This window comes from Pieris brassicae, chromosome 14 (genome assembly GCF_905147105.1).
Source record: "Pieris brassicae chromosome 14, ilPieBrab1.1, whole genome shotgun sequence".
Taxonomy (NCBI): Eukaryota; Metazoa; Arthropoda; class Insecta; order Lepidoptera; family Pieridae; genus Pieris; species Pieris brassicae.
The window spans coordinates 2,627,876-2,699,964 of record NC_059678.1 but is presented as its reverse complement, the minus strand read 5'-3'; the positions used below and the strand labels follow the sequence as shown (position 1 = coordinate 2,699,964).

At 35.3% G+C, this 72,089-nt stretch overlaps 4 protein-coding genes across 14 annotated transcripts; 3 read left to right on the top strand and 1 right to left on the bottom strand.

The window, feature by feature from the left end:
- The first annotated feature begins 18,416 nt into the window (after positions 1 to 18,416).
- Positions 18,417 to 20,611, top strand: LOC123718118. Its single transcript, XM_045674511.1, has 2 exons — positions 18,417 to 19,126; positions 19,202 to 20,611. Exons 1-2 carry the CDS (start codon positions 18,893 to 18,895, stop codon positions 20,504 to 20,506), a joined length of 1,539 nt encoding a protein of 512 aa, XP_045530467.1. The 5' UTR covers positions 18,417 to 18,892; the 3' UTR covers positions 20,507 to 20,611.
- Positions 20,612 to 24,562: 3,951 nt separating this feature from the next.
- On the top strand, positions 24,563 to 30,678 carry LOC123718177 (zinc finger protein 569-like). 2 transcript variants are annotated; one of them, XM_045674614.1, is made up of 7 exons: positions 24,563 to 24,698; positions 24,768 to 24,897; positions 25,883 to 26,018; positions 27,069 to 27,119; positions 28,027 to 28,053; positions 28,503 to 28,598; positions 28,933 to 30,678. In XM_045674614.1, exons 2-7 carry the CDS (start codon positions 24,790 to 24,792, stop codon positions 29,988 to 29,990), a joined length of 1,476 nt encoding a protein of 491 aa, XP_045530570.1. In that variant the 5' UTR covers positions 24,563 to 24,698; positions 24,768 to 24,789; the 3' UTR covers positions 29,991 to 30,678. The 2 variants fall into 2 exon arrangements, with proteins under 2 accessions (XP_045530570.1, XP_045530572.1); XM_045674616.1 differs by lacking the exon at positions 28,503 to 28,598.
- Positions 30,679 to 30,903: 225 nt separating this feature from the next.
- LOC123718179 (protein TEX261) lies at positions 30,904 to 34,968 on the top strand. The gene is made up of 5 exons (XM_045674618.1): positions 30,904 to 31,235; positions 32,160 to 32,239; positions 32,396 to 32,617; positions 34,369 to 34,480; positions 34,846 to 34,968. Exons 1-5 carry the CDS (start codon positions 31,169 to 31,171, stop codon positions 34,962 to 34,964), a joined length of 600 nt encoding a protein of 199 aa, XP_045530574.1. The 5' UTR covers positions 30,904 to 31,168; the 3' UTR covers positions 34,965 to 34,968.
- Positions 33,329 to 61,046, bottom strand: LOC123718176 (zinc finger protein 729-like). Of its 10 annotated transcripts, none has more exons than XR_006754933.1 (6): positions 60,755 to 61,046; positions 60,450 to 60,606; positions 59,608 to 59,721; positions 58,363 to 58,482; positions 44,901 to 46,120; positions 43,691 to 43,729 (listed from the first exon to the last, which is right to left on the bottom strand). XR_006754933.1 is itself a non-coding variant. In XM_045674606.1 (6 exons), exons 1-5 carry the CDS (start codon positions 60,905 to 60,907, stop codon positions 51,869 to 51,871), a joined length of 2,370 nt encoding a protein of 789 aa, XP_045530562.1. In that variant the 5' UTR covers positions 60,908 to 61,046; the 3' UTR covers positions 46,037 to 46,120; positions 51,831 to 51,868. The 10 variants fall into 10 exon arrangements, 9 of the variants coding, with proteins under 9 accessions (XP_045530569.1, XP_045530568.1, XP_045530565.1 ...); XM_045674606.1 differs by lacking the exon at positions 43,691 to 43,729 and adding an exon at positions 51,831 to 53,694 and having other exon boundaries at positions 46,037 to 46,120; XM_045674603.1 differs by lacking the exons at positions 43,691 to 43,729; positions 44,901 to 46,120 and adding exons at positions 46,281 to 48,749; positions 49,051 to 50,301.
- Between the last annotated feature and the right edge of the window lie 11,043 nt (positions 61,047 to 72,089).

The following is a 72,089-nucleotide window of genomic DNA, read 5'->3' as shown; positions in this document are numbered from 1 at the left end:
TCAGTACGGCTTTCGTCGTGGTCGTTCAGCTGGTGACCTTCTAGTATACCTTACTCATAGATGGGCAGAGGCAATTGAGTCCAAGGGGGAGGCACTAGCGGTTAGTTTGGACATAGCGAAAGCCTTCGATCGGGTGTGGCACAAAGCACTGCTCTCGAAGCTACCAGCCTACGGGCTTCCTGAGAAATTATGCGACTGGATCTCCAGCTTTCTAGCCGATCGGAGCATCAAGGTCGTCGTCGACGGAGCATGTTCCGACCTTAAACCCGTGAATGCTGGGGTCCCACAAGGCTGTGTTCTGTCCCCGACCCTGTTTCTTCTGCATATCAATGACATGTTGCAACTTAGCAACATTCATTGCTATGCGGACGACAGCACTGGGGATACTCTTTACACTGGCCGGGCAGGTATTTCTCGGGCAGTTGTCGATGAGTACCGGAACAAACTTGTGTCTGAAGTCGAAACTCTTTTACGTGGAGTCTCGGACTGGGGTAGACTAAACCTAGTCCAATTTAACCCCAAGAAGACACAAGTTTGCGCGTTTTCCGCGAAAAAAATACCCTTTGTCGCTACTCCTCATTTCGAAAACACTCTTCTTGAAGCCACAGCCAGCATCGGAATACTTGGCGTTGACATATCGAACGACGTTCAGTTTCGCGGTCATTTGGAGGGAAAGGCTAAATTAGCCTCCAAAAAGCTTGGTGTGCTCAGCAAGGCGAGACGGTACTTCACTCCGGACCACCGCTTGCAACTCTATAAAGCGCAAATACGGCCCCACATGGAATACTGTTCTCACCTCTGGGCGGGGGCTCTCCAGTACCAGCTCCTTCCACTTGACCGTATCCAACGAAGAGCGGTTCGAATCGTCGATGACCAATCCCTCTCCGAGCGGCTCGATCCTTTGGCGTTGCGTAGAGATGTGGGGTCACTCTGCATCTTCTACCGCATTTACCATGGAGAGTGTTCAGAGGAGTTGTTCGGATTAATACCTGCAGCTGAGTTTCAGCATCGGACGTCGAGGCAAAATACAAAATTCCACCCGTATCACCTCGACGTCCGACGTTCCACGACTGAGCGTTTCTCAAGGCAATTTTTGCCGCGCACCACCGCTATGTGGAACCAGCTGCCCACTGAAGTATTTCCGAACCAATTCGACTTAGGGTCCTTCAAGAAAAGAGCGTACAAATTCTTAAAAGGCCGGCAACGCACTCGCGAGCCCTCTGGCATTGAGAGTGTCCATGGGCGGCGGTATCACTTAACATCAGGTGAGCCTCCTGCCCGTTTGCCCATTTTATTAAAAAAAAAAAAAAAAATACAGCTGTACGTGCTCGTTCTTTTTTCTCTCCGCTGCAGATCGGTGTTGGAACTTATCTGTATAAGAAATTCGGTTCCAAGAGCCTCATCAACATTTTATCGGCAATGGGGTTCAGTGCACCGTATCGAGAAGTGACGATTTTCGAGAATTCGTGCATTCATCGACCTGAAAGTGAAATCCTGGAAAATTCATTCAGTCAATTCGTATTTGATAATGCGGATTTCAACATAAACACTCTCGACGGCCGTGGAACGTTTCATGCGATGGGGGGAATTCATTGTGTGACTCCTTTCACGGCTATTGAGCGCGAGAGAGATATTCCGCGTATTGTCGAAATTAAATCGGCCTCAGAGATTGCACAATTGGGCATGGTTCCTGTTCTGTCTTACAGCCAACATAAATCGGCAGGCTTACAGTCTGTAACTGTCGCCGAACCTCTCCGTCAACTTTCGAGCGACATATTACTAACGATCCCAGATTTCATTTGGCTATACGGAAAATGGAATTGCTCCATCGGAGTTCCAGGATGGAATGGATTTATGGAAAGTGCAACAGCCAATCTGCATTACGCTCGCTCAAAGGTTATGTGCCTTTAATTTATCAACGCACCGCCATCCGATTACGAGACGATCTTTACATCGCTTCAAGAAGCTGTACGGAACAGCAAACGCTGTAATCAAAAAACTACAATCGTCACATTCGATCAGCCGCTGTACTGGAAAGCTCGGGACATCGTGGCAGCCGCTTATCCAACATCGGAGTTAAAAGACGTTGTTGTAAGACTCGGTGGATTTCATCTACTGATGTCGTTTATGGGAACAATTGGTGCGATAATGTCGGGTAGTGGAATCGAAGATCTTTTCAAGTTAATCTACGCCGAAAATTGTGTCGACAAAATACTCTGCGGTCATGCATATGCACGAGCTGTCCGTGCTCACGTGCTCTGATTCGACATCCAGACACAACCGAGCGAGCAGCTCGCTCGACGCTGATTGTGGATTCACCGACTTTGCGGTGCGCTGGAGATCGTAATTTTTGTCCAAGATAAAAAAAATCCGAGAAGGAAATTGTAGATCTGAATATGCTCTACAAGTTTGAATTCCACAATTTTTCATATTTATTAAGACCCAAAGAAAAAAAAAGCTAAAAACAAAAATTGTGTCCTAAAGTCCTAAGTACTTTGACTTTATCGATCGATATCTCGATAACGATGCATGATACGCTAAAAATGATTCAGGCGTTATTGTAGAGCACAAAGAAAGCTACAAAAAGTGTCCTACAAAATTTTTCGAAATCTCATCGGATAACCGAGTTATTGCCGTGAAACAAATTTTACCCCTTTTTTCAAGATGGCGGCGAAAGCTCCTAGGAAAGCTTGATCGACAATCTCAAGTTAAGCTTTTCTAGGTACAACATATTAAAAAATTAGAAGCGCAAATTCATTTTCTTTTTTGAATGTACGTAATGACTGGACTAATACCAAACTACTCAATTAGCAAAAAAGTCGTATACATATTGAATGTCTTATTGGGGTAACAAAAATATTTAAAACATTAAAAGGTGAAGTAAATTATTTTTATGTGTCATTATTTTCAAGAATATTTTTCATTTGTGTAATGCTATGTAATTTTAAAGTAGGAATTGTAAAATAAAAATCTAAACTAAAAAAATTAAGTAAAGTATCTTTCCTCATACATTGATTTGGCCATCAATTCACCATTTATTACAAATGGAACGTAATATTCCTTTTTTACCAGTTTTCACATGTGAACCTTTTAAGATTCACTAAATCGTACCAAAGGTTTACGAAACAAATGCTGAAAACTGCTGAATGCGTATTGTTATGGATCAAGCGATGATAGCGACATCTGCAATTAGCTATGCGTTTTCTCCTCCATTGCAGCAAAACATTACTGTAAATTAAAACTATTGCCTTTATATACAACAAAAATACTGTCAAATAGGTCCTTGTAGAGGCCGCCAAATATTTGTTACTACAGCAGTAGTAGCTGCTACCAACTTGTTATTTTAAGTACTTTAAACTTGTATTTGTTTTAGGTTTCCCATTTAGGCGGATGTTTTTAAGGAAATCTGCAGTACCAACACTGTTTTCTTGGAACAGTGCGTCAGATCAAGACACTTCTGCACGAGCTGAACCTTTAAAAAGAAGAAATGTAAAGCGTTGCCTCATGCCAGTGCTGGGTTACTGTGACAAAACTGATGAATCTGCATTTGACAACAACACTGCTCTGGTTGTGACTAATGATTCAACTGACCAAGGCTCGCACGCACGCACATGAGGTAATTCATTCAACAGGATTCAGTGTTAATCAATCAACGCAAACATCAACTTTTTGCAGAATATTTGTTCTTGAAAATATTATGGTATATGACAAGGCAATCCATTTCTATAATGGTTTAGAAAATTATAAGTTAAAATTAGTGTTGAGTACTTTATGCCCTATGGTATACAGCTTAAAGTATAAGGGAAGTCAAGTTATCAATATCACAATTGAAGACCAATTCTTATTAATGGTAATTGAATTACGAAGAAACAAATGTGATTATGAACTGTCAATTTTTTTTTGTATAAGTAATCATTATCAAATATTTTTATTACCTGGCTCAATTTTACATATGATGTTGTGGGGACAACTGTCGACGTGTGAAAATTACGAGTCGCGAGTCAGTTGTCTCCGGGCCCCGTTGCGCTTAGACGAGTGTTAAGCAATAAATATCAGTCACGTAATAATTACGGATTAAATTAAACGAGTAATAATGACTCGTTTAATTTAATCCTGGCCCATAAGGAGATGACCCAACATTGGTGACCCCGACGTACCCAGACCCCTAATATATTAAAAATCAAGTGAGTTTAGTGAACTTCAGTGAACAAAGTAAGTGCCAATTTTGATGATGAATCCGGTACAAGGACAGTCATCTCAGACTGCCGCCCAGCAGGGGCAATTCAAGCCGGAGTTTAGTGATGTCTCGACAATTTCTGTGACTAGCGGACGGAAATTAAAGATATAGATAATCTGGCCACTGTGGCTGACAAAATCATGGAGACTTCGCAGCCACAGATTTCTGAGTTATCATCGCCTCAACCTATTAGAGACGATAAGATTTTGGCTGAAATTGCGAAACTGAGCGTTAGGTTAGCTAACTTAGAGAGATCTCGCAGCACTTCGCGGAGGAGAGACTCCAGTAGTTTCCGTCAACGTTCCCGGTCTCGCAATCATAGCCAGACCCGTCGCAGCCCTCAGAACGAGGATTGGCTCTGTTTCTACCACTTCCGTTTCAAGGAGCGCGCCAACAAGTGTGTGCAGCCCTGTTCCTGGAAGAAGGGATACTAGAATGTGCGCAGGTATATGAGGCGGATATCTGTGCTGTTTCCCCAACGCATCGCCTACGTGTTATGGACTACAATAGTGGTTACAATTTTTTAGTAGACACAGGTGCGAATGTTTCTGTTCTTCCGGTAAGAAAACGTTCTTGTATTAATTATTTTAATTTATCCGATTACAAACTATACGCAGCTAACGGTACCGAACGGAACGGAACGGAATTCGAACCTTCGGTGTTAAGTCACTAGAGCTCAAATTGCGTTTACGTCGTCCATACCGCTGGGATTTTATCGTAGCCGAGGTAAAACAGCCAATTCTCGGTGCTGATTTTTTAAGCGCATATAGTTTGTTAGTGGATGTAAGGTCACGCAAGTTGATAGATAAGGTGACAATAGTCAATTCGGTTTATCTATTAATCTCAGTAAATGTTGTTTTGGAAAATCAGAATTTGAATTTTTAGGGCATACAGTATGTAAGAATGGCATTCGACCTTTGGGCAGCAAAATCGAAATTATTAAAAAATATCCTAAGCCTAAAACGATTGATGAGTTACGTCGTTTCTTAGGAATGGTTATTTTTTATCGTTCTCATATTCCCAACGCAGGTAGGTATCAAATAGTTTTAAATAAATATTTACGTGGTGCGAAGAAAAAAGACAAAACACCCATTGTGTGGACATTCGGTGCTGACGACGTAGCTCAAATTCTTGCGTTGGAGTTTTACAACAATATGTAGATAATAAGTGGAAACCGTTAGGTTGTTTTTCGCAAAAAAAAAACAGATGCTCAAACCAAGTATTGAGGAGGTTAGGAACAAAAGGTGACATTTACGTATTTGGCTTAACGCGTTTTTTTTTTTTTGCTAATCGACTCAAAACCCTGAATTCTACCATTCTATGCAATAATACTATTCAAAAGGCATCTAATTTCGTAGAAAAATCGACCTCAATAGTTGCTTCCGGTACAAAATGTGACATTTTTATTCAACCATAGCAGTGATCAAGACATCAGTATCAAAGTGACATTTTCTTACTAAATACATCTAACGTTGCTAAAGTCGTATCAAAATGGATACATTTGCATATGACATTTGAATATGCATAGAAAAGAAACTTGTGAGAAATAGAACTGAAGCAGTAGTCAAAACATTCAGAAACTATAAATTTCAAAGCATCGAAGAAGAAAAGGGTAGAAACCTATTGAAGCGCAATACCAACTTAACCAATGTCAATTTAGAGGAGAAAGAATTAGGCCATTTCATTAAAGGTGCGAAGAAAAAAGATGTTGAAAGTTTACTGATTAAACAATTTGGAGCAGACTGGCAAAATGAACCCACCTTGAAATGGTATTGTGACATTTTATACGAATACAGTACTGAAAATGATGAAGATATGGCAAATTTTAATGCTGCCTGTGACTGTTTAGAGCCAGATTGTGGAGAGTTACAAGTGTAATAAAAACACATATTTTTGAATAAATATTTTTCTTTATTTACTTTATTCTGTTAATTTCAAAAGGTGACATTTTACAACACTATTGAATCAAATGGTAACATTTACTTACTATATGATCATAAGGTGTCATTTCATAAATTCTTAACCAAATATTGGCTTCATTTTAACGTCTACATAAATACTTTTAAATACCTTAAAGTCTAGCTACTAATTGACACATATATGAATAATAAAATTACAAAATAATTGTATAGTTCAAGATGAATATTTATTTTCTCGATTTACTCAGAAACATGAAAAGTGTAAATGACACCTTTTGTTCCTAACCTCTTCACTTATGATCGCGAATTACTAGCAATTTATTTAGCGATTCGTCATTTTAAAGATTTAATAGAAGGCGGTAAGTTACATATTTACATAGATTATAAGCCCTTAATTTACGCTTTTAAAAAAACGAGGTGCGAAATGGAAACACCTAGACGCATAAGACAGCTAGCATTCATTAGCGAGTATACTACCGACATTAGACATAGCCAAGTATGTGTATGATGGTTGGATATCGCGTTTCGGTTGTCCTTTAAGGATAACCACCGACCAGGGACGCCAGTTTGAGAGCGACTTATTTGCTAGCTTATGGTGTTGCTAGGTATCAATAAAATCCGAACAACTCCATATCACCCACAAAGCAATGGCGTCATAGAAAGGTGGCATAGATGTTTAAAAGTTTCATTAACAGCGCGTTTAATTCAAAAATCATCATCCTGGGTTGACGAATTATCAACCGTATTGTTAGGTCTTAGAGCAGCTATTCGAACGGACAGTAAACTTAGTGCAGCCGAGATGACGTACGGTCAAACACTTCGCCTGCCGTCCGATATTTTTAATAAGGAGGAAATCACAACATGTGATGATTGCACCTACGTTCAAAAGTTGCGTGGCATTTTGAACAGTTTTAGACCTGATCACAAGTCTCATAGTAATTCGTCATTTTTTGTTCATTCTGATCTGAAAGACTGTGAATATGTTTTCATTCGTAACGAGGTACATAAACGATTAAAGCCAACGTATGATGGTCCGTACCGTGTGTTGAGTCGTAAATCTAAGGTGTATAAAGTTGAGTTTCCTAACAGAAATGTTCAAATAGCTATTGACCGATTGAAACCAGCATATTTCTTATCGAATTCAAGTGCGACAGTTAAACATGACGACGAATATGACACCGACTTACGTACTACGCCGCCACACTCAGGTTGTGTTACGCGGAGACCTGTACGTTTTGCTGATGTTAAGTTTTAAGCGCTCGTTGTATCAAAATATGTTTAAGCTATCGAATAACATTTTTATTATTATTTTTTGTGAAACCACTAGATCTCTACATTATGTTTTATACACATTTTTTGTACCCATATTACAAAGACTACGGACCTGAAAACCGCACTAACCACCTACTACGCCTGCGCATGCATGGCTAAACTACGGTGTAATAATGTGTGCACCGACGCACCAGCACTATTCACAACTCAAAAAAAGTTAATTCGGATCATAGTTAACATAGAACAAACAGACAGCTACAAACCACATTTCATGAAACTAAACATTATTACTCTACCCTCATTATACATATTGGAAATCTGTAATTTGCCCATACACACAAAGAATTTTACACCACACGCGAGGACAAACAGACAAGATACACACTTCGACACAAAAAAACGCTTAAACCTACCATCTTCCCGATTACAAATACATGCATCTAGCCCACTAGTCATGTCAATCAAAATTTATAATAAACTACCTGAGACACTAAGAAATGAAAAAAAGATACATATATTTACAAACAAACTAAAAAACTTCTTATACGTAAATGTTATTATAGCGTTAATGAGTACCTAGAAGATAAAAATATAGTTTAATGTCATGATTATTAATCCCTAAATATACAAAATTCAATAAATAAAAAAATGTTATTCTATGTAATTGGTACTAGCCTGGAGTGTGAAGTTGTATGTGCTATTTTGTTGCTATTAGTTATGTGATATAGGTTTTGTAATGCCTTCTTTTGCTGTGCCCTAACAGGGTCCATAATATTGTACCTAACTTTAAGCCTCTTAAACATCTTTTGTAACGTTATGGAATGCAAATAAATAAATAAATTGTTATTTCTACATGTTATTTACACAGAAGTGTAAAAATGCATGTAGAAACACTTATTCATTTTTGTGTAAACAGAAAAGATTCAAAAACGTTTATTATGTATTTTTTTATGAAAGAAGAAGAAAGAAACGACAAGTGTTAAGCAATAAATATCAGTCACGTGATAATTACGGATTAAATTAAATGAGTCATTATATTACTCGTTTAATTTAATCCTGGCCCATAAGGAGATGACCCAACAACATGTGGTGTGGTTAAAGTAATATTTTTTTTTAATGTGGTAACTCATTGATATTTGGCCAGAAAGGAAGTTAGTTGACTACTATGTGCCTGCGCAGTATAACAAAAACTATGCAAACACTAGGATAATAATAGATGGAACTGAAATTCCACTTAAAAAACGTAAGACCCCAATATCACAGCGGCCTACATGCAGTTCTTATAAAAATCAAATTTCTATGAAATTCTTAGTAAGTGCAACACCTGGGGGGTTTTTTACTTACTCTTCAGAGGGTTATGGTGGCTCAACTTCAGACAGGCAAATGATTGAGAGAAGTAGTTTACTTGAAAAATGTGAACCCAGAGACAGTATTATGGCACATCGTGGATTTAATGTGCAAGATACATTTGCAGTAAAAGGCATTGGTATAAATATTCCCACCTTTTTAAAAGGAAAGTCTCAAGTAAGTGTTGCAACTGTGAAACAGGATAGACAGCTAGGCAAAGAGTGCACATTGAATGTTTAATAGATCTAAGAATGGCCTTTAATAAATCAGATTTAAATCCTTAGTAAGTACCCCTTAGCTTCCCGAATTTTCTTTGTTTGTATAATGTTGTGTAATTTCAGGAAAGATTGTAAATAAACAAAGAGTGTGATTCACACTTTAAAATCGACTGCGAAAACAGAGCAAACTTTGTCCACCAAAGCCTCACTTTCGCTATTCACGAAGCACAAACAATCAATATCAGAGACTGAGAACAACAAGGAGAATAACTGCAAGCTGTATCTTTCCTACAAGCAATTGGCAGAAGCGAAGAAACATTGCTAACGAGTCAGCTACAAGCTTTATTGTATCATACAACCGGCCGCATTTTATTATACCAAGAAAACATCATTCGCAGTTCAGATGAAGGGAATGTTAGTCACATGAAATTCAAATAGGGTAGTAACGGAAGTTCAGGACAAATTGAATATTAACAGAAATTTTAGGATGAACGCGTAGCAGATGCGAATGTATTTTTTACATTGCTAGTACCCTTACAACTCATTTCTGTAGATCCACAATCAGAGGCAGCAGTCGTGATTTGGAGGAATCCTACATCATTGTCTCCTCTATTTTGTAGACCATTAAGACCATTTTGCACAAAAGTGCAGAATCTACGGTCAGTGAGGTGCAATATATTGAAGAGCAGGTTTATGTGTATTTAGATCTCAAACTAGATATAAATTCATCACATATCAGTAATATTTTCATATCGAAATCAAATACTGAGAAGACTATAACTATTATAAATAGCAAAATATAGATGTACCTACTACTAGCGACATCTTGTACCAAAGTGTCATCAAATGTTGTCTATGAGATTCTTTACTTTTGTCTTTAGAAAATAAAGTTCAGTTCTTTTCCGGTACTCGCTCAGTCACGTTGTTTTATTACAGGTTATGGGCCCAGGCCGCTCCTGGCTCATAAAAAGTACTTAGTTCTCGCGACAGTATAATTATTTATTATCAGGACATTATCGATAATAATAATTCGTGGCAGAATAGGACTAAGTGTGTTGAGTTGTGCAGATTTATTGTGTCGCGTCAGGCATCAGTAATGGCGTCCAGTTCGAACTATCACATTAGTGTGCCGAAACTGCAAGGGCGTGAAAATTACAGTGAATGGTGTTTCGCAGCAGAAAATTTCCTTGTCTTAGAGGGAATGGTTGGGTGTATCAAACCTGAGCCCCACGTTGCTCCAGCAGCTGCAACGATGCGAGAACAAAAGCGAAGTTGATTCTAACAATTGACCCGGCTCTTTATGTTCATATAAAGAATGTAGCAACATCGAAAGAATTGTGGGATAAATTGAAGATGTTATTCGATGACTCGGGATTTACAAGAAAAATAAGTCTTCTGAGGAATTTAATATCTATTCGATTAGAAAATTGCACTTCGATGACGTCATATGTAACACAAATTGTTGAAGCTGGTCAGAAATTACAAGGTACGGGTTTTGGCATAAGTGATGAGTGGATCGGATCTATCATGTTGGCTGGATTATCTGAAAAATATATGCCCATGATAATGGCAATCGAGCATTCGGGCATGATAATCACAACCGACGCCAAAATTGATGGACATGGAACCGGAAGACAGTGATGCCAACAATGCGTTTGCTTGTTTCCGCAAGAATCAAAGAATCAAATCAAAGAGTGTAAATGGTGAGAATGAACGAATGTCGACATCTGTCAAAGAAAAACAACACGTCAAATGTTATAATTGTAAACAACATGGCCACTACCGTAATCAATGCACTTATAAAGATAAATCTTATAAGAATTCTGAAAATAAATCGTCAAAAACAAGTAATGCATTCAGTGCCGTGTTTTTTAGCAGAATATTTGACAAGAGTGTCTGGTATGTCGACTCTGGGGCAAGTTCGCATTTGACAAGCAATAAAGATTGGATGGTCGACGAATTTTATTCTGGGTTCACCAAGGAAATCATGGTTGCTAACCAGAATAAAATCCCAGTGTTGTGTTGTGGAAACGTAAACATAACAACATCAACTGGAAGGATGTGACTTTAACATAACTGTTGAAAAAGTGTTGTGTGTGCCCAAATTATCTACCAACTTATTGTCAGTAAGCCAACTGATAAGGCAGGGTAACAAGGTGTATTTTACAAGCGATGTATGCGAGATATTTAATAAACAGGACACTCTAGTAGGGACTGCATCACTTATAAATGGAGTTTATAAACTAAATACTTCATCTTGTTTGGTGGCAGCAACAGCAGAGTCTCCAGAAGTTTGGCATCGTAGATTGGGACATGTCAACAGTGATAACATGAATAAAATGCAGGATGCTGTGGAGGGGGTCAAATTAACTGAAAAGGCCGACATCAACAAGTCCAACTGTATAGTGTGCTGTGAAGGAAAGCAAAGTCGGTTGCCCTTCGATAATAAAGGAAACAGGAGTACTAAGCTATTGGAAATAGTACACAGTGATATATGTGGCCCAATGGAGAATGTATCGCTAGGAGGATAAGTACTTTCTCATTTTTGTTGATGATCACAGCAGCATGACATATGTTTATTTTTTAAAAGGTAAAAATGAGACTACAATATTTTAATGAATATAAAGCAAGAGTTGAGAATTCAACGTCAAATAAAATTAAATTACTTAGAAGTGATAATGGCACAGAGTTCTGTAACAGATATTTTGATAATTATTTGAAGAAAATGGGTATAATTCATCAAAGAACCAATCCCTATACTCCTGAGCAAAACGGGCTTTGTGAACATATGAATAGGACTCTGATCGAGAAAGCAAGATGCCTTTTATTTGATGCAAGATTAGGCAAGGAATTTTGGGCTGAAGCCATTAACACAGCAGTCTATTTACAAAATAGAATTGTAATAAGTGGATTGAACCACTGTACACCGTACGAATTGTGGACAGGAGGCAAACCCAACCTCAGTCATTTAAGGATTTTTGGTAGTACTGTCATGAGACATATACCCAAGGAGAGAAGACGTAAGTGGGACAAGAAATCAGAATAATGCATACTGGTTGGTTACCCTGAGGATGTCAAAGGGTATAGGTTATACAATCCTTCAACAAAGGCTATTATAACCAGTTGAGATGTTGTCTTCATAAATGAAAAGTTATCTCATCAAGAAAATATGATTTGAAATGTAAGTGGTAGAAGACAAACCAGCAAAAAATAGTCCACATACATCTTCAGTGGGAGAGGTGTCAGACCATGATGGAGAGGATTCATTCATTTTAACGAATGACATGGATGAAACCTATGAGGAGGAGTCCATGACATCTGAGGAAGAACAGCAACCAGAAACCACATCAAAGTCACAATGGGTGAGACAAAAACCAAAAAGGTTTGTATATATGTGCACAGAACAGTGTAATGAATATTTTAGTGATGAACTGACATTAGAAGAAGCACTAAGGGGACCAGAGAAGGAGCAATGGGAACAGGCAGTGAAAGAAGAGCTGAAAAGCTTTGAAGACAACAAAGCGTGGGAAGTTGTTGATATTCCTGCAAGTGGCAATATAGTTAAGTGCAAGTGGGTTCTAAAAAAAAGTGTAATAGTGAAAATAATGTCCGCTATAGAGCCAGACTTGTGGCTAAAGGGTGTAGTCAAAAATATGGTGTGGACTATAGTGAAACATTTTCTCCAGTAGTACGGCATACAACACTTAGGTTATTATTCGCATTATCCAACCGTGCAGTTCAACCTAGAAGTAACACATCTTGATGTGAAAACTGCTTTCTTAAATGGAGATCTGTCTGAGCAATATATATGCAAAAGCCTTTAGGTTATGTCTGTCCAAATAATAAAGTTTTAAAATTGACCAAAGCTATATACGGTCTCAAACAGGCATCTCGTGCATGGCATAAGAAAGTGGATGGTTGCATTTTAGCTAATGGTTATATTAAGTCCCAAATAGAGCAATGTTTATATACAAAATTTGCTGGCAGCAGTAAAACCATCGTGACATTATATGTCGATGATTTCTTTGTATTCTCAAATGATAGAAATGAAACTAGTAATCTTAAGAATATGTTGAATAAGATTTTTGTATTAAAAGACTTGGGAATTGTAAAGGAATGTTTTGGCATGTCAGTTGTATTTGATAAACAAAATAATAATTGTATTGTGACTTTAAGTCAAGAAAAATATATTGATAGATTGTTGACTAGGTTCAATATGGTTGATTGTAACACTGTGAATACTCCAATGGAGGTCAACTTAGGTTTGAAATATAGTAAGGGCAAAAATGCAAACATTGAAGGTTATGTTGATGCAGACTGGTGCAGTGATGTTAATGATAGGAAATCATATTCGGGATTTTGTTATACTTTGTCAGGGTCTGTTATATCTTGGAGTTGTAGTAAGCAAAAATGTATTACACTTTCTAGTACCGAATCTGAATATGTATCCATATCAGAAGCCTGCAAAGAGGCAGTTTATTTGAGAAATTTACAATTTGAACTTACTAAAAGGATGTATAAGATCATTTTATATAATGATAGTATGAGCGCACAGAAATTGTTGTTAAACCCTGTATTCCATAATAAAACGAAGCATATTGATGTCAGATATCATTATTGTAGAGAATTAATTAATGAAAACATAAGTGTTAATTATCTATGTACATCAAATATGCCTGCAGATTTGTTTACAAAAAGTCTCGCTGCTGTAAAACATTATAAACATTTGAATACTTTAGGAATTGTTAAAGTGTAATTGTTTCTTTTGTTTATATAGTGTCTATATTTTGAGTGGGAGTATTATAAATAGCAAAATATAGATGTACCTACTACTAGCGACATCTTGTACCAAAGTGTCATCAAATGTTGTCTATGAGATTCTTTACTTTTGTCTTTAGAAAATAAAGTTCAGTTCTTTTCCGGTACTCGCTCAGTCACATTGTTTTATTACAATAACTGTTGAATTTATCTCACAATCAAATAGGGATACCGTCCTAAAGACCACAAAAACGTATAGCTATAAGAATAAAAACAACAAGATCTCTGGGAAAACCCTTGGGATTATCAAAAAAACCCTGATGAACCTGTTTTTTTTTGTCACAGAGCGCTTAACTCAAAAAGTATCATCAAGGCTTTACAATCTGGTCAGAGACCTAAAACATGTCAAAAATTATAAATATTGATAGACTTCTTTCAGACGAGTATATATTAGAAAGGAAGCTGAATCTCTAATCATAATAATAAAATCAGAAAGTCAAATTCATAAATTAAAAAATAATTGACTAATATTTTTAACTCACTCAAGTCATATTGTATATTATCTGGTACAATATTAGATACAAAAGTAATACTTACAGTTTGTAAAGGAACATACTCATGACCTACTTTCTTTGTGAATCTTCTGATTGCAATAATTTCATATATTATATTACAATAGCCAAATAATTGACAACTCTTTATTGGAAATGTTAGCCAGAACAAATCTTATGATTCCTTTCTTTTCAATGTCAATCAGCAGGAATGGAAGCTTTTATTTCATATTTTTTTAAGAATGATGAATTGTTCATAAAGTTATTTGCTGTATACTGTTTCAAAATAACTGCAATTTTACTGGCATTCATTTTTTGAATTGCCGTCACAACTTCAGTGGCAAAAATGTGGTTTAAGTAAATGGGGCTCTTGTTGCCCAATCTATCTTTATTAGTAGCTTCGACAAATACTTATACTCGGTATTAACAGAGTTCTCTAGATAAAGTCTTTTATAATTTGGTTAGAAAAACGGTATATAAGTTTCATTACGCTCACCGCCACCACCAAAGTCTGCGTTGGGGTTTTCACCAACGATCCTCAACGCGAGGACGTTTATTTGAGGAGGGCGGGTTATCCTCGTTGCCCTCCATTTCCAAGGGTCACTACTTCTAAATTCTGCTATTTACACTAAATTTTAGCAAAAATAACTAAAATTTAAAATACCAGCTTTCACACACCAACATTTTAACAATACACTTTGACAATTCACCAGTGTTGCCAGATGGTCTCTACGACGTACCCCTAGACTAATTTGATTTCCCCCCAGGAATCCCCTAGGATGCCCTCACCAAGCAGATGGCAGCATGGGCGCTTCTTTAAAACAGTGGGCATGTTGGGAAATGAAAGGCATTATGCAATGTATCTGTGATAGAATATGGATTGAGGGGTTTAAGTTTTATTCGGATTTGCGATTGCGACCATTTTTACTATGTGTTCAGGAACGTTATATACAATAGCAAAAACTTTATTTGGTGTGTTTTTGGAATTTCCCCTAAAAAAACCCTATTCTGACCCTAACACGCTTGATAAACCCCTAAATCTAGGGGGAAATCCTCTGATCTGGCAACACTGCAATACACCAGAGTCCAGACCAAAGACAATAGATTGAGTTTCTTTTTTTACATTATGGAAATAGCTTTATGCTTTGGAGGGGATCCTTGGCGGGAAATTGAAAAAGCGCGGTACTATTTTTTTCTAAAATAATACTTTAATTAAAATAAAGATTATTTCTTTGTAAATAACAGTATTAATAGACAAATTAAATATAAACATAGTGTATAAATAATACAAATGGAAGGAAACGAGGGGGGCGGGCTTGACCCGCCCAACTCAAAAAAGAGACCACGACGGCGGCTCGAAGATCCCCAAAATGTTTCTGATGCTGGCGGCGGAGGCGGTGAGAAAGACTCGTATATCCCATATCTCAAGCCTAATTATAAAAGACTTTATCCTGAAAATTCTATTAATATGGAATTGAAGGTTTTTATTGAAAACAAAAATATTCAGGACAGGCTGGGAAATAAAAGCCCAATATATTTAAACCACATATTCTCCGAAATTAAAGGCGTGGTGGCAATAAGGCGAATTAGCGCAAATAAAATTGTTGTCATATTTAAACAACATAATACAGCTAATAACTTGATACACAATATACATTTTCTTGAGAAACATGATATGAAAGCATACATTCCAGCAGCTCAAATTGAAAAAACTGGTATTATCAGATTTGTGCCTGCAAGTATATCAAATAAAGAACTATTTACGAAATTAACTTCTACAAATGAAATAATTGCAGTTAGGAGATTTATGAAAAAAATTGGCAATGAATTAGTCGGAACACAAACTGTTAGTATCACATTTTTGGCAAACTCTTTACCTGAGAGTGTCCAATATGATTTATTTTTTTACAGAGTGTTTGAATATATACCTCCTCTCCAACAATGTTTCAAATGTATGAAATTTAATCATTATGCTAAAATTTGTAATGGCAAACAGCGTTGCTCTATTTGTTCAGGTGAACATTCTTATAAAGACTGCAATAAACAAAATGAGATTTGCTGTGTAAATTGCAGTGGACCTCATTTAGCAATATCCAAAATGTGTCCAATAAAAATGAATAAAATCCTAGAAAAGAAAAATAAAATAACATATGCAAGCATTGCCAGCACAAAAGATAACAATGAGTTCCCTCCCCTTCCACCACGCTCCAACCCTGTAAATAAAAAAGTGATTAGTGTAAATAATGCACCCAAACATGTAAATAAATCTGTAAATATTAAGCCTGTCTCACAGGCTGTAAGTATTAATGATATAAAATCACAAATAATTGCAAACAGTGATGTACTTATGGCCCTGGTACAAACACTGGTTCAAATAGGTAATAAGAATGATAATGAGCCTATAACTACAACATTTATTAAAGATATACTTATTAAAAATTTGTCAATATAATGGATACACAACCATATACAACATCATCTCTACGTATTGCGCAATTTAATGTTCAAGGTGCAAATCATAAAAAACATCTTCTTACAAAATTCTTAAATGAAAATAATATTGATATTTGTTTACTAAATGAGACATGGTTAAAAGACCATCAATCTTTTTATATTTCCGGTTATAATTTCTACAATAAAAATTCAAAAAATCCTCGTAATGGTGTAGGAATATTAATTAAACCATATTTGAAACACAATGTTATAAATACTACTTTTTATGAAGATATTCAAACTATAGCCATAAGTATATACACAGAAAATACTACACTGTCTATTCTTTGTGTGTACTGTCCTCCGTCACGTAGGAGTATAAGAATGAATAGATTGCACAATATTATAAGAGAATTACCGAAGCCTCTTTTTGTAAGTGGTGATTTCAATGCACATCATATTGCTTTTGGATGTATGTCTACGAAAAGTCGAGGGAATAACTTATATAATATAATTGATGAATGTGATTTATGTATTTTGAATAATGGTAGCTTTACTACAGTAAATTATCCTACACGCAACCCCTCAGCAATAGATGTAAGCTTTGTTAGTCCATGTGTGGCTCCTCTTTGTGAATGGTCAGTACATGATGATGCTATGGGTAGTTATCATTATCCAACCATAACAAACATTACAATGTGCATTGAAAGATACACAATTAATAAACATGTTGACAGATTTTTATATGATAAAACAGATTGGACAAAGTATAGTGAATTGTCTGGTTTGGTCTTCCATGACATGATGGTTAGCGTAGAGAGTCCAATAAAATCTTATGATGAGTTTTGTAACCGGCTCAATAAACTCAAACTCATGGCAGTTCCTAGATTCACTAGGACTAACTTTAGGAGTAGACCACCAGCCCCTTGGTGGAACAGTATATGTGAACAAGCCGTAATACAATCTTACAAAGCCTTGAAATTGTATAGAAATGATTCAACAGAATATAATTACATCAACTATAAAAGATTAGATGCTTTAAAAAAACGCACTATAAAGGAGCAAAAAAGAATCAGTTGGAATGGTTTTTGCAATAGTTTCAATAGAACTACACCCATCAGTAAAATTTGGAATCTCATTAAAAAGTTTAAGGGTATCAGAATTGGTAATAAATCATATAGGGATGAATTTGTAGAGCCACTTTTAGATAAGTTATCAGATAGTAACAATTTACTTGACCCAAATTCATTAGACAATTATTTTAATATTAACAATGCAAATCCTCAATCTAATTTTTTATTGGATTCTTTTTCATGGTCTGAACTTTTAATGAGTATACAATCTAGAAGAAATACTAGTCCTGGTTTAGATGATTTTCCATATTTATTAATAAAACATCTATCTGAATCTGTACAAAAGCTATTTTTGAATGTTCTTAATAATCTATGGCATAAAAAACTCATACCAAGTTCATGGCAAACTCAATGTGTAATACCTATATTAAAACCAGATAAGTCACCTGAACAGATCAGTTCTTATCGTCCAATCTCGTTATCATCATGTATTGGAAAAATATTTGAAAATATGGTGAAATCTCGACTTGACTGGTATGCAGAATCCAATAATGTCATTCCACACATTCAATATGGATTTCGCAGAGGAAGAAGTTGTGGTTATAGCTTCATTTCTCTCATATCTGATCTGAAAAATGCAAAAAACAATAAATTACACACAGTTTGTGTATTTCTAGATGTGCAAGGTGCATTTGACAGTGTGGATCCTGGCATACTGGTGAAGGTACTCAGTAATTCTGGTATACCTGGACAATTATGTAAATGGATTTATGATTTCCTCAATAACAGAATACTATATGTTAGGCATAACAATATCTTATATGGACCTAGAACTGCATCAAAAGGTACTATACAAGGTGCCACATTATCACCCTTGTTGTATAATTTGTATACTTGTGAGATATGTAAATATGTTAATACTAAAAATGTAAATATACTTCAATTTGCAGATGATTTAGTGTTGTATAGTTCAGATGTAAATTTAACAGTAGCCATTGAAAATGTTAACACTGCCTTAAGACAGTTAAATAATTATTATCAACACACATTAAAATTGAAAATAAATGCTGGCAAAAGTAATTTAATGCTATTTGGAAAGGACACACCAGTAGTGGATGTTGTCTATAATGGTGATGTCATTCAAAGAGTCACCTCACACAAATTTTTAGGTATTATCATTGACCAGAAATTGTCATTTGAAGAACATATTAAATATGTATCTAGAAATGCATTAAATGGTGTTAACATTTTAAGATGTCTAGCAGGTGTTACATGGGGTGCAGATCCCAAAATACTTTCATTATTATATAAATCTATTGTAAGAAGTCATTTTGATTATAGTTCTTTAGCTTATTTAAATAGCACTCATGTACATAAATTGGATATATTGCAGAACAGAGCTTTGAGGATCATATCAGGAGCAATGTGTTCGACTCCCATAAGGGCCATGGAAGTCGAAACAAATATTATGCCATTGATATTGAGACGACTTATGCTTGCAGAAAGATACTGCCTGAAACTATTATCATCAAATAATATCCAAATTATAAATAGGATAATACCTCACCCAATCAATATAGATGGTCCACTCACTTCACCAAATGATCTCCTGAGAGGTACATCTCCAACTCTGTGCCAGATCTTCTTAGAAATACAATCTCATTATTCGAACATCAAAAAACTTTCACACTGGTCGTGTTACACTCATTCATACAGTTGTATCACTCATCCTATTACGATTTTATCCAATTTAATCGAAAATAATTCAGATTTACTGGCTTTTATAGAAGAAAATAACAAGTATTATACAATCTACACTGATGGCAGTAAAGGCAATGATTTTGTGAGAAGTGCGGTATATGATTCTCAAAAAGATGTTGCTCAAAGCTTTGCTCTCGATAAAAAGTGCTCCATATTTACAGCAGAGGCATATGCAGTTTTTGCCGCTTTAAAATCTATAATTTCTATAAATAATTGTAAATATTTTCTAATTTTGACAGACTCTTTGAGTCTTTTAAATAGCCTTAAGCATTCTAATATTAATAATTTTAAAACTAATTATATTATTTATTTAATTAAAGATACTGTCTTACGGTTGCATAAAAAAGATATAACTGTTGCCTTTATGTGGGTACCCTCACATAAAGGTATTACTGGTAACGAAAAAGCAGACAAAGCTGCATATGAAGGGATTAACACTCTTAATGTCAGAAATGTGGTACAGGTTCCTATGACTGATTATTATTATTATATCAATAACTCGATAAAAAATTTATGGACAGCATTATGGGAAGAAGATCAAAAATTGAAAGGAAAATGGTATGGTAGTATACAGGAAAATTTACATATAAGACCCTGGTATGATGAGTTGAATACTAGCTGTATCGTGAGTCGTGAGTTCGTTACCACAATCAACAGATTGCGCTTTGGGCATAACACTGCACCCGCGCACCTCGCTAAACTTAATATTATAACTAACAATATTTGCTCTTTCTGTAATAATAACGAGATCGCAGATATCAACCATATCTTTTTTAAATGCCAAAACCAAATATTCATTTTTAATAGACTAATATTGGCAAGTGAAATAATGGAAATTAGTGATCCCTCCCGCCGCCAGTTGTGTGATTTGCTCAAAAACAAAAAGTGTTATAGTGCATTATATAAATACATCAAAAATACCGTGGGGAAGATTTAAGAAAACAAGTGAAACGATAGAATAACATGTGAATTAGTGACCGTAAATAAGACTTGGCTTAAAGGTCTCGTTACCAGGCCATAAAATTATTAAAAAAAAAAAAAATATGCTTTGGAGGGTCGTGATGCTGTCTACTTGGCACTTATACTTGTTAACTTGATGTCGGGTAGTATTGGAATTAATTCAGTTGGGCACTTTTGTTTACACTTTTCTTCACTGATTCAATATTCACTTTTTTTTGAGAATTGAAATCTTGCTGTTGGCCTTAAGGGCCTTTACAGCCCAGCTCGGGCTGTTTTGGCGAGCGTAGCCCGGCCAGAATGGCGTTTTTCTCCCGCGGCTAGCGCAAGGGCGTCTCCTGTGAGACTGGAACCTCGGCTTGGGCCGTCGCGGGGTGGTCAATCACCTGAAGGGCAGGACGGAAGCTCACTGGAGTGAGCGAAGTACGAATTAAAGGTCCTCGCCTTCCCCGGTGAAGGCGGTTTTTTACCCTAATCTGTGTATTTTTATTTTTATTATGATTGGCCGCGCGGGCGGCTTTTAATTTATCGTTTGCTACGGTAATTGGATCATCCGGATCCGTTAGTATGTGTTGGGGCCTCCTACGAGCTCTTTTTGTCGGAAAGGGGTAATAGTTGATGCTTTTACGCACCAGCGGATTGGGATGGTGTTTAGCCTTGTCAAAGTGGCACGTGGGCGCCAACTTCATCCATTGGGCTATGGTAGGGAGCTCCAGGTCGTGGTGGAGATCGACGTTTCTCACATAGAAGGGCGCACCGGTCGCGATTCTCATGAATCGCGACTGAAGCACCTGTAGCCGGTGAATATGGGAGGGGGCACAATGCGCAAACACTACGCTAGCGTATGTCATGCACGGTCGGATGCAGGCCTTGTACAAGGTCACCTTGTGTCTGAAAGACATGTGACTCCTTTTATTTAGGAGGAAATGGAGGCGAGAGAGGACGAAATAGGCCTTCTTGCGAACCGCGGCTATGTGCTTACGGAAAGACATGCCGCTATCGAGCGTGACTATTCCGGGTCCTTTTTTTTTTTTTTGAAGAAGGAAGGCTGTTGGCCTTATGGGCCTTTACAGCTCAGCTCGGGCTGTTTTGGCGAGCGTAGCTCGGCCAAACCCGGGTGCGCAAGTGCAGCTTGTTTTTATATCCTTTTCCCTACTTCGACACGATCGCCTCCGGGCTGACTATGACGTCAGTTCCGTAAAAGCACAGAGTAAGTATACTGAACAACTGGGACACATGCGCTCTTACCTTAAATAGCATGATTATATTTCTTTAACTAAAATTAGCAGGGTTTATATAATAAAAATTTAAAAGGCTAACATACTTGTCTATGATGCACTGAATTTGAATTTGGATTATGCTTTTTTACATTTGATCTGCGGTGTCATTATAAATTATATATTCTCATATACAAGTAAACACAACGTTTTAATTAATTGCTATAGCCGCTAGTCCACTCTATCATATGCCAGTTTCATGAAAAAGGTTGGGAAACTACACGCGAGAAAAAATATACAAAGACATCAAAAGGATACAAAGGGATAAGATAGTTAGTTACATTCAGATATAATATGTTAATATAATGATAAAGCAAAAGGCAGAAGATTTTAATCGGAAACGGAACATGTAGTAATTGTAAGGAATATAGAAAGAAGGTGCGGTCATATTGGAAGAAAATAAAATATGGTCGAGGTCCCCAATATCTTCTCCAGACTCACAAATATTACTAACAATACAAAGCCTTGCTAAATCATGAGCTGTACATGTCCTAAACGCATTCTGGAAATGATAGAAGTAACAATTTTATAATTTTTAACCTCAAAGAACCATCGTTTACTGGGGCTCCTCGGTTGCATTTCAGCATAGTGGTTGCCTTTGAACTCACTGCTTCTCAACCAAACATCATTCTATTACTCCCAAAGATGGGTTTTAGGAAGAGGAACTAAATCATAACAATAATTCATGTATGGGACTTTGTATCCATCATTTATAGCTTTTTGTCAAGCTCATCAGCTTTCTCGTTTCCTTTAATCCGACAGAAACATGCAAAGATAATGTTGTAATTTGTTTGAGAAGATATTCAAAGCTTATCACCTGTTTCGCCAATATAAAATACAACAAGATAACAGAGATACATTTAGAAGTTTTCACTTTAAAATGCAGACTGAAAATATGCTTTTTTTTAAGATTTTAGTAAAATAAATAATTATTAAGTCTTTAAAAGAGCAAAACACTCTCCAGTAAAAACCCAGGATTGAGGAGGAAGTTCTGGTATTATTTTATATCGCAATGAACTGGACCAACCCAAACACAACCATCAACAGAGATTTTAGAAGCATCTGTAGAAATATAATCCCAATTACGGAATTTATGAATAATATTGTTCAATTCATCTGCGTTTTTTTATAAGCTGGCTTAGTAGTGCATGTCGAAAACTAAATTTGTATGAAAATGGCAGCTCGTGTCGCTAGTCGGTAACCTAGGCCCAAAAGGCGAGAATCGGGATACAATAAGCAACGCCGTGACATCGCTACAAACTATTCAAAAATACTATGTGTACTGAAGAGAGTCTATTAATAACACTGAGGAAAGTAAAAATTGCCAATAAATTTATAATATAATCGTTTAATTTTTGTAGTAAATCACATTAATTATAAACAGTTTTCATATTATTGCTTTTAAAACGCAGCACGGAGTGAATTTAATTACGATTTTATCAATTCGATTAAGATGTCTAATAAGTAAAAGGTCCGAGTAGGGTTTTTTAATGTGGTAAGTATTTTTGGAGATTAGCTATTTATTTATTTATTTCAGTATGAAACATCACATAAAATGTATTTTCTACAACTTACAAGCATATTCTAAAATACATGACGCTTGACAATGCTTTCTTTAAAATTCCACCAATTATTTTTAATTAAATTATTATGAAAAGGTATACATGTATATATTATACTGTACTAGCACTTAACAAATTACTATGTATCTTTCATCACAGAGCAACAGAAAGAGTCTTGTTGCTAAAAGGTGTTTTTCTTGTTCTTTTAAAATTAACAAAAAGTGTATACAAATTACAAAGATGTATGTGGGACTCAACCCACACTAAATTTGAGTATTTCCTACACAGCCGCGTTACACGGGGCCGCTCTCGCCTTCTACTGGGATCTCACCGGCATGTTACACACAAAAACCTTCGATGCGTTGTTTATTTACATAGATTTATAAAGTTAGTGCTGCGCGCAAGTATTTATTTATAGACTTGTAACATGAACATAAACGAAAATGAGGTTGAAGAATTTAACGATGAGGTTGAGCGTCGTCCAGCAATATGGGATTCCAGGTCCGACAAGTACCGCAACAAAATTGAAAAGAAAAAGGCATGGGAAGAAATATGCAATAAATTTATTGAGAATTTCACAAAAAAAACCGCAAGTGTTAACAATTATTTTATATTTTCATAACTTGCAATTCTCCGTCTGGGCTAACAAAATGAATACTTCTTCGGTTTAATAGTAACACTAAGAGCAGTGTTTCTTCGCTAGAGTCTATAGTGAAAATATGAACTACACTATGATCCTCAAACTTAGCGACAGCACCCCTTCCCGACAAAAAAGGCTCGTAGGAGGCCCCGACACATACTAACGGATCCGGATGATCCAATTACCGTAGCAAACGATAAATTAAAAGCCTCCCGAGCGGCCAAAAATAATAAAAATAGCCAATCACAGATTAGGGTAAAAAACCGCCTTCACCGGGGAAGGCGAGGACCTTTACTTCGCACTTCGCTCACTCAAGTGAGCTTCCGTCCTGCTTCGTTGCGGCAAATGCGAAGGTGCCCAAACGGCCAATTAATATTTCGGCAATGTAGAAAAAACGGAGCAAGTTTACACAAGTTTGTCAGTATTCTATTATATCAATGTCCTAACAAAATAAATATTATCTTTTCAGAAAAAGATGTTAAATTGTAACTTTATAATAATGTAGTCTAAGTCTCTTGTGATCTGTTGCTGTGATAGATGTCTAGAAGTAAGTTCTCGTGGTAGGCTGTGACTTGTGATAATTTGTTTATTTTTAAATTCCAAAATATATGTGATAAATAAATGTATGATTAATAATTATTGTCTGTTTTAATTTTATAAAATATCTAATAGCTATTAAATATATATCATAAGGTAGGTATAGGAAACAATAGATCGAGTTTTTCTTAATTTTTATTTTTATATTGAATATTTTTTTTACAGTTTTAACAAACAAATATTAAAAATGGACTTGTGCAGATGTTGTCATGCTGAAGGTTGTTTTCACAGTTTAACGGAACTTATTAATACGATTACCTACGAAGATATGTTGAAGATTTGCTTTGATATTAAGGTACGTTTTTTTAGTAATACTACACTACTAACGCATTATAACTTTGTAGTTCAACGAATCTCCACATCTCTGCAAGTTAAAGTACTATTATAATTAACAACAAAATGAAACAATGTGTCTGTAGATAGACTAAACACATTTTCTTAGAGGATTGAAGAATTTCATAAAACTATGCTATAACACAGTACAGTAACTGCTTATCTATATAATTATTTAACTCATCAAAAAACAAATCGCCCTGAGTCCTGTGGCTTTAGCTACTTTCACAACTAGAAATAAAATTTCTATAATCCAATAATAGCATACACACAAGTAGTTCAGATCTTGTAATTGAAATAAAATTATATTAAATAAATTTTCATTAATTAGTGGATATTATTTAACAATATTCCGTGGGATTGGTACTAGACCAATATAGGTGCAGTGTATACGAAATTATATCTTTCAAATGTCAATTTGAATAGTATGTTGTGTTTTGAAAACAGAATCTATCTCTTTTAAGCAATATAAAGTCTTTTTGGATGTGGATGAATAAAGGCTTATTTATTTTATATAATACAATTGACATAATTCATTAAGGAGGGCAACTGGTAGCTTATTATCAAAGCCTTTGCTTTATCAAAACTTATGTATTTTTCTTAAAAAAAATTGAATTAGATTAAATGGTATTATACTTATCTAGACAAATAATAGAGGGGACAAACAGGTAATAGATTTGCAAAGAATACCACCGCCCCTGAACACTCATAACTCCATAATGAGCAAGTATTTATTAGCTTATAAGAATTGGAACTTTATCTATTTGAAAGACAAGTTGAAATAGTTGGGAAATACCTTGGTGGGCTTCTGCTTCTACATTCACCATGTGGCTAAGAGTGGAATGACAGACGGAGAAGTGATAGGAGTGGAATTGAATTCATATTTATGGATAGGTGATGGACAAACATATTATGTTTTTGATATGGTTAAACGTAATTTGTTTCAGATTTGCCATTCACCTGATAATACTAGACAGTATGCTATATGTAATCGATGTGTAATGAAACTTCAAGATGCATATTCTTTCAAAAAACAAGTGTTAGAAAATGAACAGAGATTTTCCGAGTACAAAAGTGTTCTAGGTATTTGAGTCATCTTAAATTACCAAAACATCTTTGATTGTATCTTTCAGTGCCTTCTTCTTAGATATCTGCAACATAAGTTAATACGCTCTGTGTTATTAGATTTTCATAACAACATTCTCAATCAAAATCACCCAGAGTTTGAATTCACAAAAAGTTTGATTTGTGAACAGATGCTATAGAAAATTTTATTATTTATATATAATCAATGTTACTCAGTTTTGTCATATTTAGACAGGACAAATATTTATTATAAATAATTAAGTCTAATGAGCAGTTTTGGCTTAAACAAGTTACATAACTCTGAGGTCATGCATTTGTATCATGCCTGTTCACAAATGGAATTTTCTTTCTGTGGACAATTAATGCCTCCTATCGAGAGAGCAAACCTGCAGGACCCAAAAATAGACATGTCATACAGAAGGCTGATCAACTATAAAGTTAGTCTATAAAAGTCTATAAAAACTACTATATATAACACATGTCAGAAGTGAAACTTTTTTGGCAAATTTATTTTTGTCTTGTTCATATTTAAACAAATCTAAAACTTTAGATTTCCAAGATTTAGAGAAAGGAAGATATCTTAGAAATTATATAATTGTGATTAAAATATTAAGTGTCGAAAATTAATACAAATTATATATTTTTTTTTAATTTATTTCTTCGATATTTACATTATTCGACGCGATTTCTATTGGTATTGTTGTGACTTATGATATGATAATGACATTATGATAAGTATAATATGCAATATAAGTTTGTGTGTTTCAACATTATCTACATATTTTGTAAAAATAGTATCTATCTATTATCGTTATCTCGTTCCATGGCTATTTGCTACGTTAGCCCTTTCTCACTCTCTCAATCGCTCTGTCCCTTTTCTTTGACAAAAGCGCTGCATCTTCGTGACGCTAATATTATTATTGCGTTTCTTCTGTAAAAAAATTACCTTCCTGCGCCTAAAGGAGTTTCACTTTAAAAATAAACAATCTGAGGTCTAGTTTTAGGAGTGAAACTACTGAATTATTTATAAACTTTTAAAAATTTCAGATACGTTTCCTGAAGTAAAATTCGAACCACCAAGCGATACTGTACCAATAGGTTAGTATAAAATGTATTAATTGAATGCTTAAGAATATTCAGAAATATATTTGGCTGCATATAAACACTTATACTTGGGACATTTGACTTATGGAATTTCTGATGTACCTTTATAAAAAAAAGGTTTATTGTTTCGATAACTTACTCCTTGTTCTAGTTCCGCTACATCTAGGTTCCTACCCTCGGTTTGTACATAACATAGTAGGGGCGGTTTCAGACTAGCGTATTTTTTTGGGCGTTTCGTGTCGTGTCAGTATAAACATGGATTCTGACGAAGAAACATTGCTATTTGCTTATACGAGCTTAAAAGCGCGTTAAAGCTGGTACGAGTTGAGCGTGTGCCAAAATCCGCGCCTTTACGTGCCTACATGCGCTCCCATGAAACACGAGATTATACGCGCGTAAAAAACGCTAGTCTTTTACCGCCCTAAGATTGTAATTTGGTGCCTACCCACAATTAAAATATTTGAAGTTTTTATTTAAATTTTAAAATATATTTTATACTTAGGTATTAACATTTTGTTCCATTTATAGTACATATGAAATCAGGTCACATAGGAAGCAACGGGCGGCCTTTTCGCTAACAAACGAGTTCTTGATAGCTTGAAAGGAAAAAATAATACTAATGTCAGCCGTCTTTAATATAATAATAGTAAATAAATCTAAACGGTACAGTAAAACCTTAAGGTCTTCAAAAATCTGGTTTCCTACCCTCGCTTTGTACATAACATAGTAAGGGCGGTTTCAGACTACCGCCCAAAAATTGAATTACGTGAACGTTCTTTAGATTTTGAAGCGTACTTTCAAAACTTTCATTACCTTACATATATCTCTGGCAAAAATTACTGCAACAGATTTTAATTTTTTTCTCCACTTACTGTAACTGAAGATTAATAAAATATTTCAGATTTTGTGACGCCAGACGGACCTGAAGGTATGTACATATTTGAAACAATTATAAATAAACAAATTGTCCCCAAACTGCAGTATATAGTCAGAAATTCGAACAAATACTGTTAGTATTTTAGATATACCAAAACATAAATATTATGAGCCGACCATGAAAAGTATCTTACTAAAATATAGTCAAGTTATTTATGAGTGTTATATATATTGCCTCCAGTTCTTATTGAATTGGAGATAGTAATCCCCCATAATCAATAAGGGCGTCGCTATTAGAAACAAGACAAGAATCTCATGTAGAACAAAAGACTGCACGTTTGTTAACTCCGATTGTGGTTAATGTATTGTACGCATTAACACGTAACGTCACACGTCACATTTTGACGTCCGTTTGACAGATCACAGTCGGACGCAATGTTTCGTCATTTTCACGTCCCTATTTGGATTATGTTAACAAATCTTTAAACTATTCCGTTCCAGAGGACTCTGATGATGATATAGATTTAAGTACATTAAAGAAGTTAAAAAGTAAATCGGATAAAAGGATCAAAAAGGAAAAGCATACAGAGATAACAGGTTTGTTGTTTATAATGCAAAATGCCGTAAAAGCGTAAGCGACTGTAGTCGTTAAAATTATAATTTCTCGTATCTTTGTATTACGAATTTATTTAATTTAATACGTCATGTGTCAAAGTGACAATTAACGTTATTGCGCTAATGTATTTTGGACAAGTGAGTTGACATGCAAAATCCGCCACTTTATGTCCTTTTATTTAATAGATTTTTATTTAGTTTTATGCAGGTCCTAATTTTATTTCATCACTTAGGTACTTTTTTTATTTTTAATAGTGCTAGAATTAAATAATAAAATCGTACATATAAAATTTACCTTTATTAATTATTTTTTCAGATTCGGAAAAATCGGATTATCGAACAGCGGATATACGGAATATCGTCAAAATAATAGTGATGTACTCCACCTCAACACCCTTCCGATGGTCCTACAGCAAATATATGTGTTTTTTCTGTGACAAAGTCTTCATCAAAATATCCGATCTGAAACAGCATAATTACGAACATTTTGAGACAAAATTGGATGACGCATTAAAATGCATAAATACAGAGACGAAAGTTAAATTGGAAATCACGGACTTGGCCTGCAAAGCTTGTCCAAAGGATATGCTAACATTAGATGATTTTCTAGATCATGTTACAATAACACACAAACAGAACTTTAATAATGGCGTACGTTGTTCCATCTTCGCTTTTCGAATTACGGATTCTGAGGCGCCATGCCCTGAATGTGATCAAAATTTCACCTTTTTCGGAAATCTATTGTCACACGTCTACAAGAATCACCTAACATCTGGCCCTTTACTCTGTGACTCCTGTGGCAAGGGCTTTTTGACAAAATTCATGTTGAAAAAACATATAAAGTTAACGCATAGCAACACTGAGTACAGCTGTCAAAAGTGCAATCAAACATTCAAAACTCATGGCGCGTATTCGTACCACAGACTTTCACACAAGGGCGAATTCCCTTGTCCGCAGTGTTCCGAAAAGTTCCCTTCTTGGTATCTACGTAAACGTCACATTGCATTCGTCCATGATAAGTCCTTGCAAATATCCTGCGAATTGTGTTCGAAGAAGTTCGTGAAATATAACTCTTTAAAATGGCATTTAATGTCCGTACATCACAATGATAAACCATTTTCGTGCGAAATGTGTGACTTTAAGTGTATAAATAAGACATATTTGAAGCGACACATGGTAAGCCATTTGGATACAAGGCCATTTCAGTGTCATATTTGTGTGAAATCTTTTCAGCGGAAGGAACATTTAGAAACACATGTACGAATACATACAAACGATAAGCGGTTTGTATGTAGGGAATGTGGGAAGGGATTTGTCCAAGTGACCGGTCTCAAAGTACACGTAAGAGCACACCATTCGAAGTCTGATACATAAGCCACGAAATTGGAGAATGGGGAGAACAAATATAATATTTCTTATACATAAACGGGCCTCAAACATGAATGTTAAAAAATCATTTAGTTTATATAGCCCCCCCCCCCTCACATTTTGTCAGTAACAGTAAGCAAATCTCTTGTATGTAAATGTATTCATTTTTAATAGGAATCCTCGAATATGCATTTCGTGTTCAAGCATAGACAATGTGTGGGTTATATGTGTCAAAAAGTAAATAATTACTGATGACGTAATCACCAAATAAGAAATCAAATCATTAATTTAAGTAAATAATTTTTACGCCCACATTTTAGCAAATTTTAAACTTACCAAATGCATGCGTAAAACAATAAGTAAGCGATAACCAAACGGCATGTGCGCTCTGATTGGTTGAATAAGTCGCTAATTTCGTAAGATTCTAAACGGTTTGGCCGTTACGAATATCCGTTAGTTTATAAATTTACAACGAGACGTCGCAAATTGATAAATTGGCGAAAACGTAACATAACATACTATTTTTAAACTAGCGGATTTTGTTGTATTCCGGTGACATATATTTAGGAAATAAACTGAAATGACAGTTCTCATTATTCGTGTGATGTATGTTATAGTATTAAGGATTGTGATATTAAGCTAATTTTTTCATTTACGGTTACTTAAGAAACTTAAATATTCATGTGATATTAATGTATGCAATGTAATGTTTTATTATAGTGTATGTATTACATAAATCAGAAAAAATAATAAAATGATTTCATTTACTATCTATGTTTTGTTTTATTATTATTCTATAATTTAATAGTATCTATGGATTAGGAAGTGCACACGACACCAAACGTGTCAAAAGTTAAGTCAAACAGATGTTTAATTACTACTAGAAGAAGTCCAATCTAATGAAATTTAGTTTATTATGATGTTTTAAGTAGGATTCAGAGTTTTTAGAGGACATCACGTCACTTGATTAACTTTTACATAAATTTGCTTGAATCTGTAACTGTAAAGACCGGAATTTTGACAAAGATCTATAGATTAAATTGTTAACGTCAGTGTTAGTCAAACCGGAAGTCAATAGTCAGTGTAATTTGGTATTACAATTTACGACATTGATATTAACCTCCGCTTGTACATATTACGATATGAGTTAGATTGTTTTTTATAAAAATAAAACGTATTTAAATATGTTTCTCTATTTATTAAGTATTTTATCATTATGTGTCCAAGCAATTTTTGTGACCCTAGCCATAGGTACGTATATGCTTTTAGTGATTTTTACCGATAAGATTAACAGCAATATATTATTTTATATCTTGAGCTTTACGCTAAAAATAAAACAGTTGTTTAATCATTTGGCATACTCAATGTAATAACTGAATGTTTCTATATAAAATTATAATAGTTTTATTTATTTTCTTCACACAAACTGCTATTTCATTATATGTAGTAAATTTTTATATTAAAAAAATTCAAAGGTCGATTTACATTTTCGAGCTAAATTCTTATAAATTTTTATATTTAAAAAATTCAAAGGTTGATTTACATTTACAGATTCTTACTTGAATTTTAATAAATAAAAAAAATACATAATTTTAAATTTATGTTAATTAAATAGGACAGTTCCTTCAATATGTTAAATGTGTTTTGACTTTTAAATTAAATCAGAATTATATTGTATATTATTATTACAATAATTAATTACAAAACCTTAAGGACGAATCACGTTAATTTATACCACTTGAGTTGCATTGAAATTAAAGAAAGTTTAATTCTAACAATATTATTATTGAATTTCTATAGGTATATCAACAAGTCTGGTTTTGTTCTTGAAATCAGAAAACTTTTATGGCCTTTCTTCTCTGGGTATTGCTGATGTGATAGATAAAAATGTAATGACCGCTACAACCTTACAAGGTCTAGGCCTCAGATTCCTGAATTTGTTTCCTGATCATTTATTTTCTTTAATAAGCATGTACATGGTCAGCTTTCTGTGCCTGACACACACTGTCTATTATTTTGGGTTTAAGGTAAGTTGGTTTCCTCGCAATTTCAAGTGTATGCTAAATGCACAAAAGTCCAGTGGTTACTCAATATGATAGATTGATTCTAAATATGAAGTTAGGTTTCTTGAATAGTGTCTACTAAAAATATTTAATACTCAAACATCCATTTCAGCTGCTGGTTTATACTATCTGGCCGAGTTAGTTGAAGAATACAGTGTAATGGCAAAGTATGTGATATCATGGATCGTAGTGGTAAGTACATTTTATTTGAAAGCGAAAACACAGCATTATAGAAATATGTCTGTGCCATGGAAAATTGGGGGATTGTAGAAATAAAATCCTTGTTTTAGTACTATAACTTTGAATTTATAAAAATTTGTATGTTTAATGTTTTTTTCTAATTTTCAGGCCACTGCAGTCATACACATTGGCTTAATAATCTTTGAGGATATACCACTACAATTAAACAGCTTAGGACTATTTCAACAATTTCTACATGCATTGTTGTTGAGAGATTTCCCTGTGTTTCGGCTAACAAGTGTCACCTTTGTGTCGTCTGTGCTGAATTTGATTTTGCACCATTACTTAGCGTTTAAGTTTTTTGGTACAACATATTATGGCTTTTCAGAGGTAAGTTTTATTTATTTATACAGAGAGGTTTGGTCTATCAGAAATATTAAAGACAAATTATTTAATTGTATCATTATCACAGAATTCACTTTCTGATTTACTCCTAATGATATAATTTCCACCCTTTCTAGCCAACTCTGATTTTTGAGCACACATTTCTTAAAGCCATAGCCATCATTGGTATACTTGGTGTTGACATAACAAAGATCAGTTTCGTGGGCATTTGGTGGGAATGGCTAAATTTGTCTCCATTAAGAGTACCCAGCAAGGCCATATCATACTTAACTCTGGCAACTATTCTTTTATTCTATTCTAAAATATAGTCAAAAAAATAATCCTTACAATAGATGACATTTCTAAAAAAAACCAGATTACGATGCAACATGAAATTTGTTATTTATAGCCATTTCAGGCAATTAATTTAATTTTTCAGACACCTACACATACTCACTCACACATATTCACACACACAACACCATGCATGAGTTATATTCTGTTTGCTACTTTAGTGTATTATGCTGAGCATTTTTTATCCGCAATAGAATGCTGGTGGGCTGGTCCTATAGGCACAAGCCTCTCACAAAGGTGGTCAATTCCAGTATTCTATGAATAGGTTGAAACTAAGTATCGCAGTAGAGTTGCAATGTTTTCCTGCTCGAGATTAATTAAAGGTCTCTGAGTGTTACACTAAGGGCCATACCTCACCGAGATGCGATGGCCACGTTACCATGGCTACGTCTGGAGTCCCTGCGTCGGCAAAGCATTCATTTCTGACTCGGCACCGCCAAGAGTGGACCTGGAAATGACTGCACTGTTATTATATTATTACCAGCATCGCAAATAGATGAAAAAAGAAAAAAATATTGGTACATCCGTTTGTATCGAGGCCAAAGTGGTGTTTTTCTAAAACTCTATGAAGATTTGAGTAAATACCCTGAAAAATGTTGATGCTGATGATGTCACTAACATTGTATGATGAATTATTGAGTTTATGTTGGCAAAGCGGCAACTGGTTGGCAACTGAGTGAGTGACGGAGCATACAAACACGTGCAAACAGACAAATGGGGCGGTTGTGCGGACTTGGTAACGTCGCCAAGTGAGTTAGCCAGGATACATCTCAATAGGAACTAGTTGGCGACGTCGCTTGCCACTTCGCCATGGCATCTCGGTGAGGTTTGGTCATAAATCTTGAAAGTACTGGCTACTCCAATATTAGGAGGATGGAAAATAAATTAATATTTTTTTATTTATTGAATAATACAAATGAAATAGGAACGTAGGAAGGAAGTAGGAAGTATGTCCTGCTAGTTTGCAACTAATTTGATACCCAAAATAATAAGTAAGAAAACATTGTGATAAAGTGTCTTAAGAACCAAAATTTAATAGCCGGCAACGCAATCGCGAGCATTCTGACATCACAATGTGTCTATGGGCGGCGGTATCACTTAGCATCAGTTGAGCTTCCTGCCCCATGTTCTATATAAAAAATATAATAATAATAATCAGCGTGTCAAACAAAAATCTTCAACGTGTTCATCAACGTGTCTTCATTTTTACGGCCATCTTATTTAAAGCTCTCTTGTTGTATCTCGTGACCAAACGAAATATTGGGCATGGTCACAACAATCTAGTTGCAGTGTCAACCAAGTTGTCTTGACCATGCAGTGTGGCATGGGGACTATGGACTTGACCAGGCACTTTACTTATATTACAATTGACCATGCCGTATACATTTAAATATTTGTTATAGGTGCTAGCATACTTCACATTATGCCTGTGGATAGTACCATTCGCATTATTCGTGTCATTATCAGCCAACGACTATGTCTTACCGACCACGGGCGAAAGACAACATTTGCTTGGTAAATATTTCTACCTATTTAACTATCTTTACCAAAGATTTGACAAGATTTTATAAACCATTATTAATTAGTCACTAAAGAACTTATACAAATTGATATTTTTAATTATCCTAATAAATATTCATAATTTCAAGATCCCGCCAAAATGCAAGGCAAGATGGTGTACCAGCCACGTGACGTACCATGTTGTAAAAACGCAAACATAGGTTAAAAACACTCGACCTTAATTATCATTGTTAATTTACAGGAAATCCAAGTCCAAGACAGTAATTGTTTTAGACAGAAGACATTATTTACAAGCATGCTTTGACATATATTCGTCTTATTCGATTGACGTATAAAAGTAAATATTGTTTTTTTTTCAGGTGAAAACAATGTGGTCACAGATTATCTATCCCAAAAAGCGAAGAGATATAGTCTGTTGTCTTTCTTCAGTTTCGCCAAGGATTCAATATTACCACAACGAAATAAAAAATCGTTTTGAATGACGCTAGATTTTATTTATTATTACAAATTGTGAATAAGTGTTACCATATTTGGGTGTTTTCTCAACATTGCTATTCTGTAACTTGATTTTAAGCGGCTAAGAAGAACGCAGCTTCATCTTCAGCTCGGAGAAGAAAACTATATCAAAAATACAAACACGTCGAAGTTCTCTAATCTCTATCTTAAAATGGTAATGTGATATATGGAAGTAAAACTTACCGCGTCTCGACTCAAAATATCCGTAAACATTCCGATTCTTAATGTTCAAATAACAATATAAGTTATAATAGAATAACGATCCGTGTAATCGTGCTGGTATCAAACTGTCAAATGATACGATTTATGCATACAACCTACTGAGAAGTAGGCTTTTAGTTAAGGCAATCATTTCATACGAGTTTCATACAAAAGTAATAAAATATTTTAAAGATTTCGAATTTTAATTGATATATATATAACTACGTGTATATAATTAAAATAGACTAATTCAATTCTTGAAGAAGATTAAAAATATTTGTAAAACGGTCGAAGTCCGGGCAAAGCCAAGTACAGGTACCCGACGTCTTCTATTGTTTTTGGTATTGCAGAAAAAACTTAACTAATCTGTGCCGCCATATAATAATGTATTCTCTGCAAAAATCATAATCATCTGAAACTTCAATGTGTCTAGAAATGTAGGGAGAAAATAATTTCTAAATCAAAAGTAGTTTAACCAATAAAATAAGTTATAAACATGTATAATTTATTTATGTAACGTAGTAAAATATACTAATATTTTATCTGTGTAACATCATTCATCTGTGTTTTTAATTGCACAAATGTCCGTTTGGCGCCAAATTGGTCTCGCTCAAGTCAAGGATGTACATTAATTGGCGTATACTAAACCCAAAACATGGATGTTGATATATGGGTGTCATAGTTCGTGCTAAATATCGTTTCTGAATTTTACCCTGTCACTAAAGCTCTTCTTAGCGTTAACGACGTTCTTAGAGACGAACGAGTGATTTAGTGAAATTTGACTGATTTAGTTTAAATAATGGGGTAAGTGTTCATTTTGACTGCTGAGCTATCAAAATATAGTATGCCAAGTTGTCGGATGGTATATGTATATCGAGTTTATGTTAACCAATAAATATTTAGAATGTCAGTTTTCATACGCAACAAACGTCAGCTGTCAAGAAAACTAGCGTAATTTCGAGCTACTGTAAACCGCACTTAGATAAAAGTATGTTTTTGAATCTGGATATTGCGACTGGCAATTGACTTATTTTTTAATATCTTTATTTGTAAATAGAACAAGTTTCTTAATTTATGGTTTTTGTATGTTTGAAATAAAATTTCTTAAAGCTGGATGTTTTTTTTGCGTAAATTTTCAATCCTCTTAACTCAAATCTTTTGTTATCGAAACCAGTGGTGCTACAACCCTTGCGTCAGATTTCTCTATGGGTTTTGATAGATTTTAATTAGGCAAGTAAATGAACAACCTTCTGTGCCCGACTACGCCGTCGAGGATTTTAATTCTGCCGGTTTTCATTCACTGTGCAAGTGTTAAGTGACATATAAAAGTCCTTTGCAGTGCACAGCTGTGACTTAACCTTTTTTTGTTTACCTTTGAAATTTTGTATCGTCGACAACCAATGCGGAATTCCTTTCCGCGCGGTTTGACCCCTTGGCGTTGCGTAAAGATATGGCGTCTCTCTGCATCTTCTACCTCATTTACCATGGGGACTGTTCAGAGGAGTTGTTCGGACGCAGCCTGCAGCTGAGTTTATCATTGATCTTTTTTAAATCAAAATATTACCTATTGTTCTCAGTGGGGACTGGGGCTGGGCTGCAACCCAAAAAGCCCATAAGTAGATTCGCCTCTGGGGAAGCCGAATCCACCTTTTATAATTTTCCTTATTGAAAAAAATAATAGATTAAGAAAACACTTTTTAAACGGATTGAAGTTATGTATTATACACGTGGTCACCGTGACCACACACGTCGTAAAGCACGCGAAACGTCGGAAAATGCCATGTTAACAAAAGACAAAAATAATAAATTTATAAAAAGCTAAACGAAGACAACGGATACTTACGCGCTGGTGTTGTTAGTGGTGGTTCCCAGCCTACAAATGCGCCAGGGCCTAGATATGGTTTCTACCAAGAAAATAAATAAAAACCCAATGTTATAAATAAACTACTGACTATACGAATGAAGTGAAGATTGGATCAAAATCGAAAATAAAAATGTCGAGCTTCCTATGAAACCCTCATAATATACAATTATCGTGAATGTGCTGTAATGAACCTATATTATATATTTTCTACTAAGCTTTGACAGATTTTTATCAATTAAGATAGTCTCGGTGTTATAAAACGTGAACTTATGTAGGTAATGCATTTGTTACCATCGACATTATTCCTTTTACATGAAAATAACATCGTCACCACGTGAATAAAGACATTCAGATTTTACTTCGTTTTAATGAAGCCTTTAAATTACGTTGTTATTCGCTTTGACGTTCATAAAAATGAGTAGGTATTCATCATGAATAAAAATCACTCCAATTGTTCTATAATTTATTGATGACTTTTAATACAATGTTGCCGCATATTTTTTTTACTTTTAAACATTTTTTCACAGATTAAACACTTGTAGTCTTTGGTATTTGCGTGTTTTACTAAATGTGCTTTTAACTCATGCTGTCCGTACGTTTTAAAGCCACAGATGTGACAAATAACATTCTTTTCCTTCAAATGTCTTTGTTTTACATGCCTTCGTAGAATACTTTGAAAGATGAACGACTGTGGACAGTGTAGGCATTTGATTAAATCTCTTCTTTTGTGCACAGATGCCATATGTAAAGATCTCTGGTAATGAGTTCTAAAAAACTCACAACAAGCTGAGCATCTATACCGCTTATTATGAATACATTTCATATGCTCCTGCAAGATTTGCTCACTAAAACTTTTATTACAATCCATACATAAAACTGTATCTTCTATATCACCCTTTAAATGAACGCATACGTCATTAGAGTTACTAAAATGAGTCTGGCAAGTGTCACATTGGAGTTTTAAAAACTGTCTATGCTTTTTCATCATATGCGAAACGACTCCGCCGTGTGACAAAAATTGGGAACTACATATTACACATTGACAACTGTCTAACCTAAAAGGAATGAGACCTATATTGTCGTGAAATGTCATATCATGATTTTCGACTAAATGATTAATCAAACTATGCAAGTTGTCTATAACTGCTTTGCACAGTTTACAAATAATACTTGTTATATCAACAAATACTGTTTCTTCGTAATAATTAGATATAGTTTTATAAATATCTTCAGGTGAATGAGTGGCTTGGTGGATTTTGAGCTGGTCAGGTGAATCAAACATTTCATAGCAAAAAAAACATCTAAAGCACGTCTTCAACCATCGAAACGGCATAATGTTTGAATTTAACAGAACTCGTTTTATATTATTTCTGATTGACTCAAATTTCTCCTCGTCCCTTCTTGAATCGTCGCTTTCAAGTTCTGAAATAACAAATGTTATTTATTAAAATATTATTTATTAGTAATGATGTCAGTCAAATACATAGTATTTACAATTTTCTTAACCTACAAAGTAATAATAAAAATTAATAAGGAGATAATTAAAACAATTTTAAAAAATTTGGTCTCCGTGGCAGAGTACCTCTAACGCTGGCAGCACTTCCTCGCTGTATTGCGACACTTGTTCGTTAAGCCATCAGCTCTAAGGACACCGGTACTTATTTACAAGGCGCCCACTTTAATCTTTAACCCCATGGCCCAAGAGTCTAACTTTCTCAAACAAACACTTATATTTGAGCCGTTTAGTATTTTCCGCCTGTTTTGCGGCCGCCCCAGTTTTTTTACTTGTCCGAGGGAGGTGAGACGGGGCTAACGTGTCTACACAAGTAGCATCCTATACCAAAGCCCGTCCCATCTTCCAAGGGATCAACGGCATACCATCCGGCCGTTTGCCCTCGTCTGTTGCGATTCTTGTTGGCTCGAAAATGGCTGGATCGTTGACGGAGGCAAGAGAGCGGCGTATAACTTGGTTGAGCGCGTACAAATAAAATCCAATCCAATATCTAGCCTACATGGTCGCAGAACGTTGATTCAATTATCATGAACAATTTTTTAGATACGCCTATGTCGGAATATAATTGTCATGTGGGTAACGGCAAGCACAAAAGACACGAATAACTATCGTACAGTATTTAAATTACTTAATTTACAATACTCGCTAAGATTATAACGAGCAGCAGGTTCAGGGCACCGATCAAACTTTTAATCACAATCTACTGCAGCCAACTCAGCCCAACATCTCATGGAGTATTTTGACCCTACTCAAGGCATTTGCTCTGACTGGTCGAACCAATATTTGAACTTTTATTCGTTAATAATTGATTTCTAACTATGAAACCATTAAATGAAAAAAATATGTGTGCACGTCACACTTAGAAGTGAGTCAAGAGATTCAAGATAATGAGACGAATGTAATTTTAAGTTTAATATCAATTATTATTTTGATGAAAGTCGAGTGTTTGTAGGACTCAACGCCTTCGTGCTCAAATGTACTCAGTATTTATACGTCTCCAGGGAAACCTTGTGTCAAAACCTGTTGATTGATGTATCTAGTAAAGATTTGTTTTAAATAAAATGCTCGATAAGTTAGTGCTTTTATTATAATATTAACACGGCCTTATACGTCTGAATACAATAATTTTATGACATAAGATACAAATATTTCACTAGTTACGCCATTGGACATTCAAAAGCGAGATTTATTATAGAACCTCAATCCAACTTAAATCTAGTTTTAAAAGCTGTCAAACTCTGTATGAAGTTTGACATATTTGAAAGCGCTCTGGGGAGGGCACGAGATTATGACTGTTATGAATATAAATGTTTTTCTTGAAACTGGCATAAAGTTAAAACTATTGCCATAATAAAAAAAAAACATATATGTATCGTGACTCACATATGATGCTAAAACTCGCCCGACTGTATTTTAACGTTAGTCTTAGTTCGCACTAAGTTATTAAGATTCTTCGTGACTTACATTTATCAGACTGTAACTTAGACAGGCATTTGTATACTAATTTATATTTAAAACAAAAGACAATCGCTTGTTATGTTTTGGACTCTTTCCCTCATATGAAATCTTTGGCCGAGACTCAGACAAGGCGGTCGATTTTCGGGATAAGTTTACGTAATCGTATTCGGTTAAATTGTTCTTCACAAACGAAGTATGGTTTCTATTGTTGTTGGTACTGCAGACAAAGCGTTTTTACTAATCTGTGCAGCCATCAAAGTATTTATTTCCTTTTTACAATGTAACTGTAAGAAACATCCACTGAAGACTATATCAGAATAAAACAAGCTGAATACTAGTGTACGTTTTAAAAAGCGAAAATAATTTTAAGTATTTTCTGTGTAATGTGTTAAACATTTCATCCATAATTATCTGTATTGTTGCGTCATTGCTCAAGTTTTATACCAGGCGCAACTTTTGTAAAATTCATACAGGGAATAATGCATTTTTAAGTTCAGAGTCTTATTAACCGACACAGTCATTTCCTAAAGAATTAATAGTATTTTTAATTATACAAATGTCCGTTTGGCAAACATCCAGCTTAGTGTCGCTCAAACCACCAATTTCGTGAGCGTCAAAATGGCCGGCCACTAGTCGTGTAATACGTTAAAATGTAGTTTAAAAATTACTTCCCAATTGCTTCTAGTTAATTTCTACTATAATACATTTGCTTCCTTAGTATCTTCGGAAAGCCATGACAATTTTAGAGACCGTTCATTCTGACATCTGAATGGCTGGTCACCTATCCTACTTTACTCACTATAATCAATTATTTCATAGTTCATATTTTGACGCCCATCTATACCTTTGATTGCACACGGTCTTGGTTTACGGGTTCCAGTCAGTTCTTTTAATGTTTGAAAAAAATATCTGGATTAATTGGAATATCCAAATTAAAACCCGAAGACAAACAATCCGCGAAAACAGAGGACACCGCGAGTCATTTTTGCAAAAACCCGTCATCTTTTATTCGATATCAACTTCGGGGCAATAAATACAGATAAAACAACTTTCTCTGCAGCTGTGATACTTTTGACATTTAACACCTTTCGTCTTCAGAAAATTTAGAATTATGTAAATAACTATAACTTTTAATAATAATACATTGCTTTAATCCGTTCAAAAAGTGTTTTTCGTAATGTGTAAAAGCTATTTTAACAAAAGACAATACTAATATCTGGATTCGTTTTTCCATTTCGTTGTTGTGGTGATCATATTATTTGCGACAGTAATGTTGAACCAGACCGCTCAAATTTATTTATTATCATCCATGAGAAAGAACTTGATTTGAATCATAATATGAACTTTCCCTTTGTTCATGTTTTATTTGGCTTAAGCAGCAAAGCGTTTACATATGAGATGGTTCAATGTCATCAGTATCCATAAGTTCATTTGATATTTTATTGCGATGTCATTGTTTGTGTTTCAGTTTAGCAGACATATCAACGCGTTTTACTGGTGATAATTTTATCTTTCTGTCAGAAATATGAGTAAATGACGCATCACAATTTCTTATAGAATACAGATTACAGCTATTTAACCACGGGCTAGGAAATCACAAAATTTATGGACGCTTCGCACTGTTTGTGTAAGCTTGTGATTCTCTCGTTTTTGATGGAATATTGCTTAAAAATCCAAGAACATGGAGTTTTCCTTGCCTTCCATATTTCTACTAGTAAAAGACGAGCCCACGTATGTGTTGGTAAACTGTATTCTTCCCCTATTTTTACAGTAGGATCGCTATAGTCATCGTGTATGTTGTTATTGTTTATCTGTTCATCAATTTCGGTGGTCAAAGTAATAAATAAAATTCTTTTGAACAGAAATATAGTCTTTTCTGTGATTGGGTTAGTTAACACACTTTTTACTTCTGTATACACCGGGTCACTTACTGCAGGGAGATGATTGTTACTTATAAATATGTTTTTGTATGGTGCAAACACTTCTTTTTGAACCTCTAACGAATTAGAAAATTTTCTTCCTCTTTTATGATAGAAACGGTTCTTGCAATATAAATGCTAAACGATTCGAAATAAACTCTCCCTTTGGCTGCAAATAACAACAATATTACAAGCGAATACAAACCACTAGTGTAAAAATAGTAAAACTACCCTCATTTAAAACCACCTCGGGTTCTACCTAGAAAAATAGTTGTAAATAATTTTAAATGAAAAATACACTTTATTTTCTCATGTATTCAATGTAAAAAAAAGTTATGGTAGTCGTTCTGTTACTACCTACATAACCATTATTTATATAGATAAACAAAATATTTTTGCCTGAATATACCAGGCGCTGGTGGGAATTGCAATAACATTCTTCAAGATCTGAATTCCATGATAGGAACAGCATCCTATCTAGGTTTGAAAACCTAGGAGGAATAGGAAGCAAAATATGAAAACAAAATCGATAATCACTATGGAGTACAATAGGATAGGCGACCAGCCAGACACAATTTCCATAGCTTGGCCTAAACTAAGCCAATCGAACGTTACCTAATATAAATTTAGTGATGGATTTTCACATAGTAATTCTCAGTTCGGAATCTCACACTCGACACTAACTTCCGCGTTTAACAAACGCTACATTCAGTACTGATACGGTTCTTCATACACATTCTTAATCGGCACGCCCTTGTGCATCCTCGAAAAGTGCGCTTTCATAATTTTCCTCGTCGTAAACATCTTATCACAACCATCGCATCTGAAATTCTTCTCCCCGCTATGTTTATACATGTGATTCTTTAGTCTGTGGCTCGTGAACGCCTTCCAACCACATACGCTGCAAACGTGATTCCGCACCTTCAAGTGTGCGTCCCGTAAATGCGTCATCATCATACTGCGAAACACAAACGTTTTCGGACAATGAAGACATTTTATCACCTCCCTGTTTTTATGCTCCTCAACCATATGTCGCGAACGTTTGTAATGCGACCGAAATGTTTCATCACAAACGAGACACTTATACTTCTTTTTATACAGCTCGTGCTCGTACTTCTGATGATTCTTCAATTTGTATCGACTCTCGAACTTCTCCCCGCACTCCTGACACAGCAGACTACTACTGTCGTGTATCGCTTTCACGTGGAGACGCAGAAGATTGGCGTCTTTGAAATTCTGCCCGCAAATTTCGCACAGAGTCGCCGAAGTGCCTTTGTGATCTTTATTCGTGTGGTGCAACAATGTTCCGAATGTGTAAAAAGTGGCACCACAAGTGAGACAATTCAGGGAATAATTGTCCAATTTGAACGGTATCATACAGATACCCACATCTTTATTGTAAACGACACTATGCTTCTCCACTAAATGATTAATCAGATCGTACAAATCTGGTATATCATCCGAGCACAGTTTACACGATAGCGTTGAGACATCTATGTAAACGACCTGCTCCCAGTATTTGTTCATGGTAGACTCCTTTATATCGTCTCCTGTGTGTTGGTGTTGGTGACTTTTAAGTTCAGATGGTTCTGTAAATATGTCGTAGCAGTAAAAACATCGGTAACAACTTTTTAACCATCGGAATGGCATAACTGTAGACTTTATTAAAACTTGCAGGACATTATTTCTCATGATATTGCGTTTCTCCTTCGATGTTAACCTTTCTGGTTTTCCGATTTTAAAATCTTCAAATGTCGGTATCTCCTCTTGTTCTGAAACGAAAAGCCCGATTTTATTTCTTCTGTTAAATGCTAATTTGTTACCAAAAAAGTTCACCAATAAGTGTTGTTGTTGTTTTTTTTTTTGGATTATTTATCACTGATTACGAAGGCACTTGGACAAGAATAAATATCGGCCATAATTACAGATTTTTTATCAATTTTAAAAAAGGGATTTATTCACACTAATCGTTAGTATGGTTCAACCAACTCTGAAAGTCAGAGCGTTTAGACAAGACCTGGAGATATGACTTCCGTAGTAAAAACGTTTAGGTTTGACCAACGGGACTCCATAATTAACGTTGACTCAGAGACGCTTAGCTCTCAGTAGGGATAAGGGAGTAATTGTCCTTTCTCAGTATTACGTAAGCACTACCGATGGGAGAGTTTCTTTTAATGTATTGCGGTAGTAATAAGTGTACCCAATAAACAATACAAATATTATTTTAACAATACAAAAACTAAAGCAACAAGTGTTTCCTAGTCTCGACTTAGACTGCTGGTTCAGTAATGTTTTATAAATTACTATGTAAATAAAAAAAAACAGAACTGTCAACATTATTTATTATTAGGTAGCTAATTATATACAATTAAAAAGAGTGGCGGAGAGTTCATTGCCAGTTCTTCCCTTCCGTTCTACGCCCTTGATTTGAGAACTGGTAGTAAATGTAAAATTAGGAGCAGGTAAATGTATATTTCTTTTTATTTGACGTTCATAAGTGTTTTTGTGTTGTTTAACCTATATGAAAAAATTATTTTCACTTTGACTTTGACTTTGTGGAGAAATGCGGAAATACGGAATAAACTACACAACCGATTTTTATGATTATCGTTTTCCAGGTTAGACCCAGCGCGAACTATGACTCCCATATGTCAAAGTAAATTTCTGACGTACGGGAGTCAGACTTCAAACTTCGGTTCAAACATACTTTATCTCATACTCATCAACATACTCAAAGAATTACATTCACTGAGCGAGAAAATTTAGAGTAGGTTAGTTATGTACATCGTGTTATGAAATTATTTGGAAATAAACTATATAAAATAAAAAATATTAGTTTCTAACAATATGTACAATATGTTTTACAAAAGTGCGGGTACGTCGCATCGATGTTACAACACACATTATGTAATCTTACTCTAAATATCCGAATCATACACTTACAATTTCACATACATACAGGTGGCTGTTATACTCCTTTTTATTAGGATAAATGTATTCGAGGGGGCTTCAAACAGTTTCGTCCACAGATACTTGAGTGAATTCAATATTTGCTTCAACCTTCTCTTCTACGTACTCCGGATGGAGAGTCTTATAATGCAACCTCAAATTTGGCCTATGTGCAAATTCTTTTCCACAAACGTCACACACATGGTCCTTCCGACCAGTATGGACCACTGAATGTGCATTTAAGTTAGACTTTTTAGCGAATTTCTTCCCGCACACCGTACATATAAAATTCTTATCGCCATTATGTTTACGCATATGCAGCTTGACATCGTACGGTCCAAAAAATCTCTCCCCACATATTGGGCACTCAACATTTTTCTCCCGCAAATGAACGCGCCGCATGTGACGGGACATAAGACTCTGTTGTGGGAATATTTTCGGACAATATGGACATTGGATTCTCATTTCGGCCACACCATGAACATTCGCCAGATGCAGCTTTTTGAAATAAGGACTTTTGAAAATCTCCGGACAAAATTGGCACGTGAGAAGATTCGCCAAATGCACGTTCTTTTCGTGAAGCGACTTCTTCGACAGCGTCTCCAGACGTATCCCACAATAGTTACACGTGTACCCTCCATCTCTGTGATAATAACGATTGTGCATTCTCAAATGATTGTCCCCCTGAAAACTAGTCCCGCAAACGTCGCATATATAATCGTGGGCCAAATGATGCTTGTTAGCGTGGCGTAGGAGGTATTCGAAGAAGACGAATTTCATGTCGCATATTGAGCATGTAGGTTGATCTCTGTCTAGTTTGAAGGGTAGAAAACAGTTCGGCACGCTCATGTCATATTCAGCGTCGTGCGCTATTATCAGATGGTGAATGAGTTGTTCTAGCGTGGCAAAATTTTGAGTACAAAGCTCGCAAGTCAGGTTAGTTATATCGATTTTAACGGCTGCATCGCGATTTCTATTGCTTTTAGTACGATCGAAAATCATTAACTCTAGATTAGCAAATTTGTGAATTTTGGAGTGCTCTCTTAAAATATCTGGATCTTTGATAGGTTCAGTGCAAAAGAAACACCTATATTTGCCTTTATAAAAGAGAAACGGTGTTGCATTGCTGTATTGCAATACGTATTCGATGTTTCGTCTCTTGATCAAGTGTTTTTGCACTATTTGGTTTCTCTTTTGGCTGTCATCGACGTCTCCTGTAAATAATGAGGCCTCATGAATTCCCTTCTTCCTTTATAGCCAAAAGTTTGCATAATGGTTTGATACCTAAACATGTTTTAAAGGTGTAACAAAAAATCATTCGAATTCTATAAATCTTTATTTACATACAAATATCTATTTGATTATCAAAGTTAAAAATAAATTAAACATTTTCGCTTACGTACTAAAATTTAATAGATAAGACTTAACACAGTTATTAGTATAAATATATGAGAAAGCTGTAAAATTAATGAGTTTCGTTGTTAAAAGCTCAAGTAAAGGGTTACTGTGATAAACAGGACAAATTTGTGTTCTGTTCTGGCTTTGTAAGACTGAGTGACGTTTCCAAAGAATTTTTATTATTGAGTTTTGTTGAAGGTAGTTTAAAAGATGCGAACTATTCGCCTTTATGTAACTAAATAAAGCACACAACATAAATCGATTTATTTAATAAGATACCTCATAATCGAGAATTAAATCTTCAAATTCGTTGCAAAAGCTGTTTTTTTTCGTCTACCCACAAATTTAAACAAACCTTGATATGACAACTTTTGGCTGACCAAAGCAAAGCCCGTAACGTAAATGCATACAAATAATAATGAATAGCAAAATATGTTGCTTAGCTCAAAACTACCGCTCATGGATTCATATTGCCAGATGACTCGCAAGAGCGTTGCCCGCTTTTTATAAATTGGTAAGCTCCTTTGAGAATGAAAAGAGCACGCCACGTCTAAGACGCGATTACGAACTGGCGTGCACATGTAAATAACGAGGCTACCTACAAAAAGTCTTTTCTCTCTTCTTTATACATTTATTCAGCGTTAACATGCCCATATTTCTTATGCATGCTCATGTGCGATGCCAAATTACTACGACGCATGAAAGATTTACAACATACAGCGCAACTGAACTTCCTAACACCCTCGTGTTTCACCATATGAAGCTTCAAAAGATGATTATCAAAAAATTTCTCCCCACAAATTGAACATTCCATATTCTTCTCCTTCAAATGGGTCCGTCTAATGTGATCCCTCATGAACGAATTCCTCGTAAACATTCTACCACAGTAGCTACACTTATGCCCTATATCATGAACTTTTATCAGATGCTTCTGCCTTTGATAAGGCGACTGAAACTGCTCAGGGCAGTTGGGACACTTGAAGTCCTTCGCGTTGTGACATTTAGCGTTATGCCGGTTCAAACACCACTGGTTCCTATACTGAATACCGCATATAGCACACTCGCAAGCGCCTTTATGCGTATGCGCAATGTGCGCTGTTAAATTTGATACCTTTTTAAAACTCCTCCCGCAAGAATCACACACGTGGCACGTATTGCTATGCTCAGAGTTGCAGTGTCGCAGTAAAGTTGTAAAATATCGAAACACGCTGGAACAATGCGTGCAAGAACATTTGTCGATATAAATTCGAAATGGCTCAAAGCTAATAACAGATTTATCGTAAGACGCACTGTGTTTAGCTATAATATGATCGATCAGTTCGTCGAATTGTTCAGCCGGTTGACTGCAAATTCTACACGAGAGGGAGGAAATGTCAATTTTGACAGTTGTCCGTTCTCCTTTGCATTTTTTTATACTGGACGTGTTTAAATCGCAAAATGGATGTTCGGACGCCGTATGCTGTTTGAGATCCTCAAAGTCCGTGAACCGTAAGGAGCAATAAAAGCAGGAAAACTTGCCAAAGAATTTAAATGGAACTACCGATGTCATATTTAACACGTTAATTATGTTTCGTCGAATTTGGGTTAAATTTTGCTTTTTCTTGGGCTCTATAGCGTTTTCCGAAGGCAGCATAGCTGGAGTCTTTTGTTGAATATTCATTTTACAATTTTTTATGTGCAGACCGACTCCTTGCTTTGAATGGCATTTCTTAGAACAAAATGGACACTTATTACTTTTAAACTGGGAATGATCGTTCCGGATATGCTTTTGTAACAACGAAAAGGACGCGAAGTTACCATTACAGTATATACACATTCTGAAATGATTTAGGTTTTTGTGACTTTTCAAAGCGTTCTTGGAATCGAAAACATCTGCGCACACGTCGCACGGGTACCCTCCATATTTGTGGAAATTGTGGAGGTGAAATGCCAAATCCCGTTTACTGTTGAACGTGGCTCCACAGTCGTCGCAGACGAAACTATTTTGCGAGTGCGCAAGCTTCAAATGCCTCCTCAAATAGACGAAGTAAGAAAAATCCTTTTCACAGTACTGGCACTTCATATCCACCAGCCGAAATTCTGAGATTGGCGTTTCAATTGTCTTATCGTAATCCAACTCGTGTTTTCCTATCAAATGATCGACTATTTCACTTCGACTCGAAAATGGTTCGTTGCAAATTTCGCATTCAATAGTCGATATGTCTAATTTGATTTCTATACTATTTCCTTTGATTGCTTTGAGCGAGTAGTCTCGTGTTGTGCATTGGCCGTGCGATTGCATGTGTTTCTTTAAATCTGAGTAATCCGTATAGTCATTAGCACAATAGAAACACAGATATTTTCCTCGCCATTTAAATGGTATAATCGTTGTATTATTGAAGAGTATTTGCAAGTTTTTCCTTCTCTTCTCAGACGTATAAGGCTCTAGGCCTTCCGGATTTTCATCTGTAAACAAATTCTTGCTTCAGTCCTCTTGAAAAACCTTCACCCATTTTAAGCACATAATCGTCAAATATCTTATTTTTACATTTTAGTTGCTGTCTCAGTCCTTAGAGGGCATGGAGCAATGGCATTCTTGATCGTAATGTAAAACTACGATTACAAACAAAAGCTAAAAGGAAGAATACTGTTCATGGCATATATTTTTAAAGCTAATTCATGTGGTCGTGTGAGGTCATATGGCCTCTCAAATTTTTCTTCCACAAGAACCGCTTCCCACAGATATCACAATGATAATTTCGCTCACCAATATGTTTGACTAGATGCGTTTTTAATAGCGGCTTATCAAAAAACCTCTCGGAACAAATATTACACTCGAAATTCTTCTCCTTCAAATGCAGGCGACGTACATGATTTCTCAAATGCGAATTTATAGTGAAAACCCGGTTACAATACAGGCATTTATGGCCAGAACTGTGCGCTTGTATTGCGTGCTTTTTAAGAAGATACTGCGTCCCGAATTTATCATCACACTGTTGGCATTGGTAAATTTTCTCACCGTGTACTCTGGCTTTGTGACGGGATAGTTTGTGGACGGTAGGAAACTCAGTGGAACACTCGATACACTTGACACTATCTTGTCTGTGGTATCGCGATATGTGTGCCCGGTAGTTATAATTATTGCCGAAAGTCTGACCGCAGTAAGAGCAAACAAAATTCTCCACAGAATGTAACAAATTAATATGCTCGAGTAGTTTTCTGAAATACTGGAACACGTCCGAGCAAAATGGACATGGAATACTATCCTTTTCAATTTTAAACGATTGCAAATATTCTACAGTTTTGTCATAGGTCGCTTTATGATTAGCAATTAAGTGATCAATAAGCGGCGGTACGTCTGTGTAGTTTGCTGAACACACTTTGCAGGACAAATTAGATATATCAATTTTCAAACTAATATCACGTCCTTTAAGAAATTTCATAGATTTGGATTTCAAGTCGCAATGCGTATGCTCTTTCACGGAATGTTCTTTGAGAGAATCAAATTGTACAAAATCCTTAGAACAGTGAAAGCATCGAAAACGATTCATAAAGTATTTGAAAGGAAGAGCCGTAGACATGTTTAGAAGAATAGCAATATTTTGTTTAATCACTTTCGTTCTATTAGAGGAATCTTTGCACCTACTTAGATGATATTTCAAGCCTAACTTAGACGTGAAAACCTTCTTACAGTTGTCGCAACTTAAAGTTAATTTAACCGGCTTCAAGTTAAAATCAACAAACGCGTGCTCATCAAGCAAATGTTGACGGAGATTATCATAATTTTTAAAAACAATATTGCATTTCTCACAGACTGTTACTGAAATATCAACTTTAACTTCATCGGGTATGTTTGCATTCATTATAACATTGGCTGCGTGTGATTTTATATGTTTATTTAATTCGTCATATTCAAATGTTTTATCACAAAATAGACAAGAATTTTGGCCCTTAAACGGTACAACGCTAGTATTATTGATGAGTGTGAGTAGGTGCAGCCGTCTCGGATCAGTAGCATCTGAAAATAAATTTCTCTTTTCAGATACTTGCTGATTAAATAAATAATAAAGAATTAGTCTTCTGTGTTAACGATATGATTTCATTTATTTCGGACTATTTTTACATATTTATAAGTCGCATTGTGCTTTAGAAAGAGACTCAGCTAGCTTCGGCTTTGTAGAGCGTCATCTCTGTCACACGTAATTACAAAAACACTAATGATATACGAATTTTTATTTTGATATTTGGTTGGATGGATATAAGGATTAAAGTTTTTCATTAAAATAAATAATTTAACATACATAGTACATATTATGTTGTATTTTACCTCTCTAACTGATTTATAAAAAATAATCAATGCTAATAGATACCGGACTGTTAGTGTATCGTGTGACAAAGATAAACCTCTACAAAGCCGAAGTATATCTATCTAAAGCATATATATATGCTAGTGTGTATATATATATATATTATAAATCGCTCCCTACTGTATGTCATTTGTAGTGAAGTCGGGTTGGGCAGGCCTTGTTATACCCGGAACAAATTCAGGAGGTACTAGAAAACTTATTAATAGTACCGATTATTATTAGCGACTTATTAATAGTACTTATTAATATGAGCGACGAGCATGCATTGTGAATGTCAGAAAAGTGGATGAAGCGAGTGAGGTCAGGAAGAAAGTGGAGATCCGTGGTCTCTCTTACCCTTCAGAATATGGCACGATAATATTAATTAATTTAATTACTGGCTGACTGAACGAAAAGCTTTAACTGACATAAGAACATTAATGGATTGACACTTCACAGGGATTCGTTCGTTTAAGGGTAAATAAATCATAGATAATTGTATTTCCAGTTAAATGTTAAAAAACCTTTTATGACTTTATAAAAAATCACGTATGATAGTATATAATATGATTATTACAACTCGAGCAGGATGTGACGTTTAAATGCTATTGGAGCTTTCACTCATTCGATCAACAAATGACTGCTGTATTATAGTAGTGATCGCTATGTATATGTCGCATTAAAGTAGTTAAATCAGAGAGTTAATTGAGTCTCTAGACAGTTAATTAAATGACGATATTCAATAGAGTCGCTAGCATTTTGATTTAAATATAGTAGCGTGGGAAACTTTTAACTATCTGTCTGACCGAAAGCCAGCGTGTTGATTAAAAAAGTATTTTTTCATTTGTTATTGTTATTTCGGTGTGATCCTGAAGAACTGAGAGCTTGGAAATTCCTTTTTTTTTACTTTATTGTAAATGGTTAGGTTAGGTTAGTCTTGTTGCTTAGGAACGTTTAGGAAACTCGTTAAACGTTTCGTTCACTCACTTGTCCGACGGAACAAACGACTTGATTGAATATCGATTTTTAATTAACTGTCTAAACAATTAACTACTTTACCGCGACATATAAACATACTGCAATTTGCCGTGCGTAATAAGGCACGCAGCCAAAGTCACGCAAATAGTAATTTTACAAAATCTACCAAAATTCCACAACTAGATTAGATTAATACAAGATCATAACACGAAAAAACTCATACCGATTTTTATCTAAACAGAGACAATTCTCTCATTGCCTCTAATGATGCAACTCATCATGTTTCCTATGCTTCGACATGTGCGTACTCAAACTCTTCTTCCAATAAAACCTATCACCGCATACATCGCAATGAAAGTTCTTAACACCACTGTGCTTCACCAGATGTCGCCGTAGCAAAATATTATTGAAAAACTTCGCGCTACAAATCGTGCATTCCACATTTTTCTCCTTCAAGTGCGTCCGCCTCACGTGGTCTCTCATAAAAGACTCCCTCGTAAACAATTTGCCGCAATATGTGCACTTGTGCCCGGAATTGTGGGCCTCTATCAAATGCTTCTGCCTCGAGTACTGTGTCTCAAACTTCTCTGGACACTTCGGGCATTTCGCCGCCTTCACACCATGCTGCTTGGCCATATGCATGAACAGCCTCGATGGTATATCACAGTCTAAACCGCATACACTACAATTAAACTTTCCGTCACTGTGCCGCCGCCATAGATGAACCCGAAGATTCTGCTCCCTACGAAATGACTGTCCACAATGCACGCAAATATTTTTATTATCCGTGTGTATTGTGTTCATGTGTTTAAGCAGTGTTCCGAAGAATCTAAACACATCCGCACATAGTGGACACTGCATGTGACCTTTGACCAAACGATACGGTTGTAGACATGTATTAATTGTTTTATCGTAATTGGCGTCGTGTTTCGATATCAAATGATTCAGTAATGCGTCCAAATCGTCAAACGTCTCAAAGCAAAGCTTGCAGGCCAGCGTGGCTATATCTATTTTGACCGAGGATTCCGATTCGCGGCATTTGCGTATACTATTTCGTACGTCGCATATCTGATGCGTCACTATGGTATGCTCTCTTAGGGAATCCGGATCCTGAAAGTCTTTAGAACAGAAGAAACAATTGAATTTATTCTGGAAGAAGTTAAAAGGTATTGCCGTGGACATCGTAATCACAATAGAAATATTCTCGCGGAGCTGCTTGACGCTCGTACGTTTAGGTGCGTCGTATTTCACGTCAGAATCCATAACGTCAACGTCATTGTCATCAAAGACAATTTCGGCATTCCTGCAATTCCGCGAATGCATCTTCAAACCGATGTCCGTGTGAAACTGTTTGAAACACAATTTGCATTTCAACGACCCGTCGTCCGGGTGCTCGGTTTTCATATGTTTACGTTTCAACACAGCGGAGGGTAGTTTCAAAAAACATATATTACACCGCGACATATGACGATTAATCTTATGTTTGTTCAATATGTTCAATGAGGCGAATGTCAAATCGCACGCATCGCATACGAAGCCGCCTTCCCTGTGATAATTTTTCGTGTGCGAGAACAAATCACGCTTTTTATTGAATTTCTGTTTGCACGTTTCGCACGTGAAGCTGTTTTTGGGATGGTTACTGTTAACATGAGAGACGAGATAGCCGAAGAACGTGAACTTCGCCTCACAGTTCAGACAAGCAAGATCTTTGAGGCGGTACTCCTCGAAGGGCATCTCAATATCCTTATCATACTCAACGCTGTGTTTCACGACTAAATGCTCGATAATCTCGCCTATACTCGGAAAACCCTCATTGCAAATCTCACAACTGATTTCAGAGACATCTATCTTAATTTCCACGTTACTAACACCTCTTATGGCTTTCAAGGAATGTGTTCGTATGGAACATTCGCCATGCCCCTTGGTATGTCGCCTGAGTTCGGCGAACTCCTCAACATACTTGCTACAAAAGAAGCAAAGATACTTTCCACGAAACTTAAATGGTACTATAGTTGTTTTATTGAACAGGGCGACTAGGTTTCGTCGTATACGCATCGAGGATGGGAGGCCGCTGTATTTACGTTTATCTGGAAATAAATTTATAACTTTAAATGTACCCTGTCAGAATTAAAACAAAAAAGGGTACATTTAGAGTCACACAGTTTCCAATATTGGAATGAAAAAGTGAGTGGAAAAAGTTTATCTCTTAAGGAAATGATTAGTTTTGATTTGGGTTATAATTATTTGTATATTAAATTGTATTGATAATGAATGTTGACTATTCTAAGATAAAATTAATATGTTTAATATATAAAATCAGAATGGTTAACGTAATGGATATCCGCTTAACTTAGTTACAATAAAAACACTCACACACACCCATACAACTTTATTTCTACTAACTCCTAACTTGTTGACCGCTTTGTTTTGTTTTATTTTCCTTATTTAAAACGTTAAATTTGTTTGCCTACCCACATATTTTTGCGCTTTTTGGTACCACTCAGTATGACTTTGCTGTGAATGGAAGCCTGGTTATCCATATGACAGGTTCTTACCTAGTTTGGAAACCAGCCTCCCAATACCTTCTCAACAGTAATCTTATTTATTGATGTAAGTGTTATATGGGAGAAATAAATAAAAAATTATTAAAAAGTTTTTGTTTGTCCATCCATCGAAGTGAAAATCCCCTAAATCATAAACAAAAATTCAAATCGAACGGAATTGTAGGAAACTGTTACGTGACGTAACTGAAGAAACTATTTTTTTTCTCACTTCTCAATTAAGTCGGAGAGGTGCGGAGGAATTGGACTGATTCCGCATTCTTGAACTTTGCGTATTTAAATACGGTTTTCTACCATAGACAACGAAGAAAGAGCTTCTTAAGGCTGACAATACATGTTCTATAGTTATTATCTATAGATTATATCTTATCTTAATATATATAAACCTCCTGTCACGATGTTTGCCCGCGATGGACTCCTAAACTACTTAACCAATTTTAAATTTAATTGGCACACCGTGACCAGTCTGGTCCAACTTAAGAGATAGGATAGCTTAGATCTTCAGTTATAGTCGCAATTTTGTTTTATTGCAAATTATTTGTCTATAATTAATTGACACTTCTATGGTAAACCGACAAACGTGTCACATAAGCTACAATGCAATATCATGATTACCACGTGTTATTGAGGTTAAAGTATAAATTTAATTTAATTTGTAGTAATCGAAATACCGTGAAATTCAATTATTTCTACTTTTTAATTTTCGGTGTTAGCATAGCCAACCACGTGTTACTTAGACCGAAGTGTAAATCAAACTCAAATTATAGTGACGATAATTCAGTGAAATTATTTTTTCGTGTCACGGTATTAAGGCTAACTAAAACCATATTAAGGGGAAACGAAGTTCGCGGGGGCAGCTAGTTATTGTATATAATAACTGAACACTGACAGTAACTGTGAGAAACAGTTTCGCTAGTATTGTAATATATTAAGTATACCCCGCCACCTAGTGTCAGATTTCGAAATCGTTACGTCAAATACTTCGAAACACGCCTAGAAGGAATCTAGTGTGTACTTTCCGCACTTAGACGCCAATTTGGTCCGTTTTGCGTCGAGTCCTGGCTAATTAAGGCAGTCCAGCTCCTTCCAGAAGCTCAGATATTCTCTGGACACTTCGCAGGGTTCACGGCGACCTCACCTACAAGGAATCGATATGATGCACTTTCATATGCAACCTCAAACTGTTATTTTGCGCAAACGATTGATTACAACGAGGACAAAAATATTTTTTATCATTGTGTATCCGCATATGGTCTTTTAAAGTTTGCTTCCGCGCATATGCCTTCTTGCATACGCTACATTCATGCACCCTCTCTCCAGAATGCTTGATCATATGCTTCTGAACGTGTGTCCGCGAAAAAAATCTCTGCCCGCACACAGTACACGCAAAGTTCTTTTCTCTCAGGTGCACCTCTTTCAAATGTACCCTCATTTTGCTCAAAATTTGAAATGATTTATCACAAACCGGACATTTTATGTCCGGTCCTTCAATGTTGTGAACAAAGTTATGATGTTTCTTTCTTAAAGTATAATTCTGAAAGGTCTCAGCACAGTAGAAGCATCTTATTGACTTGTCTTTGTTGTGAACTTTTGTTTCGTGGGTATTCCTTTGCGTCAGGGAATCGAAGGCCTCCGAACATACATTGCAGTGGAACGCCGATCCATGGCTAAGCGAATGGCACCTGAGGCGATCTTGACTTAAAAATGACTTCCCACAGAGCTCACAAACATAATCCCCATAGTGTTTGTTCATATGCTGATTTAGTTTAATAAAATATTCGAATGATTCCTGGCATTCAGCGCATTTGAAGCCATTTTCTTGTAACTTGTATGGCACAACACCGAAACCGACTTCATTATAGTCCTTATCATGTGCACTTCTACTGTGTTCAACTATGTCGTTGAGGTCATCAAATTTCTGATCGCAATATCGGCAACGCGTGTTTAGCACATCAATTTTCACTTTCTCGTCTCGTTTTAGATATGAAACGGCCGATTTGATACTAGATCTTTCATGATCAGCTTTCGTGTGCTCTTTTAAAGCGCCGATACCTTTGAACGGCCGATGGCAAAAGAAGCAAAGAAAATTATGCCTGTGCCATTTAAACGGTACAACGGTGGACGATTCTAGAATTATTATCGCATTCCTTTTCATAAGTCGATTTCGTTTTGTCGACGAATACGATTTTACATCTTCTGCCATATCTTGGCGTTTTGCACCTAGAAATTAAAACTCTTTGAGTACAGCCGCTCCGATTCCCTCAATATCGTGACACCATCACCATATCATACAAAATGTCACTATTAATTTCACTTCCCTTATAAATTAGCTTCGTTTCAATAATCATGAGTGTGTGTGATTAATATCGTTAATTAGGTCGTTGTTATTTTCAACCATGAAAGCCGTTTCATCATATTGTACATCTACATCAGTGTTACCAGATCAGAGAATTTTCCGCTAGATTCAGGGGTTTCTTAGTCTTAGGGCCAGAATAGAGGGAAAGAATATTTGGGGGCCTTTTAAGAGGAAATTTCAAAAATACGCCAAATACAGTTTTTTTTTGCTATTGTATATCACGTTCCTGATTTTGGAACTAAATTGAAGTACGAACACATCGTCGAGGATCTGTGTGGTTAACCTTTATAATTGTATATTCTAAAGAAAACACTTTTTACACAAAAAAATATGTAAATAATTATAAGTTTATAATAATACAAATAGCTTTAATTCGGGTAAAGTGTTTTCTTTCACTAAAAGCTATGTTAACAAATGACAATACTAAATGTATATTCGTTTAACCGAAAACTGAATAAACTTGAACCTGTTGAATAGAAAATGGATTTTCTATTACAGATAATGCTTTGCGTAATGCCTTTCATTTCCCAACAATACCAACATGACCGCCGTTTTAAAGAACCGCGCCATGGCCCATGCCCCCATCCGCTTGGTGAGGGCATCCTAGGGGATTTCTGGTGGAAATCAAATTAGTATAGTACGTCGCCGAGACCATCTGGCAACACTGATCTACATATAGTCCCTACATATTCTTCTTCATAAACATCTTGTGTAACGCATAATTTCAATCGAATGAGTTTACCTATTCATTTAAACCGTGAACAGTCTTACATAAGTACAAACAGTTATCAAATATAAAAATACTAAAGCTTACTATCTAAAACAATGTTTTTACTTCCGTTGTGTATGAAAAAAACCAATAGTTTTTATAGTCATAAAATTTTCTATGATAGAAAAATGATTGTAGGTAATTTATTATTGACTAATTCGATTACTATACTGAAAATTTTGCTGATCCAGTAATATTTGTAATATATAAAATCGAAATGAAGACTATTATCGACGAGTTACGTAATTCAATACGTACATTTGTTTTATTACACTTTGATAATGCATTCAACGGCACCTAATAATGAAGCTAGCTTCGTTAAATCATAAATTAAGATCTCCATTCATTTTGGTTACTGACTAGATCCGACAATCCACCAATAAATACTTTTTCTCGTATTTAAATAAACTTGACAGACCGCTTATATAAATACCAAATCTCTAATAACTTCCATAGACAAACATCCCACGGTAATATAGAGTTATAGTTTTTGGCCCAAGCGGCACTCAACTGAGGTCTGTGAAATGCCTTTTTCTGAAGGCTAACCATGTTTTAGATTATCAGGCAAAGATTAAAAACACATAAAAATATTTCGTATTCTAAAATTTTAATGAAAATATTTACCAGAGATGGGTAATATTTCTTTAAAATAATTCAAGTTTTCTTATATAAAAACCTCCATTGGAAATGCTCTAAGTAAATTGTCAAAGTGACAGTGATCACGTCATTTTTATTTAACTTTTTAATTAAAATGCAATGAGTTTCAGACCAAAGTTGTTGTACAGATGACATATAGTAAGAGGGAATTTTGTCTATGGAATATCATAGACTCACATAGACTATGCCACACAGACGTAACGCTTTACTTATTTAGATGGTAGACTGTGTTTGTATGTCAAAATGTATTATAAAAAATTAGTTAATATAACACATAGACCATGTGTTAAGGGAAAAATTTATGGGATTTGACTTATGTCAATGTCAGTATATAAGCTAAGTCGACTTTGAATCTTAAAAACTAGATAATATTACCCATCCCTAGTATCAACAAATACCATAAATAACCTACCTTTAGCTTTCGATGTCTTGGGTTTTTCTTCTTTCTTTTTCACAGTTTTTATCGACTTTTTGGGTCTCCCACGTTTTCCTTTAACGGGCAATGGCTCGGCTGTCACGTCATCATTAATCTCTGAAACATCAAAGCCTAAATTATATTTAATATTTTACACAAGTTACAAAATACATATACATTCACATGATACAATAAAATAAGTAATAACCAAACCAAGGAAGAGTGTAGCTTTACCTGAGTTAGGCATAGTGAGCGTTCAAGTATTACGTCACGGAATTTTTGAAGATTATTGAAACCCCCCCCCCCCCATGAAACGCACCGTAAAGTTTCTGTTTCCAATAGTAAAAGGTTTCGTGACCACCCCCAGTGACTCTTTATAATTAAAACTTACCATTGTGTGGTGTAAAGTACTAGAAAGTCGAAAATAATATTATCAATTACGCGTAATTCAATCCCCGCCCGGCATGGTAACGTTTTACAAGAGGACCCCCCCCCCCCCAAATTTGTTACGTAATACTTGAACGCTCCCTAAGTCACATATATCAGGCGGGCAGTAAAAACGCTGTGGCTGAGGGTTAAAGGGCTTGATCACGCAGCTACCGCCGATGATGTAATTGCTTCCTTGTCGAAGAGGACAAACTGCGCAGCGGAGTTAATAAGGTGTAAAGACATTGAAAGGGGTTAGAGAACAAGAAGTGTGCTTGTACAATGCCCGGTTGCAATAGCAAAAATAATTCTGGAGTGCATAATTGGATGGAGTTTGGTGGAGGTAGTTCTTTCAAAAGCTTTCTTGGAATTAGGGCACACACGGGCGTCTTGCTCATCCACTATGGACCATAATTGTGTGCTAGGGGTGTGAAATCTGTCACATGTGACGAAGCACCACATTGCGTTGTGTGACCGAGAGAGAACATGCCGGTACGCGTATTGGTGCAAGAAATTGCAACCGTACTGTTAAGAATTTTAAGGCGATTGCAATGTAATCAAAGATGGTTGCTGTAGCCAGTCACGGGGTCTCTTGGTAGAATGCTTATGCGACTCCAAGTTACCCCAACAGTGACGTCATTGGTGGGAGTGGTTTAGTGGGTAGGGCTTTTAGAGCGAGTCCCACTGTCAGTGTGGTAATGCATAAAGCTATTGCTTATCTTAAAGTCATGTTTCAATAATTCCAATTACAAGCCAGTTGCCTGTGCCAATCAAGTCCTTGAAGTATATTATAACTAGTAACATTTAACTACATACCATCATCAAACGCCATTGGTTCTTCCATGAAGTCAAAGTTTCCTGTGTCTTGCGACTGGTCTTCTGCATTTTGTTCCAATTTGAGATTGTCCTCAAACAGAATGTCCACTGTAACTTTAATTATGTAATTTTTCAGTTTTCTAATTAATTATGTATTCTTTAGTCAGGATACTATAAGATTTATCAGTTATTCAGATCTACTATATTCTTATTTATTTACAGAAAGCCAACACTGCAAGTTGTTACAAGTGTTAAGGTTATTTTTTTAATTTACACTTAGAATTAGATTCAGAAACAAGGCTTAGCCTGAACTATATATAACTCAAAATCCTAAATATTATGGATGTACAGGAGCCATGCTTATAAGAAAAAAATTGTATTGAGAACTACAGCACCCGTATGTCAAAAATCTAATGGAGTTAGTTTTTGACTAAGGGCTGACATTTGTTACTGAATTATACCCTTAGTACTAAGTCCCAACTCAAGAGTGTACTCTTAAAGGTTTCAAAAATATACATAAAAATATTAAGTAAACCCAGAAAATATGCATAGAAATAAAACTATAAGGACTACAATATCTAATTCTATACCAAGCCCTTGCCATTGCCAAAATATATGATAGTTATTTTAATTTAAATACAATAACTAATTTAGTTTTAGGTGTAATATTTGGAGTTAACATAGACTGCTATTATATATGTTAGCTAAACGATGCTGATGTAGATTGCTTATTAAAAGAAATTTATTTTGTACTTTAATATCTTCTGTTTATCACTTATTGAATAAAACTCTCACCAGTTACACACTTGGCTAATGCTGTTTAATAATTAGATTATACATACCACTTTGTTTAAAGTCACCTCGTCCTACCATATCCACAAATTTTTTCTCACATTCAAGAACCTGTTTCTTGAAATTGCAAGCATCTCTGAGCCTAGTGATACAAACTTCACATATAAGCCTATTTGTGCCATTTGGACCTTCATTGTTTTGTGATATCTAAAAACATATTTACTGGTTAATTTTGATGGAGATGAATGATGAATGAAATCAGTAGAAAATTTAACTTAAGAATGTATTTACAATGACGGCACCATCACATAAATTATAAAACAATAATCAATAAATTTTAAAAACCTATACTTACGCTTATATCAAAACATTCCAACAACATATCAGCATAGACCTCATTTTCTCCCATCCAAATGTATTCAGTGGCCAATTCCTTGTAGCATCCTTCTGAAAGACAACACCGGCATAGTCCCGGATTCTCCTTTACAATCACATCATCAAACTCCATTTCTAATGTAAATTAACAGTACATTGTTATTTAATAGCTAAACTTTGTCTTAATTACGTAACAGTGGTAGTTTGGAAAATTGCAATTTAAAATTCAAGAAGTTTCATTTATTTACAATATATTTCTTTTCGCTTGTAAATTGTTTGCGCCATTTTGGTTCTCGGTTTCTCAACACAGATTAGGCAATGAGCAGCTAGAATACTATGACCGTGACAGTTCTTAAAAATGTCTAAACCAAAATATGTTTTTTATGGTAAGTTGTCGTGTCAAACTCTACTAGCGGACTAGTATATTAGGTATCTGTGGTCAAATTACTTGCAGTTAGATATAGTTGTGAATTCAAAATATGTATATATTGTTGTAATTAAATAATGTTATTCAAATAATTTTTAATTAGTTCTTTAATAAAGAGTGGTAAAGTATAATACTTAAAATGGGATTACCAACTATATGCCGTTGCTGTTTGGCTAAAGGAATGCACACAGACATGGATATTTCAAATATTTATGAAGGATATAAAGAAATTTACTTTAAAATGCACAGGAGTGTTTCAGCATTGTTGTGAGTGATAAATCTGTTACTAATGTAAATATATAAATATTTTATGTGATGTCAATTTGCGCCAACAATCTCAGGGAAACAACTACGAACTGTATGGGTTTGAAATGGTTATTCTACTCTAAGATAGATAAACAGTGACCAAAAGTTTTTAACAATTAATGTTTTGTTATGACAGCTATCTTCCCAGAAGAAATCAAAGGCAATATGAAACAAATATATGTAGCGTCAGGCCCCGACATTGTTAAGATAACAAACACAAAGTTTTCTCCCAATCATTTGATTTATTCCAATTCTAATATCAGTCTCTTAATTCAATACGATTTCAATAGGTAAATATTTCGAAGGCTACTCGGTAATTACGTAACGTGTGCACCGGGCAATGGTCGATGAACGACTGCCCGAGTTGTGCGCGCGCGCTGCTTTATATTGGTTCCGTAGTGGGGATCGAGTGACACATCGTACGATCGTTCGACTAATTGCCCGTTGCACGTTGTTTTACAAAACATTGATTGTGGCACCATCAGTTTTACAGAACATTGATAGAGGCGCCATCAGTTTTACAAAACATTGATAGTGGCGCCATCAGTTTTACAAAACATTGATAGAGGCGCCATCAGTTTTACAGAACATTGATAGAGGCGCCATCAGTTTTACAGAACATTGATAGAGGCGCCATCAGTTTTACAGAACATTGATAGAGGCGCCATCAGTTTTACAGAACATTGATAGTGGCGCCATCAGTTTTACAAAACATTGATAGAGGCGCCATCAGTTTTACAGAACATTGATAGAGGCGCCATCAGTTTTACAAAACATTGATAGAGGCGCCATCAGTTTTACAGAACATTGATAGAGGCGCCATCAGTTTTACAGAACATTGATAGAGGCGCCATCAGTTTTACAAAACATTGATAGAGGCGCCATCAGTTTTACAGAACATTGATAGAGGCGCCATCAGTTTTACAAAACATTGATAGAGGCGCCATCAGTTTTACAGAACATTGATAGAGGCGCCATCAGTTTTACAGAACATTGATAGAGGCGCCATCAGTTTTACAAAACATTGATAGAGGCGCCATCAGTTTTACAGAACATTGATAGAGGCGCCATCAGTTTTACAGAACATTGATAGAGGCGCCATCAGTTTTACAAAACATTGATAGAGGCGCCATCAGTTTTACAGAACATTGATAGAGGCGCCATCAGTTTTACAGAACATTGATAGAGGCGCCATCAGTTTTACAGAACATTGATAGAGGCGCCATCAGTTTTACAGAACATTGATAGAGGCGCCATCAGTTTTACAAAACATTGATAGAGGCGCCATCAGTTTTACAGAACATTGATAGAGGCGCCATCAGTTTTACAGAACATTGATAGAGGCGCCATCAGTTTTACAGAACATTGATAGAGGCGCCATCAGTTTTACAGAACATTGATAGAGGCGCCATCAGTTTTACAGAACATTGATAGAGGCGCCATCAGTTTTACAAAACATTGATAGAGGCGCCATCAGTTTTACAAAACATTGATAGAGGCGCCATCAGTTTTACAGAACATTGATAGTGGCGCCGTCATATATAAAACGTCTAAGGGATGCCCATGATTTTATGCAGCAGTTTCTCTATACTGAGGAGGTGATTACTAGACTTAGAGGAAAATAATAGTAATATAATTTTTTATTTGTAAGTTGATGAAGATCATAGATGACATGATCATAACTTTGAATATGGATTTTGGGGTGTGTACAATTTTAATACCTTTTACGGGTTGGATTGAGTAATATGTCGCCTGAATTTGATGATATTGATTATGTAGGTATCTCGAGGACCTTGATTGGAACCCCTCAATTACTAGACCGACTTTCGTCTCCGAGTTTGTAAGTTTAAATCCTAGCTATGCGCCAGATAGAATAAACATGTGATCTCTTTCAAATAAAAAATTGATAAAAAACCTGGACTACTTAAACCAAAATGTTAATGATAATGTATTGGTCGCAGAAGGCATTCTTGACTATTAATAGAAAACTATGACTTGTAGTACCAATGGTTTTTGTGTTGTGGTACTACTGAATTACTAAGTCACTTTAGTAGCCCTTATAATGTAAACAAAGTTGTAGTTTTAGTTGTGAAACAATCTGATGGCCTTTATTTAAATATTGGTGAGTTAACTTTTTTAATATAATGTGCTAAACGGCCCCCTTATGTGCAATAGAGTATAAATAATCACTAATCACATATACTTGAATGCTCCCTGATCTGCTTACAATTTGCATTAGTCAATATCAAGGGAGCATGAATAAAAAGTGGTATAAAATGGGAAATATTGTTTCTGCTAATTTTAAAGTCATGTAATATTTAAAATTTGTCTCACTAACTCACATTAATTAATATCTTATGAGACATTTTAAAATACCTCCGGAGTAGGTTATCTTAGGGGACTTAGGGAATAGAAAAAGGGCGTACCATTAAAACGAAGGCAACGCACTGGCGAGCCCTCTGTCGTTGAGTGTCAATTGTCAATCCTACCCGTTTGTTCTATAAAAATTATTTTTTGCTGGTTCATTTCAGTGTTACAGACAGTGTATTAAACAACAGATAATTTCCTAATAAGAATTAATAATATAATTTAAAAAAGTTATTTTTAAATATTTGGAAATGCTTGGATTTTTGTTTAACAGTGCAAGAGAAAGATTCGATAGCAGAAGTCAATAAACCAAGTGGTAACCATCTACCAAAAAATCTAGTAAGAATTGATAAATTCAATAATTTTTAAAGTTCAAAGAAATATTAGAGAAAGAGGACCAGTGTTGGCCTAATGGCTTCAGCGTACGTGATCCCTAAATTAAAAAAAAATCCTAAAGGAAGCAGACGGACAGGAGTCTCACCTGATGTTAAGTGATACCGCCGCCCATGGACACTCGCACTGCCAGAACGCTCGCAAGCGCGCTTTAGAATTGGGTCGCTCCATTGAATGACCCTAAGTCGAATTGGTTCAGAAATACTTCAGTGGGCAGTACTTCGTAAGTTCGATCCCTAGCACCAATGGATTTTATGTGTTACATTTAACACTCGCATGTATACTGTAAATTTCATCTTGTGTTAACCGCATGTCTTAGGCCTATAACGATTCTTTTATATATTATGGCAATAGTTTTAACTTTATGCCAGTATCAAGTAAAAGGTGGCCTACAAAGTTGACGGTGTGTGTTGTACACCTCCTTGCATAAATAGAAAACACAATGATCACGAATCCGATACAGAAATTTTAAGCCCAGACCTAAATGGTTGTAGCGCCACTGGTATATAATGAAAATATTAAAATTTTCTATTTAGTATTATTAGACATCAGAAGCGATAATTACAAACAAAGAACACTCACGACATTTAATTTACACAAAAATTAGAACACGTAGGTACTTTATACTTTTAAAAATTATTGAGGGTAATGGGTAAATACGTCCGTTCCGCACAAAGTCTCGAAACAAAAGTGAGTCAACGCTGGTTTTGCTTCGCCTTATATAGGTTTGTGCTCCAAGATGGCGTCAGTCTGCTGACAGTATAATTATCTAATAATAATACTCTCCATAGTAAAATATGTCTGATTTAACTAATTTGTCAAGGGCGTTAGTCTGCGGTTAGAGAGTCGTTGCATTTGAGTTCATTGCAGTAATTTACGTTTTTTTTTTATTGCTATTTTGACAATTATTATGTCATGATAGTTCGACAGTAAACATTTTGATACTTATAAAAACAAATAAAGGATGTAATTAACAGTATTAAATAAGAACTATAATAGATAATTGTCACGAGGTTTCTCTTTGCGCACATATTCGATTACATATAGATTTTGGAAACTTCCCTCACTTTAAATTTCTAAAAAATTCGAATGAAACTTTTTGGATATATGTTTATAAAAACATATCTTACTTTAAAATACAGAAGCGTGGGAATTGGTGGCGGTAACGACCTCCAACTGTAGAATATAAAAAAGATCCCGTCTTGTACGGACGATCTAAATCTGAATTGTAGAACAAAGTTAGTAATTAAATATAATTTTCAGGTGAAAAGAAAGTATCAAAATTATCAAGCGACAACGAGAAAGACAAACATAAGAAAAATCTGGCAACACTTTTAAAATATTCGAATATACTGGTGTTTAAGGACAGAACACTAGCTGGCCTCATCTGTGGATATTGTGATAAAGCCTTCGAAGATCCGTTTCAACTCAGTTACCATACAGACTTAGACCATGCAACTGAACGACTATTAACCCCATTGGACTACAAGAAATACCCAATCAAACAAGAGATCTTAAACCTAAATTGCACTATAATCGATGAAGACATAGACAATTTACAAAACATCAAAGAACATTTAGTGAATATCCACGATAAATTCATTTATAATGACATAAAGGACTATTTAATGCCATTCAAAAATGTCATTCAAATTCACACGAAGTGACAGCTTCACTTGTACTATCTGTACTTCGAAGTATGAAACATTTAAAATGCTAAAACAACATTACAATACATTATATAAACCATATATGTCATTGTGGGTCCACATTCATAACGAAGCGTTCATTGAACGCACACAAAATGTGAGTTACATTGAGGGTAGTTACAAATGCGATTTTTGTGAGAAGGTATTCTCAAATAACACAAAGTAACCACCTCGAGAGAACGACACATTTAGGTAAAAGTTCATAAAACGGAAGCGCTGTATCAGTGTAATATTTGTAAAAGAGGGTATCTTCTAAAAACTCTCTTAATGAAGCATATTAAAAAACATCATATGATGCAAAGGAATGGTCAGTGTGTGGAATGTGAGTATGAGTTCTTAAACAGCGATTTGCTTAAATTACACATGGCGAAACATACTGGGGAGAAAAGGTATAAATGTAAGATTTGCAAAAAGGCATATGGACCAAGAAGAAATGTGTGGTAATAGTAGAGCATTCATGCAAAAATGTAGTTTAAGTCATTTGTTGTCCCATCATGGTGTTATTATGACGGGTAGTGAGGTCTTTGCGAAAATATAAAATTATTTATTTTGTGTTTTTGTGTGGAAATTTGTTAAGAACATAGTTTTAAGTTTTAATAGTGAACTGAATCAAATTTAAATATATATAATAATTAAATAAACTGTGTTTAAAATTATTGAACTTCGAAATACGCATGAATATGACCGTTACTTATTTATTACCTAAATTAGAAATTCAGACAGTACTATGTCTGTTAAATTATGAAGGAAACTTCATTAATTGTGTTAATCAACATAAATCAACCTAAATAACGCTATAAATGTATTAGTTATTATAACTTCTTTAACAAAGAAGTTCCTAAGAAATTTGTTTAAAAGAACAATTTTTTTCCCTTACGTCTACCCTACTATGTTCTTGATGGGGGTTTTAGAGTACATAAGAACTTCGTAGGGATTTAGCTGTAATCAAATTTGGTTTAAGCGTAATTAAAAACGAAACGGAATACGCATACTTGCTGGGAGAGATCATGAAACTACGTTCCGGACAATTATTACCGCTGCCGGAAACATAACCTTTTTGCTGTGCGTTCAGCTCGCACTGTCCAGCGTCAACAAGCTCCAATTCCTCGGTTACTCTTGCTGCTTCATGGTTTCTCGACTCTTCACCGGATAGGGAATTAGGTCGTGAAGCGTATGGAGGCAATTTACTGTGATTTAAAAATAAACTTGGAAAAGATTAGAGGACATCAGGAGATTTACTGACAATTTTGTAAACAGCTTAATTGTATTTTATTTGTATGTTATTTTTAGTCCAAATTTAGCCATATAAATAAATAAATAAATATAAAAAAACCTAAACAGATAAAATAACGGGATTGCTAAATTAACAATCGTTATTTTTAACTAATATGTATAACAAAATTTAACAGTTAATGTTTCGTATAACATTAATTTTTATAGCATTTAACATTTCTAGCAAAAGGTACATCAGCTGTCATAAGTTTGACATCAGACGACGATGGTGTGACGTAAATTATTTACATCTTTATAACCTAGAAAAACATAATAGTGTTAGCGGTAGTTGATTTAGTTCTTAGGGTAGGAAATTAAACACTTCAATGATGACTTAATTCACTGATTTTACGTGAACTGTATAACTTCAAACTTGTACGAAGAAAAAGCCCGTGCGCATGTGTCACAACCTCTTTTATAATCACAACTCCCTCGTCCGACTCGACCATCCCACTTCGGGAAAATGGTCGAGTCAATTCGTAACAACTCGTACACAACCGAACGAGTCAAATGCGTAACTATTGCACATGCGCACTTGTAGCAAGATTCTTAAGAATATGTTTCATAAAAATGTTTAGAATTTAATTAAATTAATATTAGAAGCTAACAGTCGGCCTTTCCTGACAATGTTTGCGTCTCGCAAAAAAAAAGAATGCTTTGTAACATACAACTCAAATTAGAAACGAAATTTTAACTTTAACTTTTGAATTACATCTATAACTACAGAGAGTTAAATTTAATCCATTGTGACGTTACTAATTATTTATGTTTATTGATTATGGGATATATGAATTTGTCTCGGTAGACATCCCTACTCATCGGCAAAGAAGACACAGGGTGTAGGCCGAGAGAAAAAGCCGGCGTAAAAAACTCTCGGTACTCTTTTAAAATATCAAGTCATCAATTTTATCAATAATTTGCAATAGTCTTACTAACTAAATCTATTGTGACCTCTTAATATTCACAATAGTCGTACATAACCAAATCTATTGTGACCTCTTCACATTCAAATATTTTTTTTGTCTAATCAAGCTATGTCATATATAACCAGATTAGCTCGGGTGAAAATGAACAGCTAGGTATGATACGGGATTGATGGATGAGCAGAGAAAATCCCTTAAAATCTACGATCCAGGTTAACACAGCTTTCATATGATAATCACTGATTCTTCTTCTAATAACCATCTCCTTGCGAAGCTCATCATGGCTAGTTTACTTTTAATTTTGCCGCGCTTCTAAACCTTTAGACACATTCACAATAAATAGTCGTACATAACCAAATCTATTGTGACCTCTTCACATTCAAATATTTTTTTTGTCTAATCAAGCTATGTCATATATAACCAGATTAGCTCGGGTGAAAATGAACAGCTAGGTATGATACGGGATTGATGGATGAGCAGAGAAAATCCCTTAAAATCTACGATCCAGGTTAACACAGCTTTCATATGATAATCACTGATTCTTCTTCTAATAACCATCTCCTTGCGAAGCTCATCATGGCTAGTTTACTTTTAATTTTGCCGCGCTTCTAAACCTTTAGACACATTCACAATAAATAGTCGTACATAACCAAATCTATTGTGACCTCTTCACATTCAAATATTTTTTTTGTCTAATCAAGCTATGTCATATATAACCAGATTAGCTCGGGTGAAAATGAACAGCTAGGTATGATACGGGATTGATGGATGAGCAGAGAAAATCCCTTAAAATCTACGATCCAGGTTAACACAGCTTTCATATGATAATCACTGATTCTTCTTCTAATAACCATCTCCTTGCGAAGCTCATCATGGCTAGTTTACTTTTAATTTTGCCGCGCTTCTAAACCTTTAGACACATTCACAATAAATAGTCGTACATAACCAAATCTATTGTGACCTCTTCACATTCAAATATTTTTTTTGTCTAATCAAGCTATGTCATATATAACCAGATTAGCTCGGGTGAAAATGAACAGCTAGGTATGATACGGGATTGATGGATGAGCAGAGAAAATCCCTTAAAATCTACGATCCAGGTTAACACAGCTTTCATATGATAATCACTGATTCTTCTTCTAATAACCATCTCCTTGCGAAGCTCATCATGGCTAGTTTACTTTTAATTTTGCCGCGCTTCTAAACCTTTAGACACATTCACAATAAATAGTCGTACATAACCAAATCTATTGTGACCTCTTCACATTCAAATATTTTTTTTGTCTAATCAAGCTATGTCATATATAACCAGATTAGCTCGGGTGAAAATGAACAGCTAGGTATGATACGGGATTGATGGATGAGCAGAGAAAATCCCTTAAAATCTACGATCCAGGTTAACACAGCTTTCATATGATAATCACTGATTCTTCTTCTAATAACCATCTCCTTGCGAAGCTCATCATGGCTAGTTTACTTTTAATTTTGCCGCGCTTCTAAACCTTTAGACACATTCACAATAAATAGTCGTACATAACCAAATCTATTGTGACCTCTTCACATTCAAATATTTTTTTTGTCTAATCAAGCTATGTCATATATAACCAGATTAGCTCGGGTGAAAATGAACAGCTAGGTATGATACGGGATTGATGGATGAGCAGAGAAAATCCCTTAAAATCTACGATCCAGGTTAACACAGCTTTCATATGATAATCACTGATTCTTCTTCTAATAACCATCTCCTTGCGAAGCTCATCATGGCTAGTTTACTTTTAATTTTGCCGCGCTTCTAAACCTTTAGACACATTCACAATAAATAGTCGTACATAACCAAATCTATTGTGACCTCTTCACATTCAAATATTTTTTTTGTCTAATCAAGCTATGTCATATATAACCAGATTAGCTCGGGTGAAAATGAACAGCTAGGTATGATACGGGATTGATGGATGAGCAGAGAAAATCCCTTAAAATCTACGATCCAGGTTAACACAGCTTTCATATGATAATCACTGATTCTTCTTCTAATAACCATCTCCTTGCGAAGCTCATCATGGCTAGTTTACTTTTAATTTTGCCGCGCTTCTAAACCTTTAGACACATTCACAATAAATAGTCGTACATAACCAAATCTATTGTGACCTCTTCACATTCAAATATTTTTTTTGTCTAATCAAGCTATGTCATATATAACCAGATTAGCTCGGGTGAAAATGAACAGCTAGGTATGATACGGGATTGATGGATGAGCAGAGAAAATCCCTTAAAATCTACGATCCAGGTTAACACAGCTTTCATATGATAATCACTGATTCTTCTTCTAATAACCATCTCCTTGCGAAGCTCATCATGGCTAGTTTACTTTTAATTTTGCCGCGCTTCTAAACCTTTAGACACATTCACAATAAATAGTCGTACATAACCAAATCTATTGTGACCTCTTCACATTCAAATATTTTTTTTGTCTAATCAAGCTATGTCATATATAACCAGATTAGCTCGGGTGAAAATGAACAGCTAGGTATGATACGGGATTGATGGATGAGCAGAGAAAATCCCTTAAAATCTACGATCCAGGTTAACACAGCTTTCATATGATAATCACTGATTCTTCTTCTAATAACCATCTCCTTGCGAAGCTCATCATGGCTAGTTTACTTTTAATTTTGCCGCGCTTCTAAACCTTTAGACACATTCACAATAAATAGTCGTACATAACCAAATCTATTGTGACCTCTTCACATTCAAATATTTTTTTTGTCTAATCAAGCTATGTCATATATAACCAGATTAGCTCGGGTGAAAATGAACAGCTAGGTATGATACGGGATTGATGGATGAGCAGAGAAAATCCCTTAAAATCTACGATCCAGGTTAACACAGCTTTCATATGATAATCACTGATTCTTCTTCTAATAACCATCTCCTTGCGAAGCTCATCATGGCTAGTTTACTTTTAATTTTGCCGCGCTTCTAAACCTTTAGACACATTCACAATAAATAGTCGTACATAACCAAATCTATTGTGACCTCTTCACATTCAAATATTTTTTTTGTCTAATCAAGCTATGTCATATATAACCAGATTAGCTCGGGTGAAAATGAACAGCTAGGTATGATACGGGATTGATGGATGAGCAGAGAAAATCCCTTAAAATCTACGATCCAGGTTAACACAGCTTTCATATGATAATCACTGATTCTTCTTCTAATAACCATCTCCTTGCGAAGCTCATCATGGCTAGTTTACTTTTAATTTTGCCGCGCTTCTAAACCTTTAGACACATTCACAATAAATAGTCGTACATAACCAAATCTATTGTGACCTCTTCACATTCAAATATTTTTTTTGTCTAATCAAGCTATGTCATATATAACCAGATTAGCTCGGGTGAAAATGAACAGCTAGGTATGATACGGGATTGATGGATGAGCAGAGAAAATCCCTTAAAATCTACGATCCAGGTTAACACAGCTTTCATATGATAATCACTGATTCTTCTTCTAATAACCATCTCCTTGCGAAGCTCATCATGGCTAGTTTACTTTTAATTTTGCCGCGCTTCTAAACCTTTAGACACATTCACAATAAATAGTCGTACATAACCAAATCTATTGTGACCTCTTCACATTCAAATATTTTTTTTGTCTAATCAAGCTATGTCATATATAACCAGATTAGCTCGGGTGAAAATGAACAGCTAGGTATGATACGGGATTGATGGATGAGCAGAGAAAATCCCTTAAAATCTACGATCCAGGTTAACACAGCTTTCATATGATAATCACTGATTCTTCTTCTAATAACCATCTCCTTGCGAAGCTCATCATGGCTAGTTTACTTTTAATTTTGCCGCGCTTCTAAACCTTTAGACACATTCACAATAAATAGTCGTACATAACCAAATCTATTGT

Excerpts from the sequence above, each read along its gene's own strand:
- LOC123718118 (XM_045674511.1), top strand. The coding sequence starts at position 18,893 with ATGCTATTTGGAAAGGACACACCAGTAGTGGATGTTGTCTATAATGGT. Across the intron at positions 19,127-19,201 it reads CATTATTATATAAATCTATT|AACAGAGCTTTGAGGATCAT; the intron begins GTAAGAAGTCAT and ends GATATATTGCAG.
- LOC123718179 (XM_045674618.1), top strand. The coding sequence starts at position 31,169 with ATGTTTCTCTATTTATTAAGTATTTTATCATTATGTGTCCAAGCAATT. Across the intron at positions 32,240-32,395 it reads TGATATCATGGATCGTAGTG|GCCACTGCAGTCATACACAT; the intron begins GTAAGTACATTT and ends TCTAATTTTCAG. Across the intron at positions 32,618-34,368 it reads CATATTATGGCTTTTCAGAG|GTGCTAGCATACTTCACATT; the intron begins GTAAGTTTTATT and ends TATTTGTTATAG.
- LOC123718177 (XM_045674614.1), top strand. The coding sequence starts at position 24,790 with ATGGACTTGTGCAGATGTTGTCATGCTGAAGGTTGTTTTCACAGTTTA. Across the intron at positions 28,054-28,502 it reads GACGCCAGACGGACCTGAAG|AGGACTCTGATGATGATATA; the intron begins GTATGTACATAT and ends ATTCCGTTCCAG. Across the intron at positions 28,599-28,932 it reads AAAGCATACAGAGATAACAG|ATTCGGAAAAATCGGATTAT; the intron begins GTTTGTTGTTTA and ends TTATTTTTTCAG.
- LOC123718176 (XM_045674603.1), bottom strand. The coding sequence starts at position 60,907 with ATGGAGTTTGATGATGTGATTGTAAAGGAGAATCCGGGACTATGCCGG. Across the intron at positions 59,722-60,449 it reads AGGTGACTTTAAACAAAGTG|TTACAGTGGACATTCTGTTT; the intron begins GTATGTATAATC and ends ACATAATTAAAG. Across the intron at positions 50,302-58,362 it reads CAAGACATCGAAAGCTAAAG|ATGCTACTGATCCGAGACGG; the intron begins GTAGGTTATTTA and ends ATTTATTTTCAG.